The sequence below is a fragment of the Labeo rohita genome, chromosome 14 (genome assembly GCF_022985175.1).
Source record: "Labeo rohita strain BAU-BD-2019 chromosome 14, IGBB_LRoh.1.0, whole genome shotgun sequence".
NCBI lineage: Eukaryota > Metazoa > Chordata > Actinopteri > Cypriniformes > Cyprinidae > Labeo > Labeo rohita.
The window spans coordinates 1,244,187-1,316,275 of NC_066882.1; the positions used below are offsets into that span (position 1 = coordinate 1,244,187).

The following is a 72,089-nucleotide window of genomic DNA, read 5'->3' on the forward strand; positions in this document are numbered from 1 at the left end:
ATATATAAAAAAAATAGCTTCTCTATTTTTTTTTATTCTGTTTATTTGTTTTCTTTTTATTTATTATACAATTAACAAAAAGCATGTGCTATGTGTACTGCGTTAGGCTACCTGAAACTTGTCATAGTACTTGCATATCATTGCTCTTTTGTTGATTTTGGTTGCTTCTAATGTCCTCTTTTATAAGTCGCTTTTGATAAAAGCAACTGCTAAATGACGAAATGTAAATTTACTAGTTTTAATAAGGTCTAACAAAAGTCTTTCACAAAAGCTGCAGAAACCCTAAAGAAATTATTTCAAATAATATATGAATAAATTATTTAAAATCATATATGACGTGTGCATTGCCTGTGTAATCACTTAATACTTCTAAAACACACAAAAACAGCATATTGCTTTGCATAAACTTTTATTGATTCAAAAAAACAGAGACAAGACAGAGTATGCAGAAAAGTCATGAACCAGATTTAAACATATTTTTAATTTAAGAGGGCAATGGATCTGTGGATGGATTTGAAGAGAGCAGTCCATTGCCGCTCACCACAGAACTGTCTGAACTTGAGCAATTCTGCAAGGATGAATGTGCAAATATTCCCCAATCAAGGTGTGCAAAACTACTATAGATATATCCAAGGGACTGATGACTTTTCCAACCCAGTTCATCTAGTTTGTTTGTTTGTTTGTTTGTTTGTATTAATTTGCTTAACTTTTTTTTTTTTCATTAGTTTGATATTGTAAATAAAACTGTAAATAAATCTGGAAAAGGTATTTGAAATGGGGTTTGATTTCAGGCTGTATGACAAATAAAGAAACTATTTCAAAGGGGTATGATGATTTTCTGTACAATAAGCACTGACGCCCTCCAGGGATGTGTTCAATCCTCACTGCTCTACACAAATGACTGCACCTCTAACGACAATTCATATACGTTATATTCGTACTGGCATTAAATGCCACAGTTTAATGGGTTAATTTATCAGAGACAGAAATTCAACAAACGCACACTGGCTTTTATTTGTGCACGCAACATGAATCAATCTATGTAATGTGTGGCAGATGCTTTGTCCAGTGGAGCTTCTTTCACAGGCATTCGGCTGCTTTATTTTTTTTACTAACCACCAGATAGCATTGTTTTCAGAGAAAAACATTCCAGCATTTTTTCTCCATATAATGGACTGATATGGTGCCCCGATTTTGAACTTCCGAAATGCAGTTTAAATGCAGCTTCAAACGATCACAAATGCGGTTGTAAACGATCCCAGCCGAGGAAGAAGGGTCTTATCTAGCGTAACGTTATTTTCATAAAAATAATACAATTTATATACTTTTTAATGTCAAATGCTCATTGTGTCTCGTCTCTGGCTGGACTGTTTTTGTTCCGGTTCATGACAGTTAGGGTATGTCGAAAAACTCAAAATCTTCCTATATCGATGTTTTACCTTTTTTGTTAAGGGTGTTTGATCTTCTTTGCATGTTCACTTTGCAAAGACTGGGTCGGAACTTTTGCAGTAATGTGGGATGATTTTGAAATAATTTTTGAAGTTGAGGGAGAAAATACAATTGGAGTTTTTCGACATACCCTAACTGTCTTGAACCAGAATACACAGAGTTCAACGAGAGCATGACAAGATGAGCATTTGAGATTAAAAAGTATTTAAATTGTATTTTTAAAAAAAATGAAAATAACCGATCGTTTCGCTAGATAAGACCCTTCTTACTTGGCTGGACTCATTTACAACTGCATTTGTGATCGTTTGAAGCCGCATTTAAAATGTATTTTGGAAGTTCAGACTTGGGGCACCATATCAGTCCATTGTATGGAGAAAAATCCTGAAATGTTTTCCTCAAAAAACATAATTTCTTTACGACTGAAGAAAGAAAGACATGAACATCTTGGATGACAAGGGGGTGAGTACATTTTATGTGAATCTTTGTTTTAGAAGTGGACTTCTCCTTTAAGGGTTTTTTCCCAAATTTTGGTCTTTCCATCACTCGTTTCTGATGCGATACTTCGAAATGGGCATAAACACAGGGTGATGGCAACATAGCGTCTAGGTCACATCTGTAACCCTCTTTCCCTGAATGAGGGAACGGAGACGTTACGTCAATACTGACGTATTTGGGGTCCCCGAATACGTCAGTATTGACGTAACGTCGTAGTGTACGACTGAGGGGGAACGTCTAGGTTACATCTGTAACCCTCGTTCCCTAAAGGAGGGAACGGAGACGTTACGTCCTCCTGCCACAATCCTGAACTGCGCTGAATGCTGGGTTGCGTCTAGGCTCCTCAGCATAAACCTGAATAAGTGGATGCACGCCGCCATCTTATATACCTGTGTGTATGGGGGAATGGCTTGGCATGCAAATTCCACTCGCCAATGTTCATTGGCCTGTTTTCTTAAGCTCAGAGGTGATTGGGCTCCCAAGTGAGACCCCAAATACGTCAGTATTGACGTAACGTCGTAGTGTACGTGTCACGAATCTGGTTGTTGACATGCGGTCCGCTCACCACCAGATGTCGCTCTCACCCTGTCACTTCACTCAGACTGTTGCACCACACCCCGGACTACATTCCCCGTCATTCAGCGCGCTGACTGGGTCAGCACCTGTGACCAATCAGCGGCGCTATAAAAGCCCCGGTCTTTCCCCTTGCAATCCATGGAGTATTGTGATTAGTATTGTTGTTGTGTTTACCATTGTTTTCCTAGTTCCTTGTTCCTAGTTCCCGTGTTTCCCCGTGTATAGCTTTCCCGCCTGGCCATCTTGTCTCGACTGTCTCGCCGCTGGCCTACTAGACTATCGCTTGCTTTTTGGATTATTCTCTACGTCTTGCCTTTGTCACACCTGTTTGCTACTGTTTTGACCCTGCCTGATCGACCATGTTTTTGTCTCGTCCATTAAATAAAAGCTCGCAAATGGATCCGCTCGCCTCTCGTCTCACTCATACCGTTACAGTACGACTGAGGGGGAACTATTGTCTCTTGTTGTAAGTTTTAGTTGTAGGCTAGGGTGACCAGATGTGCCACTTCTCGGGCACACGTTCAGCACAGGATTTCTAAATTGCCTAAATAACAAGGTGTTGGCTGTTTGCACCATGCAGATTGATCGATGTATGACATCAAAGTAGCCTAAAGTTTCTTCAATAATTGACAAGATTATTTATTATTTTTAATGTACCTAGTGAGAGGTCCTGTAGTCTACAACCTTATGAAATGTTCCTCTTTTCGATTTACATTTACCTGAAATATTTTCTGTATTGATTTTCACAGATTGCACATGGACACTGGACATGGATGAAGCTTTCTAGAGCGCATTGTGTCGACTGCCCGCATTCGTGCACAACATTAAATGCAGTATACTTTGCAAGGCTAAGCGTTCGACCATACACAAACTAGCGTATGTGTACCAAAAAAAGTATACTTTGGGCTTAATGCTTGCATTCAGAGTATAGATGTGTGCGTGCAAATTATTTAAAGGCCAAGTGCCACTAATGTTGTGTTTTGGTAATGTTAAATAAAGGAGTTAATGTTTAAGTATAATTGTTGTATTTTTTTTCCCCAAGGTATCAGCTTGGTATTGAGTATTGTGTACTTTTAGTGGTATCAGTACCGACTACTAGATTACTAGATTTGGTATCATGACAACCCTACACCCAACTGACAATTACAACAATAACAACAACTGTAAAATCAAATAACAAGGTGTGTCATAGATGAACAGTTGTTATTGAACAATTGCAACTAATTCTCTCTAGACTGATGGACTGCTTGGCTGGTTCAGTGTTTTCCTCTTTTAATGTAAATAAAATAAAAAAATGTCAGTTTTTATTGTTTTACAGTTTTCAAAAGTTGCTTAAAGTTGCCAAATAAAAGTCAAAAATGGTTACATTTGTTGCTAGGTGCTTTTGTAAAGGTTACTATGATAGACTAAAAAGTTGTAGCATCAAAATTGCTAAGCTAGCAACACTGGGGGCAAGGGAAACACATGCCAGGAAACAGAAAACAACCACAAAATAAAAGACATGAAAACAAAAAACAAAACCTAAAACATGACAAAAGCTGTTATCTTTAGGGGCTTTATACATGAAAGAAAAAAAAAACTATACTAAATAATCCTTATTCATACATGAAGCCCACATGAGTATTTAATACCTATTTAGTTGGCCAACATTAACAAACACACAAAAACATATTGCTTTGATAATATTGCTTTTATTGCTTCAAAATCGAAGAAGTTCGAGCTGACAGACCAGATGGTTGTCAGACAGCAGAAAAACATGCAGAAAAGCTTCAAGACATAAACCCATTTTATGTAAGCACACTTTATTGGCACTTGTCAAATTTGATTTTTTTTTTTTTTATGTGCAAGACAGTATGAGTGAAACAATTTCCAATAATTGAATAAAATGTATAGTTAGTAAATGATGCCTTTGTCACCATATTTTAAGAAAGATCCACATGCATACATAAAGTTGTGGATGTGTGCACAAGCTGAAGGAAGCATTTGTAAGCTCTGCTCTACAACACACGTCTGATCTTCATGGTGACAGACTTCAAAGCATTGTAGTTGTTCTTCCAGTGGTACCAGGTGGCTCCAAATTGATTTTCTTTAATATTTTTCTGCCATATATAGTGACCAGTGGGGTTTGTGTAATAACAACTTTTGTACCAAAACCCTCCTTGATAGTATGTCTTAGCGCAGTTGTCTCCTGAACTATCTTGGTCTTTGTCAAAGGTGGAGAATTTCATTCCATTGTGATAACTCAAAGAATCACCTGCAGAAATGAGAAACTCTCATTATAAAGGCTCTTTCATTTGGACATCTAAATATATATATATATATATATATATACATTGCTAGTTATTTCTATCAATAGAAAGCTCTAAGGCTCTAGCTTGCATATTTATTATTTCTATAGACATGACATAGTCATTTATGAATTTGTGACGTGTAGTCATCAGAGTAGGTGCCTTATTTTGCAATAGTGATGCACATGTAAATTCATGCAAATCTTGGTAAAAATCTCAGTGATAAGTTCAAAAGGCAACAACCATTTGTGTCTAAAAAATTTTAAAATATATACAAAATGCAGAAATTTCAGTTTATGATGCATCATGACTTTAATGTCAGGTTGCATGGAGGTCATAAAGTAGAAATGTTACCTGAAAGTTAATTTTTTAAAATATCAACCTTTAGATTTAGATTTATGTTTTTGATATTATAGGATTAAAAAGAATTGTAGTTCAGCACCACTCAACAATAATCTGCCAAGTGTCCTCTTTCAAAAACCAAACTTAAGTCTGTGCTCTAAAGCATTCAGGATTTATAACAGTTTAAACATTATGGTTTGAAATATTTTCTTCCTTTTAAAGCTTGTTGTTATCATAATTTTGTTTGTTTAAATATTTTATTTTGATCACCTATTTGTAAATTGTAAAATGAAATGAATGTAGTTTGTTTTACCTGCCCCTCCATTTAGAAAGCCGCTCACATGCAGTTTGTACCCATCAGCCTCAGAGCCCACAGAGAAAGACTCGTACACAGCGTAAGCCTTCTTCCCTTCAAAGTCCTCCACATCTACTCTCAGTTTATACTGATACTTGCTGGTCAGCTGGTAAAGAAACTCTAATCCTGTTAAAACATGAAAGGAAACTGGTTTAGTAAACCAAAGAACAAATGTCCAAATACAAATTATGTAACTCTGGATTTATACTGCAGTCCAGATTAAATGTCTAAGTTTTCCATCTGCCTGATTGTTTTTTTTTTTTAGCCCAAAATGACTCAAAAACACTCACCCAGCCAGTATTCACCGTCTTTATTTCCAAAACCCTTCTTATAACTCTCCCATGGCCTAAAGAAATTCACCTCGCCGTCCATTCGCCTGAGAATCACCTGAAACATTCAGAAATCATTTCACATCATTCATCCATTTTACTTTTTATAACAACAAAAAAAGTGTTTTATTTTTAGTGTACAGGCTTTCTTTAGCAACAAATGTAAATTCTGTTGTGTGATTTCACAAGCTGCAAAAAGAAATATTTCATACTCATATAAGAGTAAAGCACAAATAAAAGCACTGAGTGACAGTTTGTATAATATTTTGTAACAGTACCGTATATGTATCTACAAAATAATGCAAATGGTATTACCTCAGCAAACAGGGAATGTTCTTCACAATTTTTAAGGTTTTTTTAAAAGGTAAGTTTTAATAATATTGAGAGAAAACCTTCTTCTTGAACATCCTTATGATGTAATTTGTACTTGATCAATGTTGTAAGAAACTTTTATGTAACCGTTAAATAACGTTAAAATCACAACAAGAAAAACGGATATTTTAACGTCCTTAAAATTTAAAAAAAAAAAAAAAAAGATGTTCAAATAATGTTTTTTTTGGGTGGCAAAGTTAGAAAAACATTGCAAAGAAACATTTTTTGCAACATTTGGAATCGTTCTTAGAATATTAATAGTAAATGTTCAAATAATGTATTTTGGGTAAAAATAAAATTGTCTGAATGTTGGGGAAAGTTAACTTTTAAAGGTAATGCATTACAATTTTACGTTATTCCCTAAAAAAGTAACTGTTACTTTTATGGAAATAATGTTTTACATTAATTTTGTGTTAATTTTATTTAATTTTGTCATTTTCTTGTAAATTAAAACACATTGCGTTACTTTACTTACTTGAAAAAATAATCTGAATATGTAACTTAAAACTGGTTCTAAAAAAAAAAAAAACAAAAACATTTTGTAACCTTTAAATAACGTTCTAATCTAATTCAACATTTTAGAAACATTTCAAAACAATGTTCTCACAATGTCTGAATAACCTAAAGTTGTTAGCTACATGGGAATCACTCTGAGGTGCATCTGCTGATAAAATTCAAACTGAAATGTGTACCATCCAGTGTCCTCTGTCATTTAGTCCACCGGAGACTATCTCGCAGTAGACCTGCAACAGTCCATCCATTGAGGTGATGGTGTACACGCCGCTGGCATTTTTCCCACTCGAATAAATGTCTGAGCAGTCTTTGGCAAGAAAACAATCCGATTTGACCTCATTGGTGCCCATCAAGATGGGAAACAGCGCAGACAAACACAGCAGCACCTGAGACACAAAAACTCAAGATCTGAACCTGATGTTTGACGTCTGACAAAATCACACTCACATTCTCACATACACAAACTCACAATCATGTTTGTGATCATCGCTTCAGACGTCCAGCTCAGAGAATCAGGTGCACCTGAAATACTGTCCAGACAAAGACAATCACTTTATTAAACAATGAACATGCATTCTGTCATTTTTTGAAGAAAGAAACACCATTTTCAAAATGACCAGAATCAAACTCACCATATGTGCTGAGAATCTTGTGAATGTTTAGGTGACGGATGCGTCTTTAAATATCTTTCTGATCATCAAGATCCTCCTCTTCATCTGACATTTACAAAAGACTTTATAGGCAGTCACAGGTTTGATGCCATAAAAGGACAAGTTTTCGTTCTTTTTTTTTTTTTTTTTTTTTTTTTTTTGAGCAACCTGTTTTATCATCTTCATAGGAATTAAAGGAGAAATTTTCTTCATCTGAAGGTGTTGACAAAGTGATCATCTGCAACCGATTGCAACAGACACTTTAAGAAAAACAGTTAAGAAAACCCTCAGTGACAATCTTTCTTAGCTTAGGGTGTTTGGTACAACCAGGTCCTGATGACATTTTGGAGAGCCACAGTCCTGCAGAGTTTTGCTTTAACCCTAATCAAACATATCTGAACAGGCTAATCAAGGTCTGAAGGGTTACTAGGAAGCTACAGGCAGATGAGTTTTTATTAGGGTTGGAGCTGAACTCTGTAGGACTGCGGCTCTCCAGGTCCGGAGTTTGCCACCCCTGACATATATATACACACAGTCGTGTGAAAAAGTTAGAACACCCTATTGAATTTCAAGGTTTTCTGTACCAGGACATAAAAATGATATTGTCCTTAGCAGGTATTAAAATTTGGAAAATAAAACCTCTGATGAACAACATCATCATGACATATAACAACGTGTTATTGTTTAATGAACAAAAATTAAGCCACAATGGAAAATCCATGTGTGACAAAGTTAGGACACATGATTCAGTTACCTGTAGGTCCACTTTTAGCAGCAATAACTTGAAGTATTCATTTTTTGTATGACTTTATCAGTAACTCACATCATTCTGGAGGAATTTTGGCTCACTCTTCTTTACGTTTATTTAGGTTTGTGGGCATTTGTTCATGCACCACTCTCATCACAGAATTTCAGTCAGGATGAGGTCTGGACTTTGACTGGACTGTTGAAACCCCTTGATTCTTTTCAGCCGCTCTGTTGTAAATCTGCTGGTGTACTTGGGATCATTGTTCTGTTGCATGACTCAATTTTGGCCCAACTTCATTCTGATGTCCTCACCGTTGACTCTAGAACACTTTGTTATACAGAGGAGTTCACGGTCGACTCAATGACTGTGAGGTGTCCAGGTCCTGTGGCTACAAAACAAGCCTAAAATCATCAGCCCTCCACCAGCATGTGTGACTTTTGGTATGAGGTGTCTGTGCTGATATGCTCTTTAGGTTTTCACCAAATGTGGCGCTGTGCATTGTGGCCAAACATCTCCATTTTGGTCTTGTCTGTTCAAAGGACATTATTACAGGAGTCTTATGGCTTGTTTAGATGCAAATTTGCAAACCTACACTATGCTACCATGTTTTTTTTTGTTTTTTTTAAGACAGATAGAGGCTTTCTTCTGGCAAGCTTTCCAAATATACCACATCCCATATTTTTCTAATTGTACTGTGTCATGAACCTTATCACTTAACATGTTAACTGAAGCATCTAGAGTCTGAGATGTAGCTCTTGGGTTGTCTGCCATTTCTCCAAGCATCACACGGTCTGTTCTTGTGGTGAATTTGCTGGGACTTCCATTCCTGGGACGATTGGTGTCTGTTTGAATGTCTTCTACTTGTGTATAAACTTCCTCACTGTTGAATGATGGACTTCAAATTGTTTGGATGGCAGCAACATTTGCTCCTCCAACATAATTTCTAATGTCTTTTCTTCTTGACATTTGTTAATACACACCTGAAGGCTTCAGAGCAGCAAACTGCCAAAACTTCTGCTTTTATGGAGGTGCTCAATCTTGCTGATGATCAGTTAATCAAAGGCATTTGATTAGCAGTGCCTCTTAATCCCTATGTTAACAGTAAGGGTGTCCTAATTTTGTCACACAAGGCTTTTCCATTTTGGCTTTTACTTTTGTTAAATAATGACTCAGTGCAACATGTCATTGTGCTGTTGTTCATCTGGGGTTTTATTTTCCAAATTTTAAGACCTGGTCTTCTGCATCTGCTCTGCTCTCTAGCTCTTGCGGTACTTTGATGTCGTACAGCGATCGATCAGCACAGCACAAACAACCAACACCTGGTTATTTTAGGCAATTTAGAAATCCTGTGCTGAACGTGTCTCCGGGAAGTGGCACGTCTGGTCAAAAAAGGAAAGGAAAAGTATGGTGGACTAAATATGGTTTCCCACACTCTGAATTTGTGCTCTGCATTTAACCAAAGTGCACACACACAGCAGTGAGTAGTGAACAAACACACACACACATCGTTAGCACACACCCAGAACAGCACACTTAACCACACTTCTTCCTTCACTTCCCAAAATACTCCACTTTAAGAGACTCACTCTACGGATTTTTTTTTCTAAATGAAAAAGAGAAATTAAAAATCATCCTGCTTGCTGGCTCTTGTTTTACACAACTGCCACAATCTAAGATATACAAGTAAAACTTGTATTTTGTATTGAATTTTTTTTTTCAACATTATAAATGTCTTTGTTGTCATTTTTCACCAATTTAATGTGTCCTTGATTAATAAAACCGCTCATTTGTTATAAAAAAAAAAAAAAAAAAACAGTGCTCCCAATTTAATGTATGACATCTGAGAAATCACATGCCATACAGTATGCTGACACATAGTTTGCCATTGTATGTTTTTTTTATTTTTTTTTTTTTGTAGTAGTAGTAGTAGTAGTTCCTACCCGTGTTTCCGTGTCCCATTGAGAAATGCAGAGTTCCATCTCTTTGGATAAAAAGTTCAATCTTTTATTACTTTATGGGAAATAAGGACTGGACTTAAAAGTCAATAATAAACATGATAACATGTCCATAGCATTTCCCACTCTTATTTTAATACGATGTGTGTGTGTGTGTGTGTGTACTTGTTCTTGCTACATTGTGGGAACCAAATGTCCCCACAAGGATAGTAAAACCTGCGGAGAGAGAGAGAGAGAGAGAGAGAGAGAGAGAGAGAGAGAGAGACTGAATACAAGTGCAACATTATTTCTGCAAACCAAACAGATTATAACTCACAGGAATGTATGCATTTTTTTTCTTTTCTCAATATGTAATATCATTCATATCTTGCACATATATAAAATAGCAACAATTTATTTAAAATTCACTTTAAAGATCTACATATTTTAATTTCATTCACAAAGATGACATGAACAATGTGCCATGGTTTAGTGGAAGACTGATGCCATAGAAAAACACTTATGAAATTGAAATAGTATGAAATTTCAACTACAGCCACTAGATGGCTGCAGAAGATCATTTGCCGTTCCCACATTTGCAAACAGTGAGTTTTTCAGTTAGAGTTTTTCATTTAAATTTAAGTTTATACATTACAAAATCATTATTAACAATTATTAACAATGAACAGTTACTCTTAACAGTTAATACTTAACAGTGTCAATCTTTAGCATTTTTTGCAATTATGCCACATACCTGAACATGTGTGCTGTGTGTGTGTGTGTGTGTGCATGTGTGGTCTTGGTTTTTATATCCTGGTGGGGACCTAAACCTGAATTCACACAGACTCATGGGGACTCGTGTCACCATGGGGATCTAAATTGAGGTCCTCATGGGGAAACAAGCTTATAAATCATACAGTATGAGGTTTTTTTTTTTTTTTTTTTAAAAAAAAGGAAAATACAGAAAGTTTTCTGTAAGGGGTAGGGTTACGGTAAGGGGATAGAAAATACAGTGTGGACAGTATAAAAACAATTGCACCTATTGAAAGTCCCCACAAGGGTAATAAACCAGACGTGTGTGTGTGTTTGCATTTGTTCTCTGGTTGTGTCACCTCTTCATTTCTGTGTGTGTTCTGCATTGTACATGCAAAATATGTGCTATGTTTAGGGAAAAAAGAACTATACTGTCAAATAAAAACAACAAAAATAAGAACAAATAATCGAATTATAAGCAACAGCATAAATAAATACAATAGAGCAAAGATACAAAAACAAACAGTGCTTTTGAGGTTTTTAGGTAGGTATCTTGAGGTAGTTTTTAGGTACAGAAAGTGAATAAAGTAATCAAATGTAAAATAACATTGCATATTTGACTGTATAAATTAAAGATGAATCCTTATTAAAGTTACAAAAGCAGTGAGTGATTTCCTTGTGTTTTGTTGTTTACTTAATATTAAAAAGAACAAAAAAGCGATTGCAAGCGGTTGCCTTCGAGCAATACATAAATGAACCCGCTTAAGTTTGTTCAATTGGTATATTTTCTTAAAAAAAAAAAAAACATATTAAAAGTGAGATTAAATACAGGTAAATGAAATGTAATAATTTACATACCAAAAGATTGTTTCAAAAGACGCACTTCTAAAAAATTCTAGTTGTTTTCCCATTGACACTTTACTAAACATGTCCTTTAGAAAACTTTCTGAATTGTCTGATGACATTAAAGGAATCTTTCCTTCTGTCATGATTTGCATGTTTCGGATGAACTGATCAGTGTTAGTACAGAAACCTGTGCACAGGACCAAGTCCGTGAAATGAATCGATGGCCTTCAGCATCTCAGCCAGGTAGAAGTGAGCCATGTCCTCCAGATACAATCACCAGCAATTACTCAGCAAGATCTCCAGCGACACAGTAATCCATGAGCAGAAGTGGAGAGACACTCATAAAATAGAATGAACAGACAATGTTGTGGAGAAAAGTGTTCTCTGTCTTGCAAAATAATGCACAGGAGTCAACATTTGACATTATTGCAAGAAGACAACAAATCTGAGACGCCTGCAGAACTTCTTCTCATCCCACTTACGGCTCACCTTTTTTTTTTTTTCTTTTTTTTTTTGGAGTATCACTCTATATAGACTAATACAATCAGATAGATTCTCGCGTTTCTCATAGCGGAAGTCGTCATAGTTGGGTAAAATCCGAGAGCAGTGAATAGGAGAGTATCACAAATATATTTTTTTGCATTCCCATTTGCTCAAATATCAAAAGAAAAACTCCACGATAGTGTTTTCACGACTTTCAATCAAAGGAAAGAAAATGAGAGAGACTGATATCGGCAGTCAGAAGAGAGAACGATGTCAAATTTACCTGTTATAAATGTAAATATTTTTTTTAAAAATCAAAATACAAAAAAATTCAAGGATTTATGATGATGATGACCGTTGAAACGCGTCATCACAGTCTTGTGAAAAGGGTCCATAGTATGAGATGACTGGATGCTTTCAACTTATTTCCTATTGAACTGTCACCAACAGTGCTCAAACTATTTTAAATATAAAGTGGATCATAATGCACAATGTTTCCATCTAACATGTATTTTGAGCTGCAGCTCGTCATATTAATGGAGTTAGTGTTGTCAAAAGACCCGGTACTTCGGTACCAAGTCGGTACTAAAAAAAAATTAAATGTTACGGTACCAGGTTTTCTTAAGTACCGGTGGTACCGAGCACCCGGTCAACCCGGTTCTTGCAGCGCTATCCGAAAAGTGCGCACTGCGCAGTTGCGTCTTCTTCATAAAAGCACAAGACACGGCGACCGGCGGTGCTGCTGATGCGGCTGCTCGGAATCCGCTTGTTGTAAAGAAAGGAGGAAGGAGCCACGTGTGGAAATATTTTGTATTTGCGACTGATGACAAGGGCAACATCATAGATCATCAGAAACCCATTTGCAAACGGTGTCATCTAAGTTCTCTCTCAAAAGGAGGAAATACATCAAACTTAATAAAACACCTCAAAGACCGACACCCAGATTTAATGAAAGAGTTCAAGCAGGTAAGTTTTAATTTAATTTTATATTTAGAGCTTTCGTTATAAAAATTATACCTTAAATAAACATCGCCATTTGCTTAGTTAATCGTTATCATAAGCGCGGCTAATGCTAACGCGAGAATTAGAATAAACTTCTTTATTAAGTGTTTAATGCTTCTATAGCGTTTATTCAAAAACAAACAAACAAACAAACAAACAAACAACAAAAAAAAAAAAAAAAAAAAAAAACAGGACATGATAGTGTACTATTTTTACACACCTGAGGCTTTTAAATGACCTGTGTAGCTAAAATATGTGTGTTAGAGAACAAATGTTAAAATCGGTCAATCAGAAAAGCAGTTCTAGGCTATAAAATATAGTTCGCGCAGTTTGATTAAATAAAAGTACAGTCAAATGCAGTCCTGTATAGTTTGGTAAAAGATACCATTCATTAACATGACTTAATATATTATCTAACCTCAAGTTACAGTGAGTGAACATTAATTAATGTGTGTGAATGTTATTTTATACAAACATTTGATCGTTCATGTTTGTTCATTGTGCGTTAAATAATGTCAGCAGATACAACTTATTAATACATTTTGAAATTAAGAAGAAATTGCTATGTAACACTTGTTTATTAAGTCATGTTAAATGGAATCTTTTTGTAAAGTGTTTTTAATACTACAGTTTCCGTCTGTGTAACACTGATATCATACACTCAATATAAGTAATCTTATCTAAATTTATTTTAAAAAGCTGAGGTTTGTTATTTACTGAAAAGTTGTATATAAAGTTCTGTTTAGCTGGTGTCAATCTAATGTTGCATTTAGTCAGACTCAGCCCATTGTTTTACTTAAGTATATTATATTTTCCTTTTACAGCTGCAGGCTGAAGAAGACCACAAACCACAAATTCACATGTATGGATCAAGTGCTAGTTTATACAGTGAAAAATGGGGATTCCAGCAAAAGCTTCATCACCTCAGCCCAAAATACCAGCTTCCAAGTCAAAACTTTGTTTTATTTTTGTTTGTTATAAATAAAAATAGTGTGTTGTTCAGTTCATGTTTTTGTGTTTTGATTTGGTACCGAAATTGGTACCGAGAACCGTGGATTTTCACTGGTATTGGTACCGAATACTGAAATTTTGGTACCGTGACAACACTAAATGGAGTGTTTCACTAGTTAGCAGTAAATCGTTACCTCACCTCAAACATGATATTTTTTGCTTATTTCAGATAATCTCATAAAAGTAGCGAGCCAGTAGTAGTACTGACAGTGTCACGTAAACACGGCTGAAGACAAGACAAGCGGAGAAACAAACTGATTCAACTGAGTCATTTACGCTGGAACAGCTCTGATTCATTCAGACTCAAACCAAACCAGTTCAAAAGAGATATTCAATTTCAAATTCAAATTTTCATACTGCCAAAAGTCAAGAATTTAATCATCTTCAGAGGAATTAGACAAGAAATGTATATCATTTGACAGTTTTGATAAAGTGATTATCTGCAACCGATTGCAACATTAAAGACCATGTAAGAAAAACAGTTAAGAAAACCCTAAATGATAATTAACATATTCTTATCCGAAGGGGTTTGTTACAACCAGGTCCTGATTTTTTGACATGCAAATATTCAAACGTTTTTATCATGATGTTAGTGAATAAACATGCCATGACATACTATAAAATCTGCAGGTTTTATGACGGTAATTTTTTGTAATGCACTTTAAGATCAAGTAAATAAAATGTAAATAAAATAAAATAAAAGGACCAAACTGAAGGAAACACAAAATGTCAAAATGTTCTCTAAACAGAAATTCAATTTAAAACGATTCAATTTCTGAAAAACTGATCAAGTTAAAGTGAGTTTGGCAATACGTGCCAAAGTACTGCAGGAAGTACTGATGAGAGTAGAACTAATGGTAATGTATGCACAACAATGTGTGTTTTTTATAATATGTAAGATTTGTCATTTTATTGTAGACGTATGTAGTTTTGTGGGCATTTATGGTGTATTTAAATGTATTTACCTTAATTTTTAATTTTTTTTAAAAATAGCAACAATTTATGTAAATTTCACTTTATAGAAGATCAACATGTCTGAATTTCATTCATGGAGATGACATGGACAATGTGCCATCGTTTAGCGGAAGACTGCTACCTTCTATTGGAAGAAATGAGATGAGAGAAAATAGATCATTTGTGTTCCAGTGATATATCAAAATACTTAAATGTGAATCTTGAATAAAAGCTTTATAAACAATAAAGTACTCACTGTTTATTGTATTTGCTTTAATACAGTAATTGATTCAATGTCTTCGATAGTTAAAATGACTACAAATGTGTCAAAATGTGTCAACTCTGTCAAGACTGAATTTGTTACCTGAAGTGTCACCAGAGAGATTTTCACAAGTGTATCATCTGATTCATTATAGAACGTCATTGCATGTATAAGATTTATCCTCATAAAAATGTCTAGAACGCCTTCAGACGAATTATAAGAAGCATCAACATACTTTTTATCCAAATTTTGTAATAAATGATGCCAGTAAATGTAGACAAATAAACAGGTAAGACCATTAAACTGACTGAATTGGTCCTTAAACCAGACATTATTTCATGCGACTGCATGATCTGGTCTGCTGTGTTTCTGTTAGATAAACCTAATGCAGTTAATTGATGAAGTTCAGCTAGTGGTGCTTGGACATTAGACCAACAATGTCAACATTTCAAGATACTGGAAGAATTTCAAAAGATCGGTTATGAAGAAGTGGAGTCATTGTTGTACTTTATGGTGTTCGTGCCAGCGATCTAGCGATAATGAGCTTATCTTGATCATTTTTCCATGAGTCACGGTCAGTTGTCACAGAAGGAGAAGTTGGTTAATTTCCATTCATTTGGCACTTGCTCAAATCACTGGCAACTTTAGAAAAATGTCTAGTTCTTTCATGAATCTCTAGATGGCGCAGGCTGATGGGTTGTTAACGTAACTGATGACATTCACAGCCTTATACAACTTGGCACAAGCTGATTGGTTCATGTCGCATACGCAGCCAATGAGTTCGCACCTTTACCTTTAAATGGCTGGTTGGCATTCACACAAGCCTTTTGCAGCAGTGCGCTTTTAGAGTTCCTCTGAAACCCTCCACCTTCCCCAGATCCACCTGTATAAATCTGCTACGGGTTATTTTATATGCTATTTGTGCAGCAGCAGTATGTCCTAAATACTCACAGCACCGTATCGCCATATGCTTTGGCAGTAGCAAGTTCCTGTACATGCAGCAGCAGCGGCAATAATCTACAACTACAGCAATAACCTACAGCAGCAGCGTAGCAGATCTATTCCGCCAAGACCAAATACATTAACATTATCATTTACATTACCATGCTAAAATCTTCCGAGAGTTGTCATGGAAGAACTTTAGTAATTACCATGTAAACAGCAGAGATACAGGTTAAATTAGAAGTACAAAAAACTGACAAAAGTAAATGCACTATTATATAAAAAAAACACCTTTTTTTTTTTTTTTTACTTAAAATTTCACCTAAACATTTGAAAGCACTTAACTCTAGTTTACTGCTTACCCAGCTAACAGGGAACATTCTCAGAATGTTCCGGCAAGGTTCTCACAAAGTTATGAACATACATTCTTCCAGTAACATTAATAGATAGATGTTCAATAGAATAGATGTTCAAACGTTCAAGGAAAAATGCTTAAAATCTGTATATTTTGAATGTTGAGACAACATTGAGATATGTCTTTATAACTTAACTGGAACACTAGCAAAATATCTTGCTTCATCTTGGTGACTAGATTGCCACACTGGTGATCAAAACATCTGAAGAAACTTCAAACATCCTGTTGTTTTCTCAAGCAGCTTCTCAGATTCTGTCTGATAATGGCGAAATCGGTTCTTTTAGAATCTGGTCTTAAACAGGTCTTAAAAAGTCTTAATTTAACCTTCCAAAAATTAAGTCCTTAAAAAAAACTCTTTCATCAGAGTAGAAAATCTTGAAACGGTCATGAATTGAGAAATCAACTTTTACCTGAGCTTTTGATATATAAGAGGTCATTGTACGAAAACAATATCCTGTAAGTTTAGGAAATGAAAAACTTGCTTGTTACTGAAATAAAAGCTTTTATTGACACAAGGCCCAGCGAACACCAGATACTAGAATGTGCCTGTAAAATAAACACTGCCTCCACAGAAGAATATCAACACCTAATTCTGTAGCTCTGCTCACTGGTTCGCAATGACATTGTAGGGAAATAACATAAGTGGCGCTAAACCGGATCGAGAAAACAAGCAATAAACCTTTTGTTAAAGATCGTAAAATATTGTGCAGTGCCTGGTTGTGGAAGAACACAGTTGCTACATAACCATCCTTCGAATTTAAATATTAGGAATGCGCGGTTGAACTATATTTTTTAATGAAGTTTCAGCTCATGTGAGTAAAACATTGAACGTTTGTTTGCTTCATATTACTGTGGATTCCAACTTGTAGATTTACTTAAAAAATTCTTCATAACAATTTGCACAAACACATTTTAAGTACATTTTTACTGCTACTGCTCTGTACAGTCTACTTAAAGGGGTCACTGGATGCAAACGTCACTTTTTCATGTTGTTTGAACATTAATGTGTGTTGGCAGTGTATGTACAAATCTACACTATAATGATAAAAATCCATGCAGTGGTTTTTAATCAATCTGTAAAAATAATACTCCCTTTTTTAAATCGAGCCGTTCTCAGATGTATGGCGGTATGGCGTCACACCCACAGAGGCCGCTCCCACGATAGTTGATTGACATGAGCGTCTTACCTCAGATCAGCTGTAACAGTCCAACCTCCATTGTTTTGATGCCGGAGCAGGGATGTAAGTTAGACAAGAATATCTCTGATTGAGCGATTGAGGTGTTGTGTTGCTGGATGCAACAATGAACATAGTGGTCGTCATTTACTCCTGACATCTGAGCCGCTGAAGATGCAGTGGATTATGTTTGTTTGTAAAGGGAATGTGCCTCCTGATCTACATAAATGCATCTATGTTCACGCAAATCATTCGTGATCCAGCTTCACCTACAGCAGAAGTGAGTATAAGTATTTTTATACTCACTATTAAAAGTATTTTTTTTTAAATGAATCTCTGCAATCACCTTTCCTAATAACGCACTAGATAGAAAGTTTTGCGCCTAAACGCGCTAAATGTGGCTAAAGTAAACAGGCTCATCACTCCACAGAGTAGAGAGGGGCGGAGCAAGCAGAGCTCATTTGCATTTAAAGGTACAATCTCTCAGAATGGGATTATTTTTGCAGAGCTCATTTTGACAAGGTAAAAAGGGTGTTGTTTTACACAACCATTGAGAATTTTTAACCAAAGTACATCATAGACTTTTCATTAAGACCCTAAAGAATCATATCAACCCCTTTAATACTGTACTTAATATTAATAATAGGGCTAATCGCATACAAACCCTACTGTCACATAAAAGTTTGAGTATGCCTAATATATGTGTGTACTGTGTGTAATTATGAATACACACAAATTAATGTATATATTTAAGAAAAATATTTATGTACAAAACATTTTTATTTGCATATAATATAAATGATTTAAAAATGATAATAAATACGTATACCTGTAAATATTTCTTAAATATATACATGAATGTGTTTGTATTTATATATACATAATTACACACATTACACACACATATATTAGGCAAACTCAAACTTTTATTTTGTCTGCGATTAATCGTTTGACAACCCAAATTAATAAATTAGGTAAATATTACATAATTTTATATAAATTCACTAAATTGAAATGATCACAGATAATAGTTCTGATGTACTCTGCTTGACTGAAACCTGGCTAAAACCTAATGATTATGTTGGTCTAAATGAGTCTACTCCACCGAGTTACTGTTATAAGCATGAACCACGTCAGATTGGTCATGGCGGTGATGTTGCAACTAGGGATGTCCCGATACAACGTTTTAACTTCCGATACGATACCGATATTGCAGCCTTCAGTACTAACCGATACCGATACAAATCCGATACCATAATCAGCACAAATCATGAATACTTTTACCTATTTCGTTGTGTGGAATGTATGAACGGCTAGATCAAACTGAGAACAAAAGTCAGCAACAGTAAGTATGGAAAAAAACGACCAATTTATTAACTATTGGTTGCATAAATGTGAACCTTTTACATAAGAATATATAAAAAAGAATTAAATAATAAATATTAAGACCCTGTAAAATATCTTAATTGAATAAACAAAAATATAATTTTTAAAGTGAAAAATACTAATTAAAGGTCACTTCAGTTATTTATTTTTTACCGTTAGCAAATGGTAGGAACAGCCGAGAGCAGGAACATAAGAAAAAAAAAATATTGTTAATTGACCAACTGCTAAAGGTTGAGTGTCCAAAGTTTCAATTTCACACACACTGCCCGAAAGAATGAGATCGTTGCATTTACTATCCACAAAAAATAGTGCAAACAAAATAAATATAACTATATAAAATAAATATAAATATAGCTGTGTGTGAACCTCTGAACTCACGTGCATGTAAAACTGCTCTCTGCAAAGTAAAGTCAGCGTCTATCCAGTGCGCAGTCAGACTCAATAAAGATAGCGGACAGTGGTCTGAGCTCCAGATGTCAGTGGTGAAGCTAACAGCACTTGCTTTATCCAGATGCATAGCAATACACTCTTTAACTTCTTTATGCATCTGGGGTATGGTTTTGTCGACAATGTAGTGGCGGCTGGGCATAACGTAGCGAGGCTCGAGGTGTTCAATTAAGCGTTTAAACCCGATATTACTCACCACCGACAGTGGCTGGTCATCGAGCACAATAAACTGGCATATCTTTTCTGTTAAGGTTAATGCCTTTTGCTATCTCTTGGGAATTTGTCACGCTTTGCGAGGGTTTCAGGCAGCGTTGGTTGCTTGAAGTTGCCAGAGGATTGTTTCTTTAACTCGGTGGTCTTGCGAAAGTCCTCATGCAGAGTTTTGTGATGCTGCTTCAAATGCGCGATGAGGTTGGACGTATTAAACTTTCCCGGTTCTGTTCCACCACGGGAAACTTGTGCATGACAAGTGTTGCACTGAGCCACACTGTCTTTTTCGGACTTTAATGAAAAATACTGCCACACGGCCGACATCGCTTTTTCTTTGCTACTTCGCTAGCAAGCTGTGTTGTGATCACGTGGGCTTTGCACGCTGGCTCTGGACGCTGCTGGATAGAATAGCTGTAATGGAGTTTAGAGCGGAACGGACTGCTTATATCGGAGATTTTTAACACAGTCCGATATAATCCGATAGAGTTTTTTTGGGCTGATATCGGACCTGTTTCCGATATCAATATCGGATCGGGACATCCCTAGTTGCAACAATATATAGTGATATTCTCAGTGTTACTCAGAAAACAGGCTATAGGTTTACTTCATTTGAAGTACTTCATTACTTCTGCTTAATGTTACTCTGCCATATATGCAAAAGAAATCTCTCCTATCTCTCGTTTTAGCTACTGTGTATAGACCGCCAGGGCCGTATACAGATTTCTTAAAAGAATTTGCAGATTTCCTATCAGATCTATTGGTTAATTGTGATAAAGCACTAATTGTCAGAGATTTTAACAATCACGTTGATAATACAAGTGATGCGTTAGGACTTGCGTTTACTGACCTTATAAACTCACCGGGCCCACTCATCCTTTTAATCATACGCTAGATTTAATTATATCACATGGAATTGATCTTACTGATATAGATATCGTACCTCAAAGCGATGATGTTACTGACCATTTCCTTGTATCGTGCATGCTGCGTATTACTGATATTAACTATATGGCTCTGCATTATCGTCTGGGCAGAACTATTGTTTCACCCACCAAAGACAGATTCACAGATAACCTGCCTGATGTATCTCAACTGCTCTGTGTACCTGTAAATACACACAAACCAAATGACTAGCAACATGGGCACTATCTTGTCTAATACATTAAAAGCTGTTGCCTCCATCAAATTGAAAAAGGTTAGGAAAAAAACATACTGCGCCATGGTACAACAGTAATACCCATTCTCTTAAGAAAGAAACTCATAATCTTAAGCGTAAATGGAGAAAAACTAACATGGAAGTTTTCAGAATTGCGTGGAAAAACAGTATGTCCAGATACAGACAGGCTTTAAAAACTGCCATGGCCGAGCATATCCACAAACTCATAGAAAATAACCAAAACAATCCAAGGTTCTTATTCAGCACAATGGTTAGATGAACAAATAAGCAGACATCACCTGATCAAAATATTCCCATACAGTTTAATAGTAAAGACTTTATGAATTTCTTCACTGATAAAATAGATAACATCAGAAATACAATAACCAATGTAGATTCTACAGAGTCTAATACATCAGCTTCTTTCGCCAACCCAAAAGAAAAACTGCAGTGCTTTACCGCTATAGGACAGGAAGAGCTAAATAAATTTATCACTGCGTCTAAACCAACAACATGTTTATTAGATCACCAGGACAATGAAAAGCCACGATCAATGGAGCTCTGAAATTGTGATTCACCATGGCAAAAAGACGCCAAAAAGACGTCTGCATACTTCGAGTCAATGATTAACTTTTATACTTAATCACTGTTATAATATCAACGGTAAAAACTGGCAGAACGGTGAGTTATTGAACTACTATTAATTTTCATGCCATCCCACAGGCACAAGAAAAAGAAAAAAGCTAAAAATGAAGTATAAAAACATAATTTTTAATCACCCACAACACGCTATCAACAATACACTCTAGCAACTGCAGAGCAAGAGCCTAGCAACCACCCAGAATGTCCTAGCAACCAACTAGCAACACTTAAGAAACATCTAGAAAATCTGACCAAATTACTTATGTTTTTTTAAAAACATTACTCATTTACTCAATTAAATCTAGCACCAATTAGTGTTTGGCTGTTCTGTTGTTTGGAGCCAGGCCTGATTGACATTGTGTTCCCTCCAATTTGGTCTTCAAATTTTATTTACTTCGTCTTAAAAAGGTCTCACAAAAGACCTTATTTGTAAAATCTGCAGAAATCCATGCATCAGCTTGGTTTTATAGTATGTAAACAAATGTTAGTCATCAGCATCACGTTAAAGATGTTTGAATATATGTTTGCATGTCAACAAGGCATCATGATCTTACTGTCAAACCCTTAAACTAAAAAAAGGGTTTTTCTTAAGCGGTCTGTTGCAATCGGTCGCAGATTATCCGTTTTTCAACACATTCAGATGAAATTAATTTCTATTTTATTTCCTCTAATGATGATAAAGCAGGTTGGTCAAAAAAAAAAAAAAAAAAAATGAACAGAATCTTGTCCTTTTATGGCATCGAACTCATGACTGTCCAATCAAAATTTAATTTTTTTTTTTTTTTTTGTAAATGTCAGATAAAGAGGAGGATCCTGACAATCAGAAAGATATTTAAAGACATTCATTGGCTGAACATTCACAAGATTCTCAACACATACGGTGAGTTTGATTCCGGTCAGTTTTAAAATGATGCATCTTACTTCAGAAAATTATAGAATGCATGTTTATTTTCTAACAAAGTGATTGTATTTACTGTATTTCAGGTGCACCTGATCTCTGAGCTGGACGTCTGAAGTGATGATCACAAACATGATTGTGAGTTTCTGTATGTGAGAATGTGAGTGTGATTTTGTCAGACGTCAAACATCAGACTCAGATCTTGTGTTTGTGTCTCTCAGGTGTTGCTGTGTTTGTCTGCGCTTTTTCCCGTCTTGATGGGGACTGATGATGTCAAAGCAGAATGTATTCTTGCAAGAGACTGCTCTGACATTTATTCACGTGGAAACAATCTCAGTGGTGTGTACACCATCACCACAATAGATGGACCGCAGCAAGTCTACTGCGAGATGGTCTCCGGCGGCAAAAATGACCAAGGACACTGGACTGTATGTATTTCACTTAGAGCTTTGTCTTATTATCTTTCATTACAGATGCGTCTCAGTGTGATTCCCATGCAGCTAACAAATGTAGTTTATAAAAACATTACGGGAACATTGTTTTGAAGTGTTTCTAAAATGTTGAAATTTTGTTGTTGTTGTTGTCATGAATGTTATTTAAAGTCAACAAAAACATTTCCATGTTCCAACTTTTTCACCACAAAAAACATAATGTTATTGTCGTGGTTGATATAATTTGCAAATTTTATAGTAAGATATTTTACTATTAAATTATTACAATTACAAACTGTCAGTCAGTGCTTTTATATGTGCTCTACTACAATCTATGAAATGCTTATTTTTGCAGCTCTGTTTGTTGACACCACTGAAATCACACAAAAGGATTTACATTTGTTGCTAAAGAAAGCCTATTTAATTTTTTAAATAAAAAGTATTTTAATATTGTAAAAGGTTAAACAGATGAATGATGTGAAATAATAATTTCGACAAATTATTTCTGAATGTTTCAGGTGTTTCTCAGGCGAATGGACGGCGAGGTGAATTTCTTTAGGCCATGGGAGAGTTATAAATGGGGTTTTGGTAATAAAAAAGGCGAATACTGGCTGGGTGAGTGATTCTGAGACATTTTGGGCTACAAAAGAGAAAAAAAAAATAATAATGAGGCACACTGACAACTTGGACATTTACTCAGGACTGCAGTATTGTTCAGTGATTCACTAAACCAGTTTCATTTCATGTTTTTAACAGGTTTAGAGTTTCTTCACCAGCTGACCAGCAGGCATCGGTATAAACTCAGAGTAGATTTGGAGGACTTTGAGGGGAAGAAGGCTTATTCTGTGTATGAGTCTTTCTCTGTGGACGGTGAGGCTGATGGGTACAAACTGCATGTGAGCGGCTATGTAGATGGAGGAGCAGGTGAAACAAATTACAGATGTTAAATTTTCCAGTTTTAAATTGTGTGACCCATTAAGGAGGAATAGAATGTTTTAATCATGCATAAATTAATGCTTTTTTTGTTCAAAGGTTATTTAAAAAAAGGAATTTTAGACTTCCAAATGAAAGCATGTAAAATAAACGTTTCTCCTTTCTGCAGGTCAAACTTTTGGTTATCATAACGGAATGAAGTTCTCCACCTTTGACAAAGATAATTCAGGATTAAAGTGTTCTATAAAGTACTCTCAAGGAGGGTTTTGGTACAAAGATTGTGATTATGCAAACCCTACTGGTCTGTATTGGTGGGGGAAAGATGATGGCAGTTTGAAGAGTGGGCCCTTTTGGTACTACTGGAAGAGCAACAATAAATCTCTGAAGGCCGTCACCATGAAGATCACACGTGTGAAGTAGAGCAGGGCTTACAAACACTTCACTGCAGCTTATGCGCACATCCACAACTTTATGCAGGCATGTGGATCTTTCTTAAAATATGCTCAAAAATCAAATCCATTGTCCTTAAATAAAAATGTTTTGGAATTGGGTTCATGACTTTGGCATGCTTTGTCTGCTATGATTTTGAAGCAATAAAAGTTTATGCAAAGCAGTATGTTGTTTTGTGTGTTTTAAGTATTAACCAACTAAGGAGACAATTCTCATTTTATGAATGTCAATATTTGTAATATGTTTAAATATGATAAATATGATATGATATAATTCTCTACATATGAATGTCTAGTGAGCAGAAAATGAATTACATTAGCAACAATTTGAAAATACAAATTCAAACAGTCTCCATTATGTTTGAACTGATTTGACAAAAAATGCTAGAATATGGAAATAACTTCTACTGCCTTCTGATAGACAAGTAAACAAGCATTCTTGTTTACCAGTGCAAATAAATTTTAAAGCAAAATGACAATGCCGTGTGAAAATGAAGTGCGTTTATGATTAAAACAAGAACAAATATTTGCCGACAGGCTCAGAAAAATCAACTTAATTTAAAAGGAACATATGTTTTTATAGCTCACTGACAGCTATTTGTTCTTGTTTTAAGTATAAACTCATTTAATTATGTTCACTTTCTCAGAAAACAAAATATTGTCATGATTAAATGATGTTTTGATATTTGTATTGGAAAGCAAGAAATTAATTTTGGCAGTGCATGCAACATTTAATGCTATGCCTTTAAGAATTTAATGCTTAAACAGTTTTTAAAGCCTTAATTTGTGGAAGGATGAATTAAGATTTTTTAAAGACCTTTCAAGACCTACAACCCCTGTTTAATCAGCTAAACCTTGTGCACTTCTTGCTTGTTGCTGCCGCATGTTTGGAGCTCCGTCAAGTTAATTCTCTATTGTATACTTTTTAATCTTAAAATAAGTTTTATGACTAGCAACACGGGTACTATCTTCTCTAATACATTAGAAGCTGTTGCTCCCGTCAAATTAAAAAAGGTAAGAGAAAATTGTACTGCGCTATGGTACAACAGTAAGAAAAAAAAGAAACTCGCATTCTTGAGCACAAATGGAGAAAAGCTAACTTGGAAATTTTCAGAACTGCATGGAAAAAAAGTATGTCCAGATACAGACAGGCTCTAAATCTGCAAACTCATAGAAAATAACCAAAACCAAAAATCCAAGGTTCTTATTCAGCACAGTGGCTAGATTAACAAATAATCAGACGCCACCCGATCTAAATATTCCCTTATAGTTTAATAGTAATGACTTCATGAATTTCCTCACAGACAAAATAGATAGCATCAGAAATACAATAACAAATGTAAATTCGACAGCATCTAGTACTTCAGCTTCAACTATAGGACAGGAAGGGCTAAATAAACTTAACACTGCATCTAAACCAACAACATGTTTATTAGATCATGCACCCACTAAATTACTGAAAGAGTTGTTACATGTAGCAGAAGAACCGCTTCTCAATATTAACATGTGACCTGTTTCTGATGCAGAAAACCTAGTTCATGCATTCATGAGCTCTAGATTGAACTATTGTAATGCACTACTATGTGGTTGTCCTGCATCTTCAATAAACAAGCTACAGATAGTCCAAAATGCAGCTGCTAGAGTCCTTACCAGGTCAAGAAAATATTATCATATTACCACAATTTTACAGTCTCTGCACTCTGCAATATTACTAATTACTTATGGCCCTTAATGGTTTATCTCTTGCATATCAACTAGTCTTCTACCATGTTGCAAAACTCTGGACTTTTGGTAGTACCTAGGATAGCAAAGTCCACTAATGGCGGTAGAGCTTTTTCGCATTTGGCTCCCAAACTCTGCAATAGCCTTCCTGATAACATTCGTAGTTCAGACACACTCTCTCTGTTTAAATCTAGATTAAAGACACAACTTTTTAGCCAAGCATTCAAATCTTGACCTGCATATCTGATCAAATGCACATTATTATTCTTTAGCTTGGGTTGAACAAATCATTTTGCGTGGTTGGAACAGCAGCTACGCTAATTATGTCTCTATTTGTTTCTCTGTTTCTGCCTTTTGGTTGGAATTACTAGGAATTACACAAGCTTCAGTCTAGATCCGGAACACCTAAGACGAGATGATGCCAATGCGGAAACAACTGCTTTATTATATGTCATTAATTAACTGCTTTTTACTGTACATTTCTGCCATATGCACATCAGCTTCACATAGTGACTACTAATGAGCTACTACTAAATATACAGGTGCATTTTAAAAAATTAGAATATTGTGAAAAAGTTCATTTTTTGTTTGTAAGTTATTTCAAAAACTGAACATTTCATATATTCTAGATTCATTACATGTTGTCACACCCCTGGACGTTTTAGTTGGTTTCTCCCATCATTTCCCCCTGCAGCTCTGTGTGTTTTGGTTTCTCCCTCAACAGCCGTCAGACCAGGTGCGTGAGCCGGCCACTATGACCGCGACGGTGGAGATATCAGTGGAACGGGAAATTGCTGAGGACAGCACTACCCACTGCACCACCGCTGAGGGTGAGCTTATTTGGATTTTGGGACATACGAAAAAAGACAATGAACCTGATCTATGTTTCCCTGAGGATTTAAATATTGAACCCCCTGTAAATTCTGAACCGTCCATCTACTTAAATTTCCCACCCACCCTCCCTCAGTTACCTCTGTTTAATGGCCATAATGTTTCAACCATGCCACCACTGCTGCCTGTCGGTCCCTCTGCTCACCCTCAGCTCACCATCTGTGCAGTGGGTTTGCTGCAGGTCTGCCAGTCATCATCGGCGTCATGGCTGGAGGATCCCTCATCTACGCCTTCAGCCTCTGAGTCCTGGACTCCGCCTCGGCCCTCCGACCCTGCGGCTCCACCCCGGCTCTCTCTCAGCTCCCTCGTCTCCACCGTCGCCCGTCGGTCCACCAGCTCCACCGGGCTCCATCGTCCTTTCGGCTCCGCCCCAGTCTGTCGTCATCCCACCTTCGCCTCAGGACTCCACTCCTCCGGCTGCGTCTCGTCGCTCCGTCCCACCGGCTCCGTGGAACTCCTCCATCCCTCTGGCACAGTCCTCTGTCGCTCCGGCTCCGCTGCGGACCTCTGGATCTCCGCCTCCGCCTTGGTCGCCAGAGCCTTGGGCTCCACCTTGGCCCTCCGGATCCTCTGTGTCACCCAGGATCATCGGCTCTCCGTCTCCACCTCGGGCTCTACCACCACCTGCTCCGCCTCCGTCGGTCCGCCCCATGGTGTCGTCAGCCCTTCCTCCACCATGGCTCCTCCCTCCATCGGCTCCACCGTGGGGCTCCATCATGGCTCCTCCTGCTCCAGCCCCCTCCTGTCACCTCCTTGGCTCCTCCCTCCATCATCACCTCCATGGACTATTCCGTCACCACCCTGGACTCCATCTTTTGCCCTCCTCCCAGGAGTCCGTCCAATGCCAAAGCCCCCTCCTAAGACTTTGTACATTTTGTTTTCCCTGTTTGTCAGTGCGAGGACGCGCCTTCCGGGAGGGGGAGGTAATGTCACACCCCTGGACTTTTTAGTTGGTTTCTCCCATCATTTCCCCCTACAGCTCTGTATGTTTTGGTTTCTCCCTCATTGTCTGCACCTGGTGTGTTAATGTAACGATGATGCTGAGGCGGCGTTAGAATCCATTTGTGGAAGTTTATTGCAAACAACAGAAAACATACACGTGTAGCCAGGCAGTGGGTCGGTAACCAGAAAGCAGTCCAATCTTTCAACAGTCCAGGGGTAATCCGTAAACGTAGTGATAAACCAGGCAATAAAGTCAAACCGTAATAGCAGTCCACACAGGCAAACAATCCAATAGGGAAAATCCAAGAAAACGGTAGTCAGAAACAAAGCAGAATCATACACGTGTAAGCAAAATCAGGATAATCAGAAAACGCTTGGTAAGGCAGGTAAACTGGCAATACTTTGCGACGTGTGAGCACATGGTGAGTCCTTAAATACTGCCAAACAGGAAGTAGCAGTAGAAGCAGCAGAGGGAGCGCGCAGTCAGTATTCGGGAGATGGCTCCCTCTGCTGGCTTGGCATTACAGTACCCCTCCCTCTAGGAGCGACTCCTGGAGCTCGGTGAGGACGTCCCCGTGGTCGTGGTGCTGGACGATCGGGTCTGGCTCGGTGGAACTCCTCCGTGAGGGACGGATCCAGAATGTCGTTGGCGGCTACCCATGACCTCTCCTCAGGTCCATAGCCCTCCCAGTCCACCAAATATTGGAGCTGACCCCCTCTGCGCCGACAGTCCAGCAACTCCTTCACCTGATATGCAGGCGAGCCGTCCACATCCAAGGGTGGCGGCGGTTCTGGGGCCATCTGGCCGGGGTCAGCCTCCGGGTGGACCGGTTTGAGGAGCGACACATGGAAGGAGGGAGAGATACGATAGTTAGGAGGAAGCTCAAGCTGGTATGTAACTTCATTTATTCTCTTAAGAATTTTAAATGGGCCTACATACCTTGGGCTGAGCTTCCTGCTGGGCAGCCGCAGCTTGATGTCCCTTGTAGAGAGCCAGACCCGCTGTCCAGGTTGGTAGGGAGGGTGTGGAAGGTGGCGTCTGTTGGCCTGGATCTCCTGATTCCTTACAGCCCGCTGGAGACGCACATGAGCACTGTCCCACACCCTCTCACTACGCTTAATCCAATCATCGACAGCCGGTACCGAAGAGGGTTCACCTGACCACGGGAACATGGGGGGCTGAAACCCCAGGACACACTGAAAGGGGGTGAGGCCTGTAGAAGAGTGGGTGAGTGAGTTTTGGGCATATTCGGCCCAGGGAAGGAACTCTGACCATCTGTGCTGTTCTCTACTGCAGTATGAACGCAGGTATCGACCGATCTCCTGATTTAATCTCTCTACCTGCCCATTACTTTGTGGATGGTAACCTGAGGTGAGGCTGACATTGCTGTCGAGTTGCTTGCAGAAGGCCTTCCAGACTTGTGAAGTGAACTGAGTTCCTCTGTCACTTACGATATCCTCAGGTAGACCATACACACGGAAGACATGGTTGAAGAGGGCTAGGGCTGTTTCCATGGCTGTGGGTAAACCTTTTAGTGGAATGAGACGGCAGGATTTGGAGAAACGGTCAATGATTACCAGAATGGTTGTGAATTCTTGGGAGGGTGGCAGATCCGTGACGAAATCTATAGAAAGATGGGACCAGGGTCGTTGAGGAATGGGTAATGGTTGCAGTAGTCCTGAAGGTAGTTCCTTGGGGGTCTTAGACTGTGCACAGATCTGACAAGACTTGACAAAGGTAGAGGTGTCAGCGGTCATTGAAGGCCACCAGAATGAGTTTTTCACCAGATGTAGTGTGCGTGATATACCTGGGTGTCCTGCACTGAGAGATGTGTGGACCCATTGGAGAACTTGTTGACGCATGCCTTGAGGTACATAGTGCTTATTGGGTGGACATTGTGGCGGTGGAGGGTCCTGCTCGTGCCTTCGCTGAATCTCCTCCATGATGTCCCATGAGATGGGAGCCAGAATGACAGTGGGTGGAAGAATGGGTTCTGGTGGGAGAAGATCCATGTGAGGATCATGTTGCCGGGAGAGAGCGTCTGCCTTACTATTCTTGCTTCCAGGTCGATAAGTGACTGTAAAGTTGAAACGAGTGAAGAAGAGGGCCCAACGAGCCTGGCGTGGATTCAGCCTCTTAGCACCCTTGATATACTCAAGATTCTTGTGGTCGGTGATAACTTGAAACGGGTGTTTGGCGCCCTCAAGCCAGTGCCGCCACTCCTCAATAGCTGCTTTCATGGATAAAAACTCCTTGTTACCTACGTCATAATTCCGTTCCGCACTGGTGAGTTTTCTGGAATAGAAGGCACAGGGGTGAAGTTTGCCTGGCTGACCGTGACGTTGAGACAGGATGGCTCCGATACCGCAGTCCGATGCATCCACCTCCACGACAAATGGCAATTCGGGATCGGGGTGTTTCAAGATAGGGGCGGAAGTGAAACTTGCCTTGAGCGTGGAGAATGCTCGATCTGCGCCTTCGGTCCAACAGAGCTTCTTGGGTTTGTTCTTTAGCAGTGATGTTAATGGAGCAGCAATGGTACTATAGTTACGGATGAATCGGCGATAAAAGTTGGCAAAGCCCAGGAATCTTTGTAACTCCTTGATAGTTGACGGCTGAGGCCACTCCGTGACTGCCTGGATTTTACTTGAATCCATCTTGACCCCCTGGTGGCTGATTTGATATCCGAGGAAGGATGTCTGGTGGACGTGAAACTCACACTTTTCTGCCTTGACATACAGTTGGTGTTCCAACAGGCGAGATAGTACCGCACGTACATGGGAGATGTGTTCTGCTTCTGACTTGGAAAAGATCAAAATGTCGTCAATGTAGGCGATTACAAACTTGTTCATGAAGTCCTTAAGTATCTCGTTTATAAAGGACTGGAAGACAGCTGGGGCGTTGGCTAACCCATACGGCATCACCTGGTATTCGTAGTGCCCCCTGGTGGTGAGAAATGCAGTCTTCCACTCGTCCCCCTCCTTGATCCTGATGAGGTTGTATGCGCTTCGTAAGTCAAGTTTGGTGTAAATGGTGGCCTCCCGTAGTTGTTCTAGAGCCGGGGGAACTAGAGGCAGAGGGTAACGGAACTTTACCGTGACGTTGTTAAGTCCTCGATAATCAATACATGGCCTTAACCCACCATCCTTCTTGCTTACGAAGAAAAACCCTGCTGCTGCAGGGGATGTTGACACACGGATGAAACCTGATTCAAGTGCCTCCTCAATGTAATCCTCCATAGCTTGATCCTCCATCCGTGACAACGGGTAAACTTTACTCTTCGGTGGCATTGCGTTGGGCAGTAATTCAATTGCACAGTCCCAGGGACGGTGTGGAGGAAGCTGTGTGGCTTTTGTCTTGCTGAACACCTCAGATAAATCTTGATAGTGACTTGGAATGGTGATCTTTACCTGGGTGTCGGGACTCTCGATGCTTGTGGTGAGACATGGTTGTGGTTGAGCGAGGAGACAGTTTTCCATGCAGAATCGTGACCAATGAGTCAGTTCCCCCTGGAACCAGGAGATGTCAGGATCATGGATGGAGAGCCAGGGGAATCCGAGGATGACTTCGTACTTGGGTGAATCGACCACATACAAGGTGATACTCTCTTGATGAAGTAAGCCAATCTGTAGTGTTACGGTTCTGGTTTGATGGTGGATGCCGTGGTCGATGAGGGTGTCGTTGATTGCTTTGATTTGGATGGGTGGTATGCATGGTTGAGTGGGGATGTTATATTTCTTGACGATGTCTTTGTTAATAAGATTCAGTGCGGCCCCAGAGTCAATCATCGCTGTAAGATCAAGAGAGAGAGTATCAGTTCTTATGGTAACCGGCAATGTCAGAGATTTATACTGCAGCAACGAGAGATTTTTGATATTTACCCCTGATGAATTCTTGGACTTGAGTGAACATCCGTTGCTACGGTGGCCTGGTCCACCGCAGTAAAAACACAGATGGTTTAGACGACGCCTAACCCGTTCCTCTTCAGTCAATCGTGAGGCGTTGAGTTGCATGGGTTCGGACGGTGTTTGTTCCGTTGCTGGATCACAGATTGATGACATGTGCCGGTTGCTCTTGCTTGAGCGTTGCTTGGGTGACTGCCTCATGAGATTGTCGATCTTGATAGTGAGGTTGATGAGTTCAGAAAATGATGAATTCTCTTGCCGGCAGGTAAGCTCGGTTTGCAGATCGATGTTTAAACTGTTGTAGAAGATAGCTTTAAGAGAAACATTATTCCATCCACTCTGGGCTGCCAGAGTACGAAACTCGATCGCATACTCCGCTGCTGTATGGTTACCCTGCTTAGCGTGAATGAGTTGCGTCGAAATATCCCTGCCCCCTGCGGGATATTCGAACACTTCTTGAATCTGTAGCAGAAAATACTCAACAGATTTCTTGAGTTGTGGGTCGGCATCCCATACAGCTGAGGCCCAATCTAAAGCTCTTCCTGTGAGCAGAGTCATCAGAAACGCACATCTCTTCTCCTCTGATTCAAAACGGTCTTGTTGGTATTCAAAATACAGCTTTACTTGACGAACTAAACCTTTGCATTGCTCAGCCGTACCGTCAAACTTATTAGGAAGAGCGAAGCTTACTGTTGAAGGCATGGGAGGAGGCAGAGATCGTACGTAGTGCGTCAGGTGTTCGTTGACTGATTGTAGCTTCGCGAGTTGCTCCGGATAACTCTTTAATAATTCGCTTTGGTAAGCGAATGCTGCTTGCAAGTTGGAGACCTCCGCTGGATTCAAGGTAGGCGAAGTATTCTGTAACGATGACGCTGAGGCGGCGTTAGAATCCATTTGCAGAAGTTTATTGCAAACAACAGAAAACATACACGTGTAGCCAGGGAGTGGGTCGGTAACCAGAAAGCAGTCCAATCTTTCAACAGTCCAGGGGTAATCCGTAAACGTAGTGATAAACCAGGCAATAAAGTCAAACCGTAATAGCAGTCCACACAGGCAAACAATCCAATAGGGGAAATCCAAGAAAACGGTAGTCAGAAACAAAGCAGAATCATACACGTGTAAGCAAAATCAGGATAATCAGAAAACGCTCGGTAAGGCAGGTAAACTGGCAATACTTTGCGACATGTGAGCACATGGTGAGTCCTTAAATACTGCCAAACAGGAAGTAGCAGTAGAAGCAGCAGAGGGAGCGCGCAGTCAGTATTCGGGAGATGGCTCCCTCTGCTGGCTTGGCATTACAGTTAATCAGTCTGTCTATTTAATGTGTGTGTTTACCCTCCTACCTTGTCAGACCTTATCGTTACCTCCCTGTGTTTCCTGTTCCATGTGGATTATTAAAGACTGATCGTTTCACTACATCGTTGTTCGTCTGTTCCTGCCTGGAGCGTGACATTATCTGCACTGAGCATTTGTAATGTTTTTGTATCAACTGGATTTTCTTTTTAAACATAGTTAAAATATAAAAAAGCATTAAAATAATATGATTTGGGTAAAAAAGTTAGAAAACGTCTCGGGTTACGCATGTAACAATGGTTCCCTGAGAGGAACGAGGCATTGTGTCCCCTAGTATCTTAATTTAAGAATGTTTACATATTTGTATGCAACACTTAATGCCATGACTTGATTTTAGGAATTTAAGACTTTAAGAACTTTTTAAGGCCTTCACTTATTAAAGCACAAATTAAGACTTTTTAAAACTCAAAGAAAACCTGTAATAACGAAATATAGATTCAGAGACCAGCCATAACCACACTTTTTCCTTCACTTCCCAAAACACTCATTTTTAAGACACTCACTCTACAGATTTTTTTTTTTTCTAAATGAGAAAGAGAATTTAATGTGGTGAGGGAACCACTTCCCCCTTAGTGGCCCTTGGTTTACACAACTTTCACTATCTAAGAGATACAGAGTGAAATATCAGTTTATTTGAAACCGACTCTTTTTTGTATAACATTATAAATGTCTTTACTGTCATTTTTGACCAATTAGTGTGCCCTTGATTAATGAAATAATAAAAAAGCACAGCAATCCTAAACTTCTGAACACTTTAATTAGCAAGATTTGCATTGTGAGAATATTCTGAAATGATTTTAAAATGCTGAAAAGTTCTGAAAATTCTTGTTGTGATTAGAATGTTATTTAAATTTTAATACAAAGATTCTTAAAATATTCTACTAACACCATTTGAACACCACTTTTTAAAAATATATTCTCTGAATGTTAAAATGTGTTTATTAATCTGTCTTTTTTATTTCTCTCTCTTCCTGCAGTGCTTTGGCAACATGTGCAAAAGCATGTCATGCTAATAAAACATTTGGTGTAATTATGACAACTCACTAGAAGTCATGCTCACCACCAGTTAATCCTTGGTTTCCGTGATCATAACTGTTATTGTGATTTCTCAGTTTTTTCACTAGAGGGCATCGCAGTGCTGTTTGGCCCTCTGCGGTTGATCCTTTTTGAGGAGGCTCAACATCATCAACACGGAAAAATCCACAGACAAATAAAACACCTGAGAAAGACACACAGTGCTAAAAAAAAACCTCTGGAGAATCAGGAGAATATCTGGATTAACATTAACAGTTGCTTGAGTTGCTGCAGACTTTTGCACTTTAAACCTGAAATACAATGAAATCCTATTTGTACAATCACAGATTCTTGAGAAGTGGGACAGAACTTCTTTCAATATTGAAAAAAATAAAACCTTGTACTCAGACAAGTGAAATTACATTTCTTATCTTACATGTACTAAGCTACTGAGCTATCCTTTGATTCAATCAACCTCACAACTTTTCTCTTTTTATCAAAATGTGCTTTTTACCTTGCCATCACTTATTTTGCCATCAAGCAATCAAGATGTTTTTAACATTTCAAAACACGTTCTCATGTCAGCAGACAGATTACATTTGCACATGTGACCAAAAACTCCTCAACAAATGTAAAATATCATAATCAAATACTATCAAAATATTCATCTGACAGTGGTGACGAAAACCTGAATTTTATTGCTTATGAACAACTGAACCCTTATCTGTTGATACGCTATTTTTGATGTAGTGAGAAGACAATAAGTGTCATAGATTTGATATAATAATGATACAATTAAATTGAAGGGGATAATTGTGTTAAAAAAAAAAAAAAAAAAAAATCATTTTTAACCATAAGTAGCAGTTACGTTTTATCCCATGTCTCAAGAATCAGAGATGTGTGTATTTTTTATAATATGTAATCTCTTTCATTTTATTAATGTTTTTATTTTAGAGTTTTGCAGTTTTTTGGGTATTTTTAAATATTTAAAATAGCAACAATGTATGTAAAATTAACTTTAAAGAAGATCCATATGTCTTAATTTTTATTAATGCAGATGACACGGGCAGTGTGCCATGATTTAGTGGAAAATTGCCTTCTATTGGAAGAAAAACACTTTTGAAATTAACATAGTATTAAACTTCAACTACAGCCACTAGAGGGCTGCAGAAGATCATTGACTCTTTTGCCATTCCCACATAGGCAAACCGAACGGATGTTTATACAATACAAAATCATTACGAACAATTATAAACAATAAACAATTACTCTTTGTCAGTGTTTAGCACTTTTTGCAATTATGCCACATTATTAGAGTCAATCCTGAAGATGTGTCTTATGTGTATATGTGTGTGTTTGCATTTCTTCTCCATCATGGATGTGCTGTGCTGTCACTCCTTCTCTGTGTGTGGTCTATGTTGTTGCTGAATATGTTATTTGACAAATTATGTAACAGAGAGCAATTCTGATAGTCTCCCATTCATTTGGCTGATTTTTGGGGCCAGGGGTCTTTTTGGTGGTCTATTGGTTTGAACTATAGTTAAATCACATACAGCACATCTAAATCAATTCACTTTTAACAATCATTCAAAATTAACTTTAAATAGACTTTTCCCAGGGAGCACAACAAATTTACTAATACACATATTTAAAACCCCTGCACAATATTCTCAGAGCTGGGTAAATTGTAGTCCATTATTGATTACAGATCATGATGAAAACTCTAGTTAGTAACAAAATCTAGGTTACTACTTTTTAGAACTTGTTTTAACTCGTTTTAAACGTACCATTAAACACACCATATTGATGTAAAAAAGCAAAATAAAGTATTTCATAATACACTTCATTTTTTGATATCAACATCATAAAATGCATTAAACATTACATAACACCAGGGTTTGTAAGAAATGCAGTGGGTTTGTGAGTCGATAAAAGCATGCGACTGAAAATGAAATGATTTAATCATTTGAATATATATATATTTGTTTACCTGCATTTCTATAATCATTAGGCACATCAAACTATAAAGATGCCAATGTGTTGTTAAATTATTAAAATATTAACTTCAAGTAAATATTTCATGTCAAAGGGGTTTGGCTGACAAAAATGTCTGGGAATCCCTGCATTATATGAACAAATGTTGATAAACATGAAAACAGCAATGACATTACATGCCCAACGTGTTCCAGGTGTGATATATTTTTGACAAGAGTTACTGAAGGTCACTGGATATGATGACAGCATGGTGTTTTACAGCGATACATCACCAGTGTTTAGTGCCTTGCATAGTTATTTGTTTCATACGTGGACTGATAGCTTGAGAGGTGCTTTTTTCATCTCATGGATCGCAAAATTATTTACATGACATTTACATGCCCATTCTACTTTGAAAATAACCTAGTCAAAGCTAAATGGTATGAGACACAGTATTTTTAGCAACATTTAGGAATTATTGAAGAATCCATCAATTCTAAATGATTTACTGCTATTATGTTTTCTGCATTGTGGAAATCAAAGGGCCTATCAATGTAGAATGAGAAAGACGCTTTTTGGACACTTAATGCATCACAACACCTTAATTCCAAAAACAGACATGCAGGAAAAAAAAAAAAAAAAAAAATATATATATAATCTATTTTTTCTATTAGTAACTATTTGTGAGATTCACTATCAATTTCTGGGTGAAAAACACTTTTTTTTTTTTTTTTTCTGTGAACATCAGAGTAAAAATTTTTGAATGTTTGCATGTCAAAGTGTCACCAGGACCTGGTTTTAACAAAACCCCTAAGCTAAGAAAATACAAATCATCATTGTGGGTTTTCTTAACTAGGAGTCCATTGCAGTCGGTTGTTGAAGATGATAAAGCAGGTTGCCAAAAGCAAAATGAACAAAAACATTTCCTTTTGTGGCATCAAACCCATGACTCTTGAAAAGATATAACCGTTTTTTTTTTGTTTTTTGTTTTTTTGTAAATGTCAGATAAAGAGGAGGATCCTGACAATCACAAAGATATTTAAAGACGCATCTGTCACCTGAACATTCAACAAGATTCACAGCACATACGGTGAGTTTTATAACGACAGGTCTGAGCAAATATATATTACGGTTTGTTTCTTCAGAAATAGAACTGAATGAATGTTCTCTATAACAAAATGATTTTATTTGTCTAAACTTTATTCAGAGCTGGACGTCTGAAGCGATGATCACAAACATGATTGTGAGTTTCTGTACGTGAGAATGTAAGTGTGATTTTGTCAGACGTCAAACATCAGGCTCAGATCTGGAGTTTGTCTCTCTCAGGTGTTGCTGTGTTTGTCCGCACTGTTTCCTGTGTTGATGGGCATTGATGCCAACCCTGATTGTTTTCCTGCCACTGACTGCTCTGATGTTAATGCGGGTAACAGTGGCGTTTACACCATCACCTTAAAAGATGGACCGGTGCAGGTCTACTGTGATGTGGCGTCCAGCGGACAAAATGACCAAGGACACTGGACAGTATGCATTTCAATTCGTGGTGGATATTTTATTCACCACGATTCCTAGTAACTTAAAATTATTATTTAGACGGTCACTCAATGCTTTTATGTGTGCTCTTTATATCTGAGCATGAAGATAAAAGACTATTGGAAACAGTCATTGAAATCACTCAGAAATCACACAACAGAATTTACATTTGGCGTTAAACAAAGCTTATCAAAGGCTGTAGACCTTAAACATCTTTTAAAGGTGAATGACATGAAATTATGCAATGTGTGAAAAAAAGAAATGATTTCTGAATGTTTCAGGTGTTTCTCAGGCGAATGGACGGCGAAGTGAATTTCTTCAGGCCATGGGAGAGTTATAAAAAAGGTTTTGGCAACAAAGAAGGCGAATACTGGCTGGGTGTTTTTGTGACATTTTGGGCTTAATAGCAAACAGAGAAAGACACGTTAAACCTGGACATTAAATCAGGTTATGTATCAGAGTTATTAAACCAGTTTCCTTTCATGTTTTTGACAGGCATAGAATTCATTCACCAGCTGACACGCAGATATCAGTATAAACTCAGAGTAGATTTGGAGGACTTTGAGGGGAAGAAGGCTTACGCTCTGTACGAGTCCTTCTCTGTGGGCTCTGAGGCTGAAGGGTACAAACTGCATGTGAGCGGCTTTGTAGATGGAGGAGCAGGTGAAACAAACTACTAAGACAAGCTACATTCATTTAATCTTCCAATTTCCGAATTAGTGACCATAAAGATGAATTTAAACAAATAAAATCATAATAAAGGTAGAGGTAGAGAATGTTTTAAGCTTTAAAGAGCTTTTATTTAAAACAACAAGAAGAAAAAAAGACTGATTTTATTTTAGATGTCCAAATGAAAGTGTCTTTATAATGAAAGTTTCTTCTTTCTTCAGGTGACTCACTGAGTCCACACAATGGAATGAAGTTCTCCACCTATGACAAAGACCAAGACCTTTCAGATGACAACTGCGCTAAAAAATACTATCTAGGAGGGTTTTGATACAAAGGTTGTTATGCCACAAACCCTACTGGTCTGTATTTCTGGGCAAAAGATCATGATGGCAGTTTTGACATTGGGGCCACCTGGTACTACTGGAAGAAGAGCTGGAATTCTCTGAAGTCCATTACCATGAAGATCAGACGTGTAATGTAGAGCAATGGTTTACAAACGCTTCACTGCAGCTTCTGAACTTTGGTTAAAACAGCTTCTCTACAGTTTTTCTACATCTGGTCTGTCTGCTTTGACTTGTTATTTGATTTATTATCAAAGCAATATGTTGTTTTGTATTGCAAGTATAAACCAAATACACAGGCTTCATGAATTGGGAATATAGTTTATTATGTATAAACAATGATAATGTATTAGAGTAAACTAGTAACGGATTATTCTAAAATGCAAAAGCCCAGCTAGAGTACATAAAGTTGTATGCAAAATGAAAACGTACTTCATTTGTGGTGCCCCCCTACCTTTCAACAGCTGAAATAAATATTAAATACCAATAAATCAAAAAAAAAAAAAAAATGCATGTCAGAACTCTGTTGGATGAAAACAATTTGTGCACTATGGTTGGGTTTTAAAGTTTAAGGACAACTTTGCTGTGTCTATGCTAATAGGGCAGAGCTTGTCATTAATACACAGGAATTCTCACTACAATGAGAAATCTGGAATTGCGTGTTCAGTGAGACTGTTTATAATTTATTGGGATTTTTGTAAAAAAAAATGAGTGGGTGGATTTTTTCACACACTGCCGCCACACAACTGTTCAAACACCTTTTAAAAGTGATTTTTTGCATTACTTTAAAATGAGATTAAAGACAAGGACAATTAAATTAAGTAATTTACATATCAAAACTTATTGACACTTTACTAAACATATCCTTTAGAGAACTTTTCTGAAAGAAATCATTCGTTCTATCATGATTTGCATGTTTAGATGAACTGATCAGTGTTAGTACAGATACCTGTGCACAGAACCGAGTCTGTGGACTGAATCGATGGCCATCAGCACCTCAGCCAGGTAGAAGTGAGCCATGTCCTCCAGATACGATCACCAAACTTACTCAGCAGGGTCAGACGATCTCCAGCGATATAGTAATCCATGAGCAGATCCTGCAAAGCGGAAGAGGTGAGACACTCATAAACCAGACTGAACAGACACGACTCACATTTTTCATGGTTTTCAACCAATGATCTTATTGCAGGTGTTCTCCTCAAACACAAGATCACTGATTCATGAGCACTGAAACAAAACACACTAGAGAACTGTGTTAAAGAATCATTCTGACTGAAGGAATCGCTTTTTGTATTCCTTGTTGTAGTCCACCAAATAAATACATTTAAATGTAAATGAATCTTTTGAACACAAAACAGGTGAAATGTGTTGATCTGTTTCTCCCATTTGCTCTTTGGCTATCACTCTATAAACTAATACAATCAGATTGTATAGTTCTCAAATATTTATTACAATATATAGTTATAAATTGAATTCACTTAAGTGCTATGAGATGACTGGATGCTTTCATCTGATTTCTGATTGAACTGTCAGCAACTGAACTGCCGCTCAAACTATTTCAAATATAGTTAATTAAGCTGCAAAGATGATCATAATGCACAATGTTTCCATCTAACATGAATTTTGAAGTGCAGCTCGTCATATCAATGGAGTGTTTCACAGCAAATCGGTTACCTCACCTCAGTTCGTAGATTTGTGTTAGATGACTTCGAAGCCGTAAGCATGGAAATCTTCCGAATAGAAAAACTGGTATTTTATTTGTAAACATCATAGTTTCGCTTATTTAAATTAATCTAACAAAACTAACGAGCTAAGCCTGACGGTGTCGTATAACCATGGCTGAACACGCGAGAAGCGGAGGAACAGACAAAACGATTCAATTGAGTGAGTCATTTATGCTGGAACCGATCTGATTGATTCAAACTCAAACCCGTACTTCATTCATTCGTTTCAAGTTTTTCACCAGCAAAAAACAGTTAAAAAAAAGTCTTACATTTTTATTGAGTTTCTGCATTGCTTGAAATGATTTTTTTTTAAAAAATGATGGGCAAAACAGATCTTTTCTGAACTCCGTTAAGCCATTGCGTCACAAAATGATTCACGAATCGAATCTCGAATCGTATCGCGAATCATTTGGTTCAGATCGGAATGATCGGAGCGGGTTCGTGAATCTTTTGATTCAGATCGAAACCTTAAAGCGCGAATCGCGAATCATTTGATTCAGATCGGAACTTCAAAGCAGGTATCATGAATCATTTGATGTAGATCGGAACATGGAAGCGGGTTCGCGAATCTTTTGATTTAGATCGGAACTTCGAAGCACGTATCGCGAATTATTCGGAGCGGGTTCACAAATTTTTAAATTCAGATCTGAATAAGTCTAATATGGTTTGTGAATTATTATTCACATCGGGACTCGGACCAGTTATCCCGAATCATTTGATTTAGATCAGAACTTCAGAGCAGGATGTAATATTTAAATTGAGATCGGGACTTCGGAGAGGATTCGTGAATCTTTTGATTCAGTTCTTCGTGGCTTCGGAGCTCGTATCGCGAATTCAGAGCAGAACTTCTGAGCGGGTTAGCAAATCATTTGATTCAGTTCGGGACTTTGGAGTGGGTTTGTGAATATTTTGATTCATATATCGGAACTTCATAGCGCTTATTCTATTCAAAATTCAACTCAAATTTATTTGTATAGCGCTTTTCACGATACATACCGTTACAAAGCAACTTTACAGCAAATTAACCATGAATCATTTGATGTAGACCTGAACTTCGGAGAGGGTTCGCGAATCTTTTGATTCAGATCTGAACTTCGGAGCGGATTCGTGAATCGTTTGATTTATTTCGAAGCTTCGAAGCGCGCAGGTCTTCTGAGTGGGTTCACAAATTTGAGCCATTGGTCGTTATTCAATTAATGTTCCCTGAAGGATGTATAAACAACATTTTTAGAACATTAATGTTCTCTATTAGCGGGAGAGTACTATGTAAATACTATAGTACATGAATATGATAATCATTTAGTACCATGGTATCAATGTAGCGTACCAAAAAAAAAAAAAAAAAAAAAAAAAAGGCATTAATAGAATAATACATGCTTTGTGTTCTACTTTAAAATAGACCTAGCCTCAACAGTTAATTCATAACTGAAGTTCACCTTAGTGAAATATTCCACATTGCACAACATCTGTTAGTAAAAATAGTAAACTCATTGTCAGTTGTGCTTCACTAAGTGATCTGGAGATGACAAGCTGAACATTCGTTAATTTTGCAACATACTCAAGTCACTGATATCTTTAGGAAACATTATGGACATTATGTTGACAACACAGTATCTCCATAGTGAAATTTGTTCATGTTAATATGACAGTTTTATATGGTATTATGTAGCAAACACACATTTAGATTTATATGCAACCTTTTTAAAACACCACACAAACCAAAAAAATCTGTATGTTTATATGTTTTTGTAGGTTATAACAATGTTGTAGGAACATTGTTTTAAAATATTTCTAAAATGCTGAAATGTCCAGTTTTCTTGTTGTGGTTCTAACGTTATTTAAGGGTTGCAAAAACGTTTCTTACATCATTCTACTAACTTTATCTTCACCTAAATATAACATTACTTAAGTTTCTTAATGTTCAAAGAATGTTAAAAATGTCCACTTGTCATATTATGATTAGAACTTTTTCAGAGATTACAAAAATGTTTGTAATTCTACCCAGAGAATGTGCATGAGTGAAAATACAGATATCGCCCTTGATATAGGACAATGTATTGTCATATATTACATTTCCGTTTGGATGGTTTTATACAGCTTGGTCGTAAGCAGTTTCAAACAATATTTTTAATGTTAATATTATTTACATTATTACAGAATATACAGCACACATTCATCATTAAATTACTTCTCTTTTCCTTCAGCCACCCCATTTCTCTTTCACTTTCAAAATTCAGTCAAATTTAATCAGTCAAAGTCCATCAAAAAGTAAAACTCAGGCATTAATCATTCGAATCAATGTGAATTCAGATGCAGCAGCCCCTCCTGATGGATGATTCTGCAAGGACAGATACAGTTCCTCCAAAAATCTTACACAAAATATACACAAATCTTCCTAAAAACAGCACTCTGGGTCCAAGACAGCATCTTAAGTCAAGCATTTACAACGGGACTAACTGAAGGAATCATTCTGGTGAGTTTAAAGCAGAAATGTGATGCTTGTATTTTTGCTAAAGCAAAAATGTGCACTATTTGAGCTGTATACTGTCGTATTTTGAGGTGGGGCTATTGTTTTGGATGGAAAAAAAAAAACGCTTTTCTTGTATTCTTGCACATATGGTGTGAAAGTTACAGGGTTTACCGGCTTTAGGGTTAGTTAGGGATTGTAACTTTTCAGGTCTTTTGGCTGTACGTATATGTGTGCATTTTAAAGTGCATTGTGTTTGCCAGTGTTTTAACTCTGATCTAGAAGCAATGTGACAGACATGTGTCCACACTGAACAAGAAACTGCTGTGTTTTGTGACACAATCACAGTCAATCTGGAGATATTTGATGTTTAATTATGTGCAGTGTTTAGGATGAAATTCCACTTTGTTAATGCATATTTTCCTGTTTGAAGCATCAGTTCTACCAAAAATTAACATTTTCTGAAAATGTGCACGCCCTCGGGCCATGTAAGATTAGGATGAGTTGGTTTCTTTCATCAGATTTGGAATAATGTGTCATTCCATCACTGTCTCACCAATGGATCCTCTGCAGTGAATGGGTGCCGTCAGAATGACAGTCCAAACAGCTGATAAAACATCACAATAATCCACAAGTAATCTACACCACTCCAGTCCATCAGTTAACATGTTGTGAGGCCAAAGGAAACAAATCTATCATTAAAACACCACACAAACCAAAAAAATCTGTATGTTTATATGTTTTTGTAGGTTATAACAATGTTGTAGGAACATTGTTTTAAAATATTTCTAAAATGCTGAAATGTCCAGTTTTCTTGTTGTGGTTCTAACGTTATTTAAGGGTTGCAAAAACGTTTCTTACATCATTCTACTAACTTTATCTTCACCTAAATATAACATTACTTAAGTTTCTTAATGTTCAAAGAATGTTAAAAATGTCCACTTGTCATATTATGATTAGAACTTTTTCAGAGATTACAAAAATGTTTGTAATTCTACCCAGAGAATGTGCATGAGTGAAAATACAGATATCGCCCTTGATATAGGACAATGTATTGTCATATATTACATTTCCGTTTGGATGGTTTTATACAGCTTGGTCGTAAGCAGTTTCAAACAATATTTTTAATGTTAATATTATTTACATTATTACAGAATATACAGCACACATTCATCATTAAATTACTTCTCTTTTCCTTCAGCCACCCCATTTCTCTTTCACTTTCAAAATTCAGTCAAATTTAATCAGTCAAAGTCCATCAAAAAGTAAAACTCAGGCATTAATCATTCGAATCAATGTGAATTCAGATGCAGCAGCCCCTCCTGATGGATGATTCTGCAAGGACAGATACAGTTCCTCCAAAAATCTTACACAAAATATACACAAATCTTCCTAAAAACAGCACTCTGGGTCCAAGACAGCATCTTAAGTCAAGCATTTACAACGGGACTAACTGAAGGAATCATTCTGGTGAGTTTAAAGCAGAAATGTGATGCTTGTATTTTTGCTAAAGCAAAAATGTGCACTATTTGAGCTGTATACTGTCGTATTTTGAGGTGGGGCTATTGTTTTGGATGGAAAAAAAAACGCTTTTCTTGTATTCTTGCACATATGGTGTGAAAGTTACAGGGTTTACCGGCTTTAGGGTTAGTTAGGGATTGTAACTTTTCAGGTCTTTTGGCTGTACGTATATGTGTGCATTTTAAAGTGCATTGTGTTTGCCAGTGTTTTAACTCTGATCTAGAAGCAATGTGACAGACATGTGTCCACACTGAACAAGAAACTGCTGTGTTTTGTGACACAATCACAGTCAATCTGGAGATATTTGATGTTTAATTATGTGCAGTGTTTAGGATGAAATTCCACTTTGTTAATGCATATTTTCCTGTTTGAAGCATCAGTTCTACCAAAAATTAACATTTTCTGAAAATGTGCACGCCCTCGGGCCATGTAAGATTAGGATGAGTTGGTTTCTTTCATCAGATTTGGAATAATGTGTCATTCCATCACTGTCTCACCAATGGATCCTCTGCAGTGAATGGGTGCCGTCAGAATGACAGTCCAAACAGCTGATAAAACATCACAATAATCCACAAGTAATCTACACCACTCCAGTCCATCAGTTAACATGTTGTGAGGCCAAAGGAAACAAATCTATCATTAAAACATTTTAAACTAAAACAGTCCATAATAACACTTTCAGTGAAAAAGTGGTCTGGTCTGAATCAGGAGAGAAATCTGCACAGATCAAGCATTGTTTACAAGCCAAAACAGCCCTAAACAAATGTGAGGCTGCATTTTGATGAGAGAGACAACAGTAAATGGACGTTTTCACTGAAAAAGCGTTATTATGGTTTATGAACCATAAAGTTAAATGCCTTGATGGATTTCTAATAGACATGGTATAGACTGTATCTTCTGAACACTAGGTGGCGCTGTCTTCAAACTTTCCAGGCATCTTTAGGACACACTAATGATAATTTCCACCAAATTTCATGCCAATACATCAAAGTGTTAAATACTTAAAGCAGAGTTTGGATGGAAAATTCACTTTTTCATGGTGTTTGAACATAAATGTGTGTTGGCAGGGTGGTGTTTACTCTACCATTGAGAAATTTTAACCAAAGTACGTTAAAACTTTTCATTAAGACCCTATAGAATCATATCCACTTGTGGAAAACAGGCATCTGATGTCCCCTTTAAAGGAAGTGCTCACCCAAAATTGAAAATCTGCTTAAATGTACTGTTGCTTGGATTATGGACTTAATGATAGATTTGTTTTTTACAAACATGCAGCTTTTGTCGTCTGAAGACATAAACTGATGGACTGGAGTGATGTGGATTACTTATGATGTTTTCTCAGCTGTTTGGACACTTATTCTGACGGCACCCATTCACTGCAGAGGATCCATTGGTGAGCAAGTGATGGAATGACACCTTTTTGTTGACGAAACAAACTCATCTACATCTTGTATTGCCTGAGGTTGAGTAAATCATCAAGTTTGACTGAACCATTCCTTTAAATGTAATGTTCAACGGCGCAGGAGTCCTGTCCCGTGTGCCACCCTCATCATGGGGAACCTCTGCTGGACTCTGAGTCTCTGCGGCCCAACGTTAATCGGCGTTCTTCTCCTCTTCCTCCTCCTCTTCCTCACCACAGAGACGATGACGAGTGCGCAGAGCATGGACGCGCTGATGGACACGCACACGCTGAAGAACAGCAGGGGTTTGTTCTCTGCGATCCGCATGCAGAGCTCGCAGCTCGTCCTGTTGTTTGCGTCCCGGCAGGTCAAAGGTCGCAGTTTAGCAGCAGACGGAAAGCCACGGTGGGTGATGATCTCCCGGTACAGGCTGACGGACGCTTTGGGTCGAGAGTGATGAGCGGCTGAGCTGAAGAGACCGAACTGAAGGTCATGATGGTCCTGAAGCTTCCAGATATAAAACCCTTTCAGATTGACGGCGTCCAACTCACGAGCTGCTCGGAGCAAAGAATAAGAGAAGAGTAGAGTTTAACTCAATCATCACTAGTACTAGAGTTTGTATTGCTATTAAAGTGAACATTTCTTTCAGTTTAAATTACAAATACAATATTAATGCATTTCAATTTCTAGATGCTATTTCATATCCCTAGTCTAATGACACAATCTCAAGGAACTTTACTTAGCAAACTAAATCTGCATTATAATCACTTTGATATTTGCTATGTTCAGTTTGAGCAAATAATATTTTTCAGCCAAACCTCTTTTGAGCTAAAATAGTTTGTTAATTTTTGAGTTAATGTTTAAGTATATTTAAAAATAAGTTATATTTAAATTACTTAAGTTAATATTTTAACAATTTACAAATTTAAAAATTGATCTCTTTTTTTTTACCTCAAACCTCTTTTGAGCTAAAATAAGTTAAATTTTGTTCATATTTGACATTTTAAATTAATGTTTAAGTACATTTAAAAAACAAGTGATATTTAAAGTTAATATTTCAACAATTTACAAATAAAATATTTTATCTTTTTCAGTGTTTTGTTTAGATTTTTTTAATGATTTATTCATTTTTGAGCTAAAATAAGCGAAATTTTGTTAATATTTGGCATTTTAAGTTCATGTTTAAGTGAAATTTTGTTAATATTTGAAATTTTAAGTTAATGTTTAAGCATATTTAAATATAAGTGATATTTAAATTTAAAGTTAACATTCCAACAATTTTCTAATAAAATATTTTATCTTTTTTAGTGTTTTATTTAGATTTTTTTAATGATTTATTTATTTTATTGATCTTTTTTTTTTCAGCCAAACCCCTTTTGAGCTAAAATAAGTGACATTTTGTTAATATTTGAAATTGTAAGTTAATTTTAAGTTCATATTTAAATATAAGTGATATTTCAACAATATATGTTAATATTTCATTTATTCATCTTCACTTTACTTGTTATGATTTAGTTAATAAATAAAGATTTCAACACTTTAACGCATTCGCGTGTTCATGGTTTTCTGATGGCCCATAGTTAATGGTCAAATGACAAACAAATTATTTAACAAATTTTAGTATGTATTTTATTTTGATTGTTTTTATTTAAAAAGAATTAATTTGTTATTAGCCAGCCAGTGTTTCATGAACCTTGGTATGGAAAACTGTGATATAACACAGTGTTGTTTTTTCCAAATGCACACAGGTAAAAACAGGTCATGTTGTTCACAGCTTTATCACGTAATCTGTCAGATCACACACACACACACACACACACACACTAAAGCATTAAGCGACAGTGTCACATCCGCACAAACACTTTAAAAGCAGACGCACTGGGCTCAAGGATCATACAGTATCCACATGACGCCCGTGTGCCCCTGTGTGCTCATAACGTCTCAAAGGTCGCTCATTAACAGCTCTGAGACAGAATTACAGCAGTGCCACCTTTGACCCTCATGTCAAACCTCAGAGGAAGCAGCTGATTACAGCACGTAAAACAGATAACGCTAGATAACACACACACACTGCAGCGCTAGCTAACGCGGCTCTTTAATGTCTAATATTGATATTAGATATAATGAGGGCATGTTTCATAATCACGGCTCATTAGTGCTCTTTGATGAGCCAGAATCGCTGTTTATATTGCCTACACATAACGATTATATAGTTGAACACACCCATATTATCATAAAGAGCAACAAATGAGATTTGAGCTTAGAAACTGCCAATGTTTTGCTTCAAATTAAACGTTGGTCTGATTCATCTCAGAGCTGAATGCTACATACATATATATATATATATATGGAAATTATGAAAAATTAAACCAAGTGCTAAAAGTTGGCACTTACTAGTGCTTTATATATGACAAATGGAATATATAATACAAATAGTAAAAATAATATGAAATAATAACAATAATATAAACAATTAATACTTTAATATCGAGGGGTGAGAACCAGAAAGCCGTAAGTGACATTTCACTAACTTTACAGGAGGATCAAAACAAAAATTTACCAGTTTAATCTGACATTGTGTACAGATTTCAGTCGTTTATAATAAAAATTTGTACACTCATGTAAGACAATACACTTTTGCCAGGAGAAAGAGCTCATCAAGAGCTTTCATATACATATATCCATTTATATATCTCCATTTCACCCAAAATGTCACTTACGCCCTTCTAGTTCCCACCCCTTGATATAGTATATAATATGTAAAATAAATAAATAAATTTGATATTTAGTTTAATATCATTTGGAAGAAAATAAAAAAAATAAATAAAATTAATAAAAAAAATATATATATATAATAAATAAATAAAAAATAAATAAAGTAAGATAATACAATAAAATAATTAAATAATTGTTTAAATATTTACATGTTGTTATATATATATATATATATATATATATATATATATATATGACAAATGGAACATATAAACATATATAAAAATAATTAAAAAGAAATAATAATGTCAACAGTAATGAATATTTACACTTAATATAGTATATAATATATAACATTAAAAAATCTATAAAATATTTACTTTTTTATATTACATAATAAAATATTTAACACTTAGTTTAGTGAAAAAAAACCTAGTATCTAGTTTAGTTAGTATTTAGTTTAATATCTATTGGAAGAAAAAAAAACTCAAATTGATCAAAATATTATAAAATAAATTAATAAATTGATTTAAAAAAATAAAATAACGAGAACAATAATAATAATAACAACAAGTTAAAACAAAAAAAAATAATGAAATAACTTTCAATAATTTTTTTAAATAATAAAAATAATATTCAAAAATTCTTAAATCAAACATGTAGCCTTTATAAAAATACATTCAGACTCTGCTTACCTTTCAGCGCCTCCTGCAGGTAGCTCCTGATATAGCTCTGTCTCAGCTGGTCATCATGAACTGCCTGATCGTCCACCCCTGACGCTGTGATAACGATGGGGAGGCCGTCGCCATAGCGATTCTTCACCCATCCCAGCATCCTGCGGAGACCCCAGGGCACGAGCGCCTGTCCCAGGTGCGACACCGGCCAGGTGGCGTCGGTCATCAGCGAGCAGCCGTGCTCCTGGTTCGGCGGCTTCGGCTGTTTCCATGGCGACACTAAGCGTGTCGTAAAGTGATTAAGAGCGACGAAATCCAATGTCCCTTTCAGCTCCGCCCTCTCGACATCAGAGAAGCCAATCAGAGTGCTGCCACGCCCCTCATTCCCTCCACCAATCAGAGGGTCAAGAAAACGCCCCAGTTCGAACGCCATAAACTGTTGCTGGGCAGATTTGTGAGAGTCTAAAAACGGATTGGCCGGTTCCACCCAATCAGCATGGAGAGCCAAACTAACAGTCCCGCTTTGTTTCTTTCGAAACCGTTCGTTGTAAACGTGCCACGCTTTCGCATGCGCTTGTAGCAGGTGACGTGCAACTATTTGCTGGTCCTCTGCGTAAGCTTCCGTTAACCGGTTCGGCTCGTTAACGGTGATCCACGTCGGCACCAAGGCTCCAAATTCACGAAAGCAAAATGCAGCATACTTGACGAACGCCTCCACAGTGCTAGCGTTTCTCCAACCGCCGTTAGTGTGCAGAAATTCGGGCAAACCCAGCGAGGGTGAGCGGTAGCTGGGGTGATACAGCGTCACGACTGGACGGATTCCTCTGCGATGTAGCTCCATCAACACACACCGGTAGAATCGAACCGTCTCCGGGTCCACAGACGCCGGGTCGCCTAGATGCGTCCAGTCCAGGGCGAAGCGGTAGTGCGTCGACCCCGTGATCCCCAGGAGAAACAGGTGCCGCTGAATATATAGGAAGTCCGTGCACTGCGCCGGCCGCGTTTGAAGCAAGACGCCCATCACGGGAGTGAGAGCGCCATCGCCCGAAAGGTTCCAGCGGTACAGGTGCGGATCGGTGAACTGCGGTGAGAACGGACGCAGATGCACCTGGAGAACATGTTGAGAAATTAATACAATTAAAGAAAAATTTGTAAAAGAAAACTAATTTTAAATCTACTGAAAACTACAGGATAAAATGACCTGGAGCCAAATGAATTCACAGCCTGATATCTTAAGAGAAGCTTTTAAGAAATTGTATTATTATATTTTATGTTAAATAAAAAAATAAATAGCCATAAAATAAAACTATTATTATTTTCTTTAGTTCATTTATATATACACATACAGTGCATATATAAACTTTAAAAAACACAAAATAAATTAAAACAAAAGTTTTAAATATCTTCATAGCTATAAAATGTATATCTATATATATATAAATCTATATATAGCAAAATGAAATTAATAATGTACTCAAATTTGATTGAAAAAATTACGTTCTTTATACCATAATACAATATTACATATGTTGATCTTACATATGATCCTGTTTATAACCTATTTATATACAGTATATTAATCTAAATTAAATTAAATTACTAATGGGATCAAAATTGATACAAATATAAATGTATGGACACAATATTAATTAGTTAGTTAATTTTATTTTTATTTTATCAAAGTTAATCTTATTTACATGGTACTCATGAGCTCTCTACTGGTACGCAGAGGAATCACTAAATTAAATATAAATCAATGTTAAAACACTGCATTTATCTAAAAAGGTGTTTGGTTGTTTGTTTTTTTGGTATAAAAAGTTTAAGAACCACTGTATTAGACAATGTAAATGTTCACAATATAATTTTAGTTTGGTTTGACCACATTATGCAGAATAAACCAAAATACGACTAAACCTATTTGTTAAAAGTACTAAAACATTGTTTTTAAATCAATGCAAAGTGTTCACTAACAGATTTTTAATTAGCAGTATTTTTCCTCTTTCCTCACCTGTAATACTGATTCGGACACACCAAACTGGAAGTCACACGGGAATCGTCCATCAGTGTTTGGTGTGTTTTCGGCAGGGAAGCCGTTGTCTGTGACCAGTCGTCTGTAGAACTGAGCGCTGGTCTTCGGGAGTCTGCGGCGCTGAGGTTTACTGAAGTCGATGTAGAATAAACCTCTCCGTGTGCTGTAACCGTGATTCCACTCGAACCCGTCCAGCAGACTCCAGGCCGTGTATCCAAACACACGCACTTTGTCTATGGAAACGGCTGACAGAACACAAATGCAAAGAAACTATGACGTTATTGACAAGCGTTATTGACAAATTGTTTCATATTTCATATTGTTTCATATTTCATTTAATTCATTCAGGGTTTTATTTCAATCTTACAGTGCTAATTGCATCTATATTTTAATCATTAGTGTGTTATGGAAATGCATTGTGATTATTTATGCATTTAGCTAACAATTAAACATTTAAACGTCATTCAATCACTGTAGTCTGTCAGTGACACATACAACAGAAAGACAACATTAATAAACAAATGATAATTAGTGATCTGCAAATAGTGCACTGAAATATTTCTTCTTATTTATATTTCTTCTTATATTTTTAATATATGAATAACTGTATTTATTGAAAAAATTATTAAATTAAATTATTTATATAAAATAAAATCCAAAATAAATGTATTTATTTATTAAAATGTTCCTATTAATTACAAAATAAGTAAGAATGCATAAATAAATATTTTTTTTATTTATATACATTTAAATAAATGTATTTATTTATAAACATGTATTAATAAATACATTTTATTTATTGACAATAAATGTTTAGAAATAGATGCTTTATGTTTTTAATTAAATTAAATGTATGAAAAATAATACAGTTCCAAAAATATGAATAAATATTTTTTTTCAGATATTTAGACAAATAAATTCCTTTATTTATGTGTGTATTACATTTAAATAAATATGTTTAACGAAAAATATGCATGTATTTATTTAAAAAATATATATATCTATAAATAAACAAAATGTATTTTTTACAAATTAATGTATAAATTAATTTTTTTTATTTATTCTCAATAAATAACATGTATTTATGATAAAATGTGACCCTGGACCACAAAACCAGTCTTAAGTATCACAGGTATATTTGTAGCAATAGCCCAAAATACATTGTATCGGTCAAACTTATCAATTTTTCTTTTATGCCAAAAATCATTAGGATATTAAGTAAAGATCACGTTCCATGAATATGTAAATTTCCTTCCATAAATATTTACTTAATTTTTTATTAGTAATATGCATTGCTAAGAACCTCATTTGGACGAATTTAAAGGTGATTTTCTCAATATTTAGATTTTTTGCATCCTTAGATTCCTGATTTTCAAATTGTTGTATCTCAGCCAAATATTGTCCTGTCCTAACAAACCATACATCAGTGGAAAGCTTATTTATTCGGATGACATATAAAAATCCCAATTTTAAAAAATTGACCCTTATGACTGGTTTTGTGGTGCAGGGTCACAAATGTATTAATAAATATTATTAAAAATACTTCAAAACAAACAAATAAATACTTTTTTTGCAAGCAGAAAATTACATTTTACATTTTACCATGAGATACATATCACCACCAGCATTTCAGGTGTGAACAGGGTTGAAAAGACACGCTCACCTTGCATGACTTGTAAGATGAACCTCTTCATCAGATAAATGGCCACAGTGTCCTCGACTCCGACAGACTCGTCAGAGAACCATCCGCTCTCTGCCACCAGCACCTGCGGGTCGCCGTACGTCTGCTGAACCCAGACCAGAACGCTCCTCAGGTCCAGCTTCACCGTCTGCCCGAACCGGGCCAGTCCTCGGCCCACCCTCAGCGTCTCGGGCCCGAAGGCCAGAGAGAAGAAATCGGCGGTGCCCTTCAGCCAGAGCCGCTCCTGCGCGCTGATTTCTGGGATTACGCCACGGTTCGAGGCCTTCAGCGACTCGGGATAATCTCCACTTCCATATATGGGCTCGGCGAACCAGCCAATCACAGCCTCCATGGCTTTCTGGCAGAGCTCCATGTTGGTGGGCGTGGCCTGGCCGTGAAGAGGCTCCACCCAATGAGAGCCGAGTGTGATGGAGACTTTACCGTGCTGATGGGGTCTGAAGTGTTTGTCGTAAACGTGCCAGGCTTTAGCATGAGCCTGCGGAAACATGAAAACAAACCACATCACTACAGAAATCACCAGTGATGCTGCATTCAGCTTTTGGATGACAAGCCTCCATCTCAGTAATGTTCTCACTAATTTATTAGATTATGTAATTTTTACATTTAGAAATGTAATTTATTCCTGTGATTTCAAAGCTTAATTTTAAGCATCATTACTCCAGTCACATGATCCTTCAGAAATCATTTTAATATTCTGATTTGCTGCTTTAATAAAATTTTTTATTATTATTATGTTGAAAACAGCTGAGTAGATTTTTTTTTTTACATTTAAATATTTTGTAACATTATAAATGTCTTCATCAACACTTTTGATCAATTTAAAGCATCCTTGCTGAACAAAAGTATTCATTTCTATAATTTCTGGAGTAATGGAGCAAAAAATTAGCATTGATCACAGGAATAAATTTCATTTTAAAATATATTAAGTTAGAAAGAAGTTATTTTAAATAGTAAAAAAATATTTCACAATATTACTGCTTTTGCTGTATTTCGGATCAATAAATGCAGGCTTGGTGAGCAGAAGAGATGTGTTTAAAAAACAAAAAATCTTAGTGTTCAAATACTTTTGACTGGTAGTGTATTTACTAAAAATGCATTTTATGTACCTTAAAAAATAAATAAAATAAGTATTCTTAATGTATTATAAATAAATTATTTAAGAAAAAACTTTATTCATGAAACACATGAAAAACTTTTTTGTTGACTTGTTTTGTTAAGATTTTTGGCAATTAATTGGTTAATGTTAAAATCATAAGAGAAAACAAGATGCAAAAAATTATGCATGGCCTTTGTGTGATATAAATAAAAATAATAATAATACATGATATAAATGTAAATTATATTATAACAATATTAAAAGATATATAATTTATTATTTATTTTTTTTACAGTAATTGAATTAGACAGAAATCACTATTAAAAACACAAAGAAAAATAAAACATCTAGGCAGATTACAGTAATGAAAATTAAACTTGTTTTGGAAAAAAATGCTTATTGTCATTAAAATAGTGTTAAAAATTACTACATAGTTGAATTTCATAGAACATTTTTAAATGTATTATCACTATTAAAAACGTCAAAAAAAACCCTAATTAAAACATTACAAATGTGCTCAATTACAAAATGCAATAAACAAACAAATAAATAAACCTAGTGGTTAAATTAATAGGCTTAATATTCTTTGTACAAAAATGGGATGAAATGTGACCAGGATATTTTTAACAGAACTACAAAAACATTTGTAACTGTATTTTAATTTCTCTCACATTTGTGGCTGTTGGAAGCTCATGAATCCCTACGTATCTCATGACACGCATCTTTGTGTTTTCCAATAAAAAAACACAATCATGCACGCTGCATTACTTCTGCATTTACTCTCTTCACAGCTGAGCTGAAAAATGAGCCTGACCTTTGACCTCTGACCCCAGACTCACCCTGATGAGGTTGTGTGCAGCGATGAAGGGGTCAGCAGGGTCTCCGGTCACTCCGGGAGCGTGAGCGCCTGTCCCGTATCCCTGGATGGCCAGGAGAAAGGGGTTATGCATCGTAATCCAGTACCGAATCTCTGCACCGAATGTTCGGAAGCAAAACGCGGCGTAATCAGCGAACACGTCCGCCGTGCTGTGGTTCAGCCATCCTCCGAATCGCTCCTGCAGCACCTGCGGCAAATCCCAGTGAAACAGAGTCACGACCGGCTCCACCTGAAGCTCCTTTAACCTGCCGATCAAACGCCGGTAATGCTGCACCCCGGCCGGGTTGGGATTTGCCGTCGGGTTTCCATCAGGGAAAAGCCGCGTCCACGATAAAGAAAAAGCATAGAAGTTCACTCCCAGATACCGAACCGAGTTCAGATCCTCCTCCCACTGCACGTAGCTGTCGCTGGACGGATCCGTGTGACGGGTGAAACGGTCCCACACCGACTCGCCCTTCCCGTCCGCATCCCAAGACCCTTCGGTCGGGAACGCCGCGGTCCCGACGCCCCACAGAAACCCGCTGGGAAACGTGCCGGTCTGCAGGAACGTGTCGTTGAGTGGCTCCAGCCACAGTTTGGATGATTTTCCCTGGACTTTCTCAGCCGTTCCACATAAAATCAACACTAAAGACACGCACACAGACGAGACACGAAACATCGTGAGCCTCCTATAGGAGCACAAATCCGCTCATCGTCCTCCACTGGAAAACCAAAGCATTGTTAATAAAAGCAAACGAGAAGCACATAGCGTCAGAAAGCGAGTGACGCACATAAACACTGAAGATCTGAGAGAGCAGGAAGATGAAGCTCTGATCAATGATTAACATGAACTCTGATCCTCTCATGACTTACAGCGTCTGAGAACAAGAGAAAGGAAGGGAAGGCGAGAAAGACTGATGATGGATGGAGAGAAAGAAAGAAGAAGAAAGAAGCGGAGAGAATGAAGGATGTTTTATCTGGCAGATCAATGGAGCAAATTTAATTTGGCTTTTTCTGAAACACACGCTCTACGGGCCCTGTAAATGATCTTAGATCACACCTTTCATTCTCTATTAAATTGATCACTATTCACAATATCCAGTATTCATCAATGTAAATGCATGCATTAAGGTTAAATGTAATATTTAATAATAAAAAATTAAATATTATATTTAATTTAAAAAACCTTAACGTCCTCAAAATAGGTTTGATTTTCTCTAGAATATAAAATATCAAATATCAAATATCAAAATATCTTATATACATATATATATATATATATATATTGGAAAATATAATTAATACAATAATAATAATAATAATAATAATAAAATGAATTGAAACAAAAAAAAAATGAACAAATAAAATAAAAGCTTTTTTTCTGAATCATCATGAACATTTTCTCTGGTGGAAACAACATTTTAAAAACTTACTGGTCTTGCAACTCTCTTACTTTGCACCAAATTTTTATTTATTTATTGTTTGCTATTTTATTATTTATTTGCTTGCTTGTTTGTTTGTTTGTTTAGTAGTAATAAAAAACAACAACACCTAACAACCAACTTTTATCAATAAAACAAACATTATATAAGATTTTTCATTTCAATATCTCATAAAAAAATAAAAATATGTTTTAGAAATTGCTACTAAATTTCACAAATATTTAAAAAGAAATGCCAAGTAACACACTGAATTACATCCTAAGGGCACACAATATTTGCATAAGAAAAAAAAGTAATATTTACGTTTATTTGTCTGTTTTCCCCACACATCATGTCTGATATTTCATCTCAAGCTCTTTATTGACACTGCTGTCTAGAGAAAGTACAGTAGTAAAAAAGTTAATCAAAGGGAAAACTGGGAAATCATTGACAAATCATTTTCAAAGTAATCAAAGTAATATTAAAACATCTTGTTTAAAATAGCTAATTGTTAATAATAAGATATAAATTAAAAAATATAAATAAAACATATAAAATATAAAGTAATAATTCATGTTTTACGATGTTAAAAAAAAGTCTTTTAATGTAAACTATAACAAAAAAGTTGGAAATCTAGTAGTTTAAAAAAAAAAAAAAAAATGTGACAAAAAAGTGAATATGAAAAAAACACCTAATTATGAACATGTCTCTGCAACACGTGCAACGCTGAAGGACATCTGACCTGCTTTCATTTCAAGCCGTCACTCCTGAAGAACAGCTTCAATATCCGTCTAAAGACATTACGCTGCTGTTTTATGTCATGAACCTCTGACATCAGGCCGGAAAAGCAGCAAACAACTGCAATGAAAACGACAATAAACCTTTGCTTTACATTCAGGGTTGAAGATCAAACTCAATTGAAGTGGATGAGCGTTTCAGGGCATGTGATTGTAGTTTTATAGGCCCAGAAGAGCCTTGACGGTACATGTGATTGTGTTTGGAAACACAATCTGGGAGCGTTTGATTAGATCAGATGACTGTTGAAAGAGGCTGCAGAACAAAAATCAGCTTGATCAGTGGAAAACAACACGTGTAACAGCAACACAAGAGACACAAACACCGAAAACCTGATTTTCTGTCTTCAGAGCCCTTAAACACAGCATCCTATCTGAAATACAACAGCTTTAGTGAGTTGAAATGACCAAACAACTCAACTCACAAACAGCTAACAAAAATATGTTCTCAGAACGTTTTGCTAACCTTTTAAGAAAACATAATTTCGGAATGATTTCTAAATTTACAAATTATCCAGCTTTTTGAAATCTTTAAAAAAAACGCTTCTTTTTTTCTTTTATGATTATGTAAACATTAAAGACAACACTGTTAATGAACGTTATACTAATTTTACTGGAAGAACAGGTGAAATAGTGTTTTTTCCCATTAGCATAATTTGCCTAATTAATAAAGGGGATTGCCTTCACTGCACAAGATACATACACTCTATATGCAAACGCAATATATGTATAAATATTACATTTCCATATATTGGCATATGACATAAAAAGAAAAAGAAACCTATTATAAATTAGAACAATTTCATAATTAACATATGCATATCCAGCTCATAGAAACTATGTTTTGGTACGTGTAATACTTTTTTGGACATATGTGACCCTGGACCACAAAACCAGTCTTAAGTCGCTGGGGTATATTTGTAGCAATAGCCAAAAATACATTGTATGGGTCAAAATTGTTGATTTTTATTTTATGCCAAAAATCATTAGGAAATTAAGTGAAGATCACGTTCCATGAAGATATTTTGTAAATTCCCTACTGTAAATATATCAAAACTTATTTTTTGATTAGTAATATGCATTATTATGAACTTCATTTGGACAACTTTAAAGGTGATTTTCCTCAATATTTTTTTTTTTTTTTTTGCACCCTCAGATTCCAGATATTCAAATAGTTGTATCTCGACCGAATATTTTCCTATCATTACAAACCATACATTAATGGAAAGCTTATTTACTCATCTTTCAGATGATGTATTAATCTCAATTTTGAAAAATTGACCCTTATGACTGGTTTTGTGGTCCAGGGTCACATATATGACAAAGCTGTCAATATTTGTTGATATAAGTAAATATGATACGTTTAAAAAAATACAACAACAAAAACACAGGGTTTTCTTATATGTTGTTTTGATAAAGTTGCACATATAAAAACATATGTTTGATATAAAATCAAACATGTGTTGCTACATAAAATCATAATAGGCAATAGAAATTCTGCTATGGGGATTATTTATTCCAATTATGGTTGCTTAGCCACACGTTTAATATAGAAAGCCCTCGGTGGAGCTAATGGTTAACAACATCAGCTGCGTCTGAGGTAAATAAAAGAGCTCCTTTTACTGTTCCTCACAGCAACATGGTCAGTCCTCCGGAAAAATACAGACTGCACACTAAAGTCTGTTCAGAGATGGATATCTCTTATGAAAGACATAAAATGAAGTGCTAAGCATGTTATCTGTACCTAGTTAATGGTCACTGTTTGGTCACATCTGAAATAGGTCATACTACTTAAGATCTTAAAGTTATAAGCTAGAAAACCGCAGGCACATATGGACTATATGGACACTTAAGTTGAATGATAAAGTTTACCCTCTTTAACTTGAGGTCGTTATGCTGTTTTGTGTTCATCTGCTTCTCCCATTTGCTCTTTTTATTGCGACACTGTTGACACTGAACTTGGATCATTCAGTTGAAGCGATTCACTAGCAAAAAAACAAATCAAAAGAGCCATTAATTTTTGAATTTCGACAGTATGATTTTAAAAATCACGTATAGAGATGAAACGAAGCTTTTTCAAACTCCGAATCAGTTAAATAGTTGCATCGTAAAAAGATTCACTGTTTCAAATCGCTACAATCGGTTTGCGTATCACAAATCATTTGATTCAGATCGGAGCTTCGGAGCGGGTTCGCGAATCATTTGATTCAGATCGGAACTTCGGAGCGGGTTCGCGAATCATTTGATTCAGATCGGAACTTCGGAGCGGGTTCGCGAATCATTTGATTCGGATCGGAATTTCGGAGCGGGTTCGCGAATCATTTGATTCAGATCGGAACTTCCGAGCGGGTTCGCGAATCATTTTATTCGGAGCGGGTTCGCGAATCATTTGATTCAGATTGGAACTTACGAATCATTTGATTGAGATCGTAGTTTTGCCTATCGCGAATCATTTGATTCAGATCGGAACTTCAGAGGGTGTTCACGAATCGATCGGAGCTTTTCCGATCACAAATCATTTTCAGACAAATCTGAAAAAAAAATTCAGATAAAAGGAAGTAAAAGGAAGCAGGTTCGCGAATCATTTGATTCAGATCGTAGTTTCGCCTATCGCGAATCATTTGATTCAGATCGGAATTTCGAAGAAGGTTCACGAATCATTTAAATTATCTTTCGCCTATCGCGAGTCATTCGATTCAGATCGATCAGAACTTCGGAGTGGGTTCGCGAATCACGTGATTCAGATCGGAACTTCGAAGAGGGTTCACGAATCATTTAAATAAGATCGTAGTTTCGCCTATCACAAATCATTTGATTCGGATCGATCAGAACTTCAGAACAGGTTGGCAAATCATTTGATCCAGATCGGATCTTACGAATCATTTGGTTGAGATCGTAGTTTTGCCTATCGCGAATCATTTGCTTCGGATGGGGACTTTGAAACGCGTATCGCGAATCATATGAGTCAGATCGGAACTTTGGAGGGGGTTCATGAATCGATCGGAGCTTTGCCGATCGCAAATCATTTGATTCAGATCAATCGGAAGTTCGAAGCATTTCGCGAATCATTTGATTTAGATCAGAACTTCGGAGCGGGTTCACGAATCATTTGATTAAGATCGGAACTTCATGGTCCGATTGAGATCGAAACAAAGTAGGTTCGTGAATCATTATTCAGATCGGGACTTCCGAGCGGGTTCGCGAATCATTTGATTCGGAGCGGGTTCGCGAATCGTTTGATTCAGCTCGGAACTTCGAAGAAGGTTCACGAATCATTTAAATTATCTTTCGCCTATCGCGAGTCATTCGATTCAGATCGATCAGAACTTCGGAGTGGGTTCGCGAATCACGTGATTCAGAACGGAACTTCGCCTATCGCGAATCATTTGATTCAGATCGGATGGAGCGGGTTCGCGAATCATTTGATTCAGATCGGAACTTCCGAGCGGGTTCGCGAATCATTTGATTCGGAGCGGGTTCGCGAATCGTTTGATTCAGCTCGGAACTTCGAAGAAGGTTCACGAATCATTTAAATTATCTTTCGCCTATCGCGAGTCATTCGATTCAGATCGATCAGAACTTCGGAGTGGGTTCGCGAATCACGTGATTCGGAACGGAATTTCGCCTATCGCGAATCATTTGATTCAGATCGGATGGAGCGGGTTCGCGAATCATTTGATTCAGATCGGAACTTACGAATCATTTGATTGAGATCGTAGTTTCGCCTATCGCGAATCATTTGATTCAGATCGGAACTTCAGAGGGTGTTCACGAATCGATCGGAGCTTTGCCGATCACAAATCATTTTCAGACAAATCTGAAAAAAAAAAATTCAGATAAAAGGAAGTAAGAGGAAGCAGGTTCGCGAATCATTTGATTCAGATCGTAGTTTCGCCTATTGCGAATCATTTGATTCAGATCGGAACTTCGGAGCTGGTTCGCAAAACATTTGATTCAGATTGAGACTTCTGAGCGCATATTGCGATTTTCTGATTTCTTTTTTCAGATTAAACACTACAAAGAATAAAATCATTAAGGCAGTTTTTCATCTTAAGAGGACACATAGGATGAATTTAGAGATTAACAGAACTTCGTATAGTTCCCATGTACTTGTCTAAAACAACTTTGAATTAAGAAAAGAAAGGTTTAGAGCCAGTACATTTTTGTTTATGTATGTGAAATTTAGCTAGCAGAAGAAAAAAACACAAATTAATTAAGTTATATTTTCCTATAATATGTTATCTTTCGAGTAGTGACACAATCCAAAGCAAACATTTTTACAAAACAAACAAAAAATCTGAACACAATTTGTCTGGTACATTTCCAATCAAGTGAATGACATCTTTAGAAGAGTGGCAAAAATATAACTCACTTCAATGTCTGACTTACATTATAATTATGTCCCTAAGCTTTTAGTGAAATTTGGAGTAACTCATTAATCTGCTGTTTGACCTCTTCTGTTAAAGGACAGAACCATGGTTCATTTAGAGTAATGGACATTAAAGCAGCAGAAAGACCAAACAAATCCTCTGCTGGTCAAATATGGTACTGCGTACTCTGCCAAAACCAGTCAAACATTGCTGCGCACTATTAAGCAATGATTTATATGTTAAACATCCCATTTTGACACATTAATATATTTAAATACAGGCTACAAACATGCATTAGAGCCATGTAAGACAATACTTCAAAAACTAAAACGCACATGAATGGTATGGAGAAACTTTCAGAATATTGGCTATAAATTTAAAGAATTACTTCCACATGAAGCTCCAACTGTGAGAGTTAATAACTTGGTGACTATCGGTAAATGTCTGAAGTTTGGAGAAGTGAAACAGCGGGGAAAAGCAGAAGTTTAACATCATTTGAATATGATCTACAGTTTCATAAGTAAACAACCACATCTAAGCCAACATCCACAGCGGACGGGTAAGAGAAATAATGTTATCTATCTATCTATCTATCTATCGATCTATGGATGCAATCTTTGCCTAGGAGCGTTTGGTTATTAAGAATGCTGAACAAAAATCTGTTTGATCAGTTAAAACAATACAGGTAACACCAAAACTGTTAAACAGAAAATTAAACATGCTAAGTAAACAAGAGTTTTAAATACAATGCAACTGATGCACAGTACAGTAAAAATGCTAAAATTATCATATTTACCATATTACAACATTTGATAACTTTCACTTTGTAATGTCTTACTCTTTACAGTACAAGTAATCCAAATATACTGTTTCTCAAATGTCTTTATTTGCATTTATTTAATTATTTCATTTTATTTTAGCCAATCTAAAAATACTGCTATGCAATCACAATGTAAGCTAATGCTGGATAAGTAAAAGTAAAAACGTGTAGTCAAAAATACAGTTGACTTAAAACAGGAAATGAAATCAGATGTTTTTTCTCCTTCAGAAAGATGAAGCCTTCGGGCTGGTGGCTGGTGTCTATTTATGTCACATGTTTCCACCCGTCTTTCATTTTGGCCATTAAGCGGATCATAGTGAATTACTCATCGCAGAACCTGTCCTCAGTTCCCCCCGGCCTCAAACCGTCTACGGAGGACTTGGATCTGTCGCTGAATCGCATCCAGGCGCTGAGCGGCAAAGACTTTCTCACGACACCACAACTCCACTTCCTCAATCTGTCCTGGAATATACTGGAGAAAATAGACACAGATACATTTAACTCTACGCCGGCTTTGGAGATCTTGGATCTGTCACACAACAGACTCCAGAACCTCTCAGACCAACCGTACCTGCTTAAGACGGGACGTCTGCAGTTCTTAGACTTGTCGTCCAACTTGTTTTCCGTCATGGCACTAGGAAGGGAATTTTCCACCTTGAAATGCCTGCAGTGGTTGGGCTTGAGTGCCAAATCCATCAGCAACCAAGACTTTACTTACATCACTAATCTTACCCTGAAAACGCTCTTTATTAATGCACACGGGCTACAGACGTATAAAGAGAGCAGTCTTACAGGTGTACATGCAGAGAAGGCCATCATTGCCCTGTCTAAGAGTAACCTCGATAATGCAATCGCTGTTGATGTTTTTGCGGCATTTAAAGAGGTCGAATTCACCATGGTGGACAGTGGGATGAAGGTCATCCAGCAGTTGCACCATCGAGGAATCGTACGCACCGTTAGCTTGGAATTCTCCAAGGTGGAAACCACTTGGCATGTTCTAACAAAATGCGTAAACACAATATTGCAGTCGTCGATTCAACAGCTTTCGTTCTCAGACCTCACGATGACAGAAATGGAAGACGGCATGCCGTTGGTCACGAGCCGCCTGTTGGATTCCTTTTCTACAACACGAGCGTCCGTAACCGAATTCATCTTCAATCAAAAAGAGCTTTATGACTTTTTCATAAACATGCCCGCAAGAAACGTCAGTTTAACCCAAACACCCATCATCTTCATGACCTGTCCTTTGACCGTTAACAAGATTGAGGTCTTGGATTTGTCCAACTGCGCTCTTACAGAAAACGTCTTCTCGGTTGATCCAGATACAGAATGTAGTACGTTGACCAACCTGGTCAAGTTGGTTCTGAGAGGCAACAACTTGAAACACCTCGGACCGCTGACCTCAAGAATCCATCTCATGGATTCGCTTCAATACGTCGACCTCAGTCAAAACAAACTTACCTATTCGGAGGAACAAGGCAAGTGCGCTTGGCCTTCCAAAGTTGTCCAACTGGATTTGTCTTCGAATGGGTTCGACCAGAGCGTCTTCAAGTGTTTGCCTGATTCGGTACGAATCCTAAAACTTCGGAATAACCGAGTGATCACGGTTCCTGCAGATGTTCGAGCTTTGGATGACTTGAACGTCCTTGACCTTATGGACAACCGTTTGCTGGATCTTCCCACCTGTCAAGCATTCCCAAACCTGCAGAAGCTTTCGGTAAGATCCAACTCCCTCCATTCGCCTTTACCGAGAGCCCTTGAGACTTGTCCGCATCTCAAAGATCTGGACTTGAGTCGCAACCCCTTCATCTGCACATGTGCATTGCGCAAATTCGCCGCTCTCATCAAAGACAAAGCGACACGTCCGAAAGGAGAAACTCCTGGTTTGACTCTCGGCCACTGGCCGGCAGGATACCGATGCAGTTACCCAGAATCACGGAGCAACACCTTACTGGAAGACTTCTACCTTCCTGAGATCTCCTGCAACCCCTTAATCCTGGCTATTACTATTCTGATCCCGACAATCACTTTGGTAATCGCCATTAGCCTTATTTGCCATCGGCTGGATGTGCCATGGTACGTAAAGATGATATGGAAGTGGACACGTGCTAAGCACCACGCAATCACTTCCCAAAGGAAAGCAGAGGACTTGGAGGGGTTGCGCTTTCACGCGTTTGTATCATACAGCCAAAAGAACGCAGACTGGGTCAAATCTCAATTTCTTCCCAAGCTCGAAGGCGACTACTGCTTGCGAGTGTGTCACCACGAGCGGGACTTCATCCCGGGAAAGACGATCGTCCAGAACATCCTCCGATGCATCGAGCAGAGCCGAAGGTGCGTCTTCGTGCTCTCCTCCCATTTCGTCCAGAGCGAATGGTGCCACTACGAACTCTACTTCGCCAATCACCAGCGGGTGACACGAGGGATGGACAGCATCATTCTCATTCTGCTGGAACCTCTGCCGTTGTATCTCATTCCTTCCAAGTACTACCAGCTCAAGTCTATGATGTCCAGACGCACTTACCTGGAGTGGCCACCAGAGGGAGCCAAGCAGAAACTCTTCTGGGCAAATCTCAGAGCAGCTCTGCAGACCGACCTTCCCATTACATCAGAGAGAGAAGAGTGATTAGAGGAATTTTACTAATCAATTCAAAGATTGTTAAGCAGATACTCATTTAAAACAGTGGTTTTCAGCTAGAGGGCTTCAGCAAACTTCGACAGGGGCCTCAAGAGGACTTAAAATTATTTGAAATAAGACAAAACATGTCTAAAATTAAGATATTTATCATTTTAATTCACCCCTTCAACCTGGGCATGAGGGAGATTAATTTTAAGTTTTGCACCTGGAATAAATATATATATATATATATATATATATATATATTTATCCAGCTTTATGTGGATATTTTATGGCAAGAAAATTTAATCATAAAAGTATATCAGGTTTTTAAAATCTATTATTGTTAATCTTCAAAATTGCATTTGTGACCCTGGACCACTTAATAGTTAAAATGATCCATTTTTCTTTTATGCCAAAAATCATTAGGATATTAAGTAAAGATCATGTTCCATGAAGATATTTTGTAAATTTCCTGTGTAAATATATCAAAACTTAATTTTTGATTAGTAATATGCATTGCTAAGAACTTCATTTGGAAAACTTTAAAGGCAATTTTCTAAATATTTTTCAATATTTTGAGTTTTTTGCACCATCAGATTCCAGATTTTTAAATAGTTTTCAAAATACAAAAAAAATTGACCCTTATGACTGGTTTTGTGCTCCAGGGTCACATTTGGTTTAACTTCATGAAAAAAATCATGCTGGAATATGGAGTGTATTTCACATACTAAATTAAATTTAAATAAATAAATAAATAAATGAAGTTTTTAAATGCATCATAGAATGATTTAATAATTAAAAGAAAATACAATAAAATGTAAGCATAAATAATTGTTACATTGTTACATGAAAAGTCACATTTATTTATGATGCCTATTCATGCTTACATTTCTTTGTACATGTATGTATTTATTGCAACATTCTACAATGCATTTATTTAATTTAGTCAGGTAAATCAGGCCATGCTGTAATTTCTATAATGAATTTATTTTTTCTGAATATATTCTAAAAATATTTGTCAAGCTCTAAAACATTTAATCAGTAAAACTTGCTAATAAAAAAATATTTTAAAAATAAAATTCCTATAGAACATTTAAGGGGGACTTGGAGTCAAAAATGTTGAGAGCTGCTAATTTAAAGCTATTAATTCCAAAGATTAGTATTAGAAATGAGACAAAAGACATCTTGAGATTTACAGTAAATAGGGACCTTAAGGAAGACCACATGTGTGTCTAGTGATGGATGGACTGAAACAGGTTACATAATGGAAAATTAAACTCAGTATTCACCAATGTTTTATTTATTATGAGCTGCCAGCACAACATTATATTACACAATAACAGTCTAGTTCATGAAGTATTTTACAACAATACAATGTGCACACATTGCATTTGCTTTAACAGTGAATTCTGCATTTTACAGACAAATGATAAGAAAATGCTGTATATTTTTGAATGTTTGTTATTTAAATAAAACCATGACCTAAATGAGATCTGCTGGATGACTGGTGCACCGTGACTCTAAACATGTCTGAAGCTTCACATATGATGCAAAAAAGTTGATCACATTTAAAAATGTTTCAAAGTAACAAAACCGGACTGATACATACGTCTGAAACAATGTTTCTATGAGGTTAAAGGTCAGAGGTCGCTCAGGGTAATGACTGGATGAGGATGATCTTTTCGTTAATGCAGAAGCGGTGGAGCACCGTGAGAAGGTTTTCTCCGCATCGCGACACCTGACGCTCCATCGCCAGCCGAAAATCCTCCTTCACGCCTTTGGTGATTCCTCGAGTCACGGTGTGATGTCTATGAAAAAACACACCAGGCATGTTAGAACATATTGAGCTGATACGGGTCACCACATACAGAAAGAACAGAGTACTGAACCAATGTGAACGTGAACTTCGAGAAACAAAACGGTTTCAAAACTGCAGTTTCTCCACATTCAGACTTATATAAGAGCAACGCTCTTCCAGTAAAACATCGGACACACACATGAATACAGAAAATACACATAAGGGTGAACCCCACAAAGAAAAGTCTGGCTCATATTGCATCCTAAATTAAAAGAAAAGAAAAGAAAAAAGAAAAGAAAAGAAAAGAAAAATGAATAAGCTAAATAAACTAATTAAAATGAAAAGTAAAATAAAAATAAAGATTTGTAATTAAATGAGTAAATAAATGAAATAAATACAAATAAAATAAAAAAGTAAAATAAATATTTATAATTATAAATAAATAAACAGATAAAATATTTTTGTATTTTAAACATTTTAGCAAAAAAAAATAAATTTTTCTAAATGCTCTATATTTTATTCTTCTGTGCAATACGAGGCAGACATTTCTAGACATTCTATGAGATTCACTCATAAATGTAAAATGCTGTAATTCAATGAAAACTACAAACACAATGTAATAAAACAAACAAAAACATTCTTCAAAGACTTCACAACAATTTGAGAAAACACAACGGAAAAGGAGCCGTATGAGAACGGGAACGATCTTGCAAAATGAAAATGCTTGAGCAGAATGAAGAGAAATAAAAGGAGGAGAATGTAAACACATGAGCAGGCTGGGAGGAGTCTGGGTGGATTGGGGGCGGGGTTTCGGTGATGGGGGTGGGGGTACCTGTCAGCCTTCTGAGCCCCTGGAAGCAGCAGGGTGTTTAACTCCACCCCCAAGGCGGGGCTGGGGTTCCTACGGACAGCAAACACTCATAAACGCACCGCCGATCAGAGCTGATTTACTCTCACAACCCAACAAACGGCCCATCAGCGGCACATCCAAAACTAGGTTTTTTTTTTTTTTTTTTCAGCCTATTCCTCAACTCTGATAAAAAAACGGTCATTTTATACTTATTTAAAACTTAAAAGTAACAGTTCATGCTTCAAGTTGAACATGATGAAAAGTTTTATTATTTATATTTTTTAGTACACTCTTAAAAATAAAGGTTTCTAAAGGAAGTTTTTGCAGTGATGCCAATGAAATATGGCCATTCCATGTCAAATCAACCATTTTAGAAAGATTTTTAGTGACTTAATCAACTAATTTGTAAAGGGGCGTCAAAAATGACAATTTTCACCTGAGATTCGGACCCGATATTAAAGGAGGGCAAAAATGACTTAAGAAAGATGGCAGCATCATTATTTTATTTTCACTCAGAGATTGGTGGGTTTATATTAAAATCTGTTGATTATAGCAATCTTTGTTGCATTAGATGCCAATTGTGAACTTTAAAAAAAAATAAAATAAAAATGGGAAAAAGCTATTTTTTCCTCAAAATTTGCATGCATGCAATTCAAGAAGTATTAACAATATCTTTATATCTTGTCAGATTTTGGTTTTTAACAAACTTTTCTTTTTGTATCTTAATTTTTGAGGCCCTATATGATTCAATTCCAGAGATACGGTGATCTCAAAGTACCATAGAACATACCTAAGTGCTGAAAATATTGTTTTTCCAAAGTTTGCGTGCCTATAACTCAAGAGATATTAAAGATATCTTAACATCCTTTTAGATTCTGGTTTTTAATAAGCTTTTATTTTGAAATCTGATATGGGGATCCCAATGAGTCTCAATGTCCAATATGTATCCATATGCAATGGTCAAAAACCAAACGTGGGTCACTTTGCATGTAGCTGATACATATATTTAAAGAACAAAAGAAGAACAAACTACTTCTTTCATTCAAAGGAATATAAATGTTTAAAAATCACAATTTTTGGCCAGGAACCTCTGGTTGAGTTGACATGAAATGACCCAGAACCATTTTTGGTTCCCAAAAGAAGCTTTTTTTTAGTGTGAAGAACATTTTTACGATCTAAAATAACTTTTTACACTATAAAGGCCTTTAGGGGTTCTGTGGATGATAAAGATTCTCAATGGAACCATCAATGCCAATAAAGAACCGTTATTTTTATATGTATAAGTGTTTAATTCGTCCAGTATTTTTTAAACTATATTCTCAATTCCCGACTCTAAACAGACCTGAATGTCATTACAGAGCTGCGACCCCTTTAAAACACAACACAATATCAAACTAACGCCATAAAACTGATCAAAAATGCTTCAAAAAGCAGGAGGACATCAGACATCAGCACTAACGAGCCAATCAGAAAGCAGGGTGAGGAAAACACGCTAAGCAAACCACCTTCTTCCTGTCACGGCAGTTAATCTGAACCGGAGGCTATATTCAATGTCCAAAACAAAAGGAGAAAGGAAACAGGAAGGAGGAAAGACCTTTGATGATCATTTCTCATCATCTCTAGTTTCACTGGCTGATGTGTGTGATGTGGGCGGGACTTACTTGATGAGCATCCCCTGATTGGGCAGCAGCTCCAGCTGGACCCGCCCTCCTTCTGTGGTGCGAAGGTAAGCGAACTCTTCTAACATGTCAATGTCTCAGAGAAAAAGCTGGTCAAGGATAAATATTCATATCAAATACATTTGTTCTGCATTATCATTGGAATTAGAGTCTGAGCAACAGTTTTTCACCATGTTACCCACCTTTTTGCCTACACTAGTTCATTTTAAATAGTCCTGCAGTGTGTTAAATGAATCATACAAAGCCTGTTGTAAATAAACACTTAACGGACTGAAGCAGCTTGGCTTTACTTGATTCTCCATGAATCATTTTTAGTCTCAAATCTGATCATCAGGATCTTTTAAGGAACGTTTGTTTCCAGAAGCTTTACTTTCACTGTTCCTCAGTAAAGAAATGATCTTCCCAAGCCTCCAAAACATCTCACATCTTTTGTGGAACGTTTATTTCATCATCACTCAGTCATCATGGGATTGCATTGCATTACATGTTTGAATATATGACTATATGATGAAATTTCAGCATTTGCAGCAAATTGCATTTGCTCAGTTTGAGCTGTTTTTAAGGATACTGGTGACGTAGTTGAAGAAGTTCTCGTATTGGAAGCTGCCCTGCTGGCAGATCTTATCCACGGCCTTCAGGAAGAGATTCTCACCCTGCGGCCAATCATATTGCAGGAGAACGATCACATGACCAAGAGCGAGGTCGTCTCTGTTATCTGTGAAGGCCCTCAGCTTAGAAAGAGACGAAATATGTTAAAAACTGAATTGAAGAGCTGTGAGGTTTGAGCGAGTGAGATATTCAGATCTGGTACCTTAAAACAGGCCAGCATGAGCTGGAGACAGAACGGAAGGATGGATTTACTGGTGCAGGGGACGAGCCTCAGATCATTACCTAGCAACAGAGAATAGAGATATTCCTGTTATGGTAAATATATGGTCTGATGAATATTAATTAGATGACATGCGCTGTAACGTGTTTCAGAGTGACACTCAAAATTCAAAAGCTCAAACTCAACGTTTTTTCCAAATTGTTCAGCCCCCAAATGAAGATTTACACAGTCTTCAGGGTAAAAAGTAATTTTTCAGCTATTAAAAATAAATACATAATAAAAAACAATCATCTCCATTACAGCCATTCATTTTTATTTCAATTTTAATCGTAGTTACTTTAGTGCATGAAGTTAAACAAATAAAATAAGTGCTGCAGTGGCAACTCGCTGAAATAAAAGTTTTGATTTTTGAAGTCTTAAGTAAAAAAATAAATAAAAACAAAAGGCGAAATCGTTGAGGATCTGTCAACAGAATGAAAGCCTTTTAACAAAGAATGCACGATTTCATGCTTCAGTGGCGCTAAGATTAAATATTACCGCTTTAATGGGTTAATAACAAGGGTTAATAATAGGGTTGGGTGATATGACCTAAAATCAAAACCTTGATTAACTGAAAACTTTACCTCGATTATGATTATTAAATGATTATTTTATTTTTGCTCTCATATTTCTTCAGGTTTGTACTGTAAATATACTCAGTTATTAAAGGTGGGCATTTTTCTAATGAAAGCGTGAATTTTTTTGTGATTTTGAAATAATTGAAGAAAACAAACTATATATGGTTATTTGTTGAATATTTCGAACTTTTAAAATCAAAGCTTACTTGAAATGAAGACGTCTTATGAAAAAAGTCACTTTCAGCTTTTGAAAGTTGTAAAAAGCAAGTTTTCCAAAAAAAAAAAAAAAAGAAAAGAAAACAACTTTAATTTTTTGCAAACAAAATAAATGAATATTGCCATACCAAAAGTAGAATATAACCATCATCTATTGCAAACAAAATACATTTTAAATATTGTCATGTAAAAAGTAGAAAATAACTTGCATTTCCCGTAAACAAATGTTTTAAATAATGACAGTAAAAAAAACATTGCTGATTAAGAGAAAGAGCACAGCACCATCTCAGTGATCTTGTTCTGTCACTCTATATACAAGTATTTACTCTAGCGAGACACTGCAAAAGCGAAAGCACAACGGTCATACACAGCCGTATAGCGTCAACTACACACACAGTAGTATGTTTTAAGGGGAAAGTATTAATAGGATAAAAAAACAAAACAGAGACGCACCTTTCCTGCTTTTGCTGCGGGGTTTGCGCTGCTCCTCACTGCTCTTCACTGCTTCATGATTTTGGGGCATCAGACCACCGACCACCTCCAGAAGTTTCTCACACGCCATCTGACAAACCACAGCATGAACACGATGAGACGCGCTGAATACAGTCGGTCTAACACATATCAGTGTTGTCTGTGAGTTACCCTGTACTCTCCCAGCGCGTAGTGACAGGACGCTTGCTGGATGATCGCCCGCTGCGTCTCCAGACTCGAGGAGTTCGAGAGCGAGTTCTGGTTCTGGTTCTGCTGGAGCTGGAGTGACGACATCAGACCCAGACTGGACAGAGCCTTCCGGTACTGACCCTGAACAACACACACAGACGGGTAAAGACTGAACACCACAAGCAGAGATATTTGCAGCAACTAAAATTTAATAAAACTATTAAAAACATTTTTGTTAACTGAAATAATGCTTGAATAAATAAAAAAATACATATTCAATGAAAAACTTTGCCAACAAACTGAAATAACTTTAAGCTGCAGCACTAAAATTGCTAAATGGAAATGAATAAAAAAAGTAGTATTAAAAAATAAAAGCATATAACAAAAAGTAAAAAAAATACATAAATAAAAAAAAAAAAAAATCAAACTGAAATTAAACAAAT

General features: G+C 36.8%; 6 protein-coding genes and 1 long non-coding RNA gene across 9 annotated transcripts in view; 3 read left to right on the plus strand and 4 right to left on the minus strand.

Moving 5' to 3' along the window:
* The window catches only part of LOC127175834 (microfibril-associated glycoprotein 4), a 44,454-nt gene extending 19,851 nt beyond the window's left edge, over positions 1-24,603 (plus strand). The window contains exons 1-5 of one of the 2 annotated variants that reach the window (XM_051127124.1): positions 22,719-22,771; positions 22,855-23,061; positions 23,583-23,679; positions 23,821-23,988; positions 24,167-24,603. In XM_051127124.1, the coding sequence (XP_050983081.1) occupies positions 22,754-22,771; positions 22,855-23,061; positions 23,583-23,679; positions 23,821-23,988; positions 24,167-24,417 (741 nt within the window). In that variant the 5' untranslated portion in view covers positions 22,719-22,753 and the 3' untranslated portion in view covers positions 24,418-24,603. Of the gene's footprint in view, positions 1-22,718; positions 22,772-22,854; positions 23,062-23,582; positions 23,680-23,820; positions 23,989-24,166 lie in introns of those variants that run through there. The other variant, XM_051127123.1, reaches the window with a different exon arrangement.
* Positions 4,200-7,236, minus strand: LOC127175833 (microfibril-associated glycoprotein 4). The gene is made up of 5 exons (XM_051127122.1): positions 7,189-7,236; positions 6,899-7,105; positions 5,796-5,892; positions 5,464-5,631; positions 4,200-4,774 (listed from the first exon to the last, which is right to left on the minus strand). Exons 1-5 carry the CDS (start codon positions 7,204-7,206, stop codon positions 4,518-4,520), a joined length of 747 nt encoding a protein of 248 aa, XP_050983079.1. The 5' UTR covers positions 7,207-7,236; the 3' UTR covers positions 4,200-4,517.
* A 12,688-nt stretch (positions 24,604-37,291) lies between the features above and the next one.
* Positions 37,292-38,262, plus strand: LOC127175835 (microfibril-associated glycoprotein 4-like). The gene is made up of 4 exons (XM_051127125.1): positions 37,292-37,338; positions 37,456-37,491; positions 37,575-37,769; positions 38,060-38,262. The coding sequence occupies exons 2-4, from the start codon at positions 37,474-37,476 to the stop codon at positions 38,180-38,182; spliced, it is 336 nt and encodes a 111-aa protein (XP_050983082.1). The 5' UTR covers positions 37,292-37,338; positions 37,456-37,473; the 3' UTR covers positions 38,183-38,262.
* Positions 38,263-38,608: 346 nt separating this feature from the next.
* LOC127175836 (uncharacterized) lies at positions 38,609-40,640 on the minus strand. The gene is made up of 3 exons (XR_007829030.1): positions 40,468-40,640; positions 39,738-39,885; positions 38,609-38,708 (listed from the first exon to the last, which is right to left on the minus strand). It is a non-coding gene; the product is annotated as an uncharacterized LOC127175836 (long non-coding RNA).
* Positions 40,641-44,085: 3,445 nt separating this feature from the next.
* On the minus strand, positions 44,086-56,019 carry klb (klotho beta). The gene is made up of 5 exons (XM_051127114.1): positions 54,956-56,019; positions 52,982-53,495; positions 51,298-51,563; positions 49,311-50,397; positions 44,086-46,454 (listed from the first exon to the last, which is right to left on the minus strand). The coding sequence occupies exons 1-5, from the start codon at positions 55,649-55,651 to the stop codon at positions 46,012-46,014; spliced, it is 3,006 nt and encodes a 1,001-aa protein (XP_050983071.1). The 5' UTR covers positions 55,652-56,019; the 3' UTR covers positions 44,086-46,011.
* A 5,420-nt stretch (positions 56,020-61,439) lies between these two features.
* tlr1 (toll-like receptor 1) lies at positions 61,440-65,043 on the plus strand. Its single transcript, XM_051127116.1, has 2 exons — positions 61,440-62,116; positions 62,606-65,043. The coding sequence occupies exon 2, from the start codon at positions 62,610-62,612 to the stop codon at positions 65,001-65,003; it is 2,394 nt and encodes a 797-aa protein (XP_050983073.1). The 5' UTR covers positions 61,440-62,116; positions 62,606-62,609; the 3' UTR covers positions 65,004-65,043.
* A 1,238-nt stretch (positions 65,044-66,281) lies between these two features.
* Positions 66,282-72,089, minus strand: part of ints10 (integrator complex subunit 10) — a 10,256-nt gene continuing 4,448 nt past the window's right edge. Inside the window, exons 9-15 of one of the 2 annotated variants that reach the window (XM_051127117.1) lie at positions 71,629-71,787; positions 71,440-71,548; positions 70,136-70,215; positions 69,893-70,055; positions 69,307-69,400; positions 67,628-67,696; positions 66,282-66,805 (exon numbers count right to left, since the gene is read on the minus strand). In XM_051127117.1, the coding sequence (XP_050983074.1) occupies positions 66,649-66,805; positions 67,628-67,696; positions 69,307-69,400; positions 69,893-70,055; positions 70,136-70,215; positions 71,440-71,548; positions 71,629-71,787 (831 nt within the window). In that variant the 3' untranslated portion in view covers positions 66,282-66,648. The remainder of the gene's footprint in view (positions 66,806-67,627; positions 67,697-69,306; positions 69,401-69,892; positions 70,056-70,135; positions 70,216-71,439; positions 71,549-71,628; positions 71,788-72,089) is intronic. The other variant, XM_051127118.1, reaches the window with a different exon arrangement.

Coding starts and splice junctions, on each gene's coding strand:
- klb (XM_051127114.1), bottom strand. CDS start 55,651: ATGTTTCGTGTCTCGTCTGTGTGCGTGTCTTTAGTGTTGATTTTATGT. Junction 53,496..54,955: donor CTGCACACAACCTCATCAGG/GTGAGTCTGGGG, acceptor ATGTTTCCGCAG/GCTCATGCTAAAGCCTGGCA. Junction 50,398..51,297: donor TGTCCGAATCAGTATTACAG/GTGAGGAAAGAG, acceptor CATGTTCTCCAG/GTGCATCTGCGTCCGTTCTC.
- LOC127175835 (XM_051127125.1), top strand. Junction 37,770..38,059: donor ATGACCAAGGACACTGGACA/GTATGCATTTCA, acceptor TGAATGTTTCAG/GTGTTTCTCAGGCGAATGGA.
- LOC127175833 (XM_051127122.1), bottom strand. Junction 5,632..5,795: donor AGACGGTGAATACTGGCTGG/GTGAGTGTTTTT, acceptor ATGTTTTAACAG/GATTAGAGTTTCTTTACCAG. Junction 4,775..5,463: donor CTTTCTAAATGGAGGGGCAG/GTAAAACAAACT, acceptor TCATTTCTGCAG/GTGATTCTTTGAGTTATCAC.
- tlr1 (XM_051127116.1), top strand. CDS start 62,610: ATGAAGCCTTCGGGCTGGTGGCTGGTGTCTATTTATGTCACATGTTTC.